This window comes from Megalobrama amblycephala, linkage group LG21 (assembly GCF_018812025.1).
Source record: "Megalobrama amblycephala isolate DHTTF-2021 linkage group LG21, ASM1881202v1, whole genome shotgun sequence".
NCBI lineage: Eukaryota > Metazoa > Chordata > Actinopteri > Cypriniformes > Xenocyprididae > Megalobrama > Megalobrama amblycephala.
This window is the reverse complement of record NC_063064.1, coordinates 20,534,303-20,606,391: the sequence shown is the minus strand read 5'-3', so window position 1 is coordinate 20,606,391 and position 72,089 is coordinate 20,534,303. Positions and strand designations below refer to the sequence as shown.

General features: G+C 38.7%; 1 protein-coding gene across 2 annotated transcripts; it reads left to right on the top strand.

The window, feature by feature from the left end:
- Nucleotides 1–37,283: 37,283 nt before the first annotated feature.
- On the top strand, nt 37,284–55,241 carry LOC125257024 (protein STRUBBELIG-RECEPTOR FAMILY 8-like). Of its 2 annotated transcripts, XM_048173432.1 has the most exons (13): nt 37,284–37,764; nt 37,889–37,972; nt 38,071–38,106; nt 48,125–48,222; nt 50,957–51,265; nt 51,361–51,396; nt 51,533–51,555; nt 51,664–51,778; nt 52,701–52,844; nt 53,013–53,205; nt 53,410–53,542; nt 54,192–54,308; nt 54,455–55,241. In XM_048173432.1, exons 5-12 carry the CDS (start codon nt 51,262–51,264, stop codon nt 54,243–54,245), a joined length of 702 nt encoding a protein of 233 aa, XP_048029389.1. In that variant the 5' UTR covers nt 37,284–37,764; nt 37,889–37,972; nt 38,071–38,106; nt 48,125–48,222; nt 50,957–51,261; the 3' UTR covers nt 54,246–54,308; nt 54,455–55,241. The 2 variants fall into 2 exon arrangements, with proteins under 2 accessions (XP_048029389.1, XP_048029390.1); XM_048173433.1 differs by lacking the exons at nt 51,533–51,555; nt 51,664–51,778 and having other exon boundaries at nt 37,288–37,972; nt 54,455–55,237.
- The last annotated feature ends 16,848 nt before the right edge of the window (nt 55,242–72,089 follow it).

The following is a 72,089-nucleotide window of genomic DNA, read 5'->3' as shown; positions in this document are numbered from 1 at the left end:
CTGCTTTAGCAGAGTGCCATTTTAACATAATTTCTATTAACTGGAATATGATACATTTTAAACAGATTTCATTCAAGCCATGATTTAAGAAAGATGAAAAGAAATAAATCAAGTCCAAATAAGGCATACTTTCAGACATTCAGTCAAGAGTTAACATATTTACATGAATTGTGAGTGTTCTAAAGCCTAACTGTTTACAGGTAGTACTTGTGGACACATAATGCAAAATGTATGTAGTTAAAAGATGTTTGATAAGTCCATTAAAATTGTTGGAACAATTTTGAAGCAGTTTTATTTGTAGAACAGTCTCTTTGGCTTTCCTGTGAAGTAAGGAAACAAAAGGGGTCTGCATTGTCTCTCTGTTTCTTTGCTCTGGTGATCAAAGGATCTATCTTCTTGGGTGACCCTTTGGTATGTCACTTCTCCTGCTATCAGGAAGCATAGGGTGTCATAAAAATAATCAGCCTTGGTTCTCTCTGTAGACGAGCCGGAGCCGAAACCTCGATTCTGAATTAGAAATATGTTTTGAAAGAATCATCTGAATGATTCATTTGTCTGGTTCGTCCACAGTTCCTACATTAACATAAACAACCCAACAGAAGAAACACAGGATTCATTAAGAAAATATAAACTCAAATTGAACGAATTAATCAATAAACATACACAATTCCTAATTCATAGGCTAAGACAAGAAAAATTCCATCATGGTAACAAATCTGGTAAATATTTGGCAAATCAAATCAAACAAAATAAGGAAAAAGCTACAATACCAGTGATCATGGACACAGCAGGGAAATCCACCAACTCACTAGAGGAAATAAATCAAATCTTTTACAGTAAATTATATTCCTCCAATAAAGATCCAGATCAGAAAGACATTGACTCATTTCTCAGCAATATCAACCTACCTCAACTCGGTAAACATCAAATAAATTCTCTTGAATCTTCTTTATCAGAACATGAACTTTTTAATGCCCTCAAACTTATGCCAAACAATAAAGCTCCAGGTCCCGACGGATTCCCTGCTGAGTTCTACAAACACTTTTGGTCCATCTTATCACCACTCTTCATCCGTATGATTACTGAATCAAAACAGAAATCAAAACTCCCAGATTAGTATGAACACAGCCACAATTTCACTCCTTCTTAAACCAAATAAAGACCCAACATTACCATCAAGTTACCGTCCGATTTCCGTAATTAATGTAGACATTAAAATTATCGCCAAAGCACTAGCACATAGAATAGAAAAAGTCACACCATCTATAATCCATCCAGATCAAAGGTATACTTTCATCCAACAACACACGCAGACTTTTTAACTTGATGCATTATTCATCAACTCAAAAAACCAAAACCATCATAGTTACTCTCGATGCAGAAAAAGCTTTTGATAGGGTCAATTGGAAATTCCTGTTTTCCACATTAGAGAGGTTTGGTTTTGGGGAGTCATTCATTAATTGGATCAAAATTCTGTATACATCACCTTCAGCCACTGTCATCACCAATGGACTAACATCACATATCTTCACACTGCAACGGGGGACTAGACAAGGATGCCTACTCTCCCCTTCATTATTCACCATTTTCATTGAGCCATTAGCAGCAGCCATCCGCCAAAACAGCTACATTAAAGGAATTCAAACACTAAACATGCACCACAAAATTAGTCTTTACGCTGATGATATATTACTATATTTACAAGACCCCACATCATCATTACAAGAAACAATTAAACTCATTGATTCCGAATACTCGATCAACTGGGGTAAATCAGCCATACTTTCATTACATTCCAACAGCTTGGATGTGACATCCCAGACACCACCTATTCCTTTGTGCACCAACTATATCACATACTTGGGCATTAATGTTTCCCCCAGGCTGTCAGAGCTGTTTGGACTCAACTTTACACCATTATTTAAAACAATAAATGATGACCTTCATCGCTGGATGAATTTACCACTATCCATTATGAGCAGAATATCAATAATTACAATGACTATACTCCCTAAGTTAAACTATTTATTTACAATGACTCCAGCAATACCCTCCCTCACTTGGTTTAAATCACTAGATTCAATCATCACTAAATTTTATTGGAAAAATAAGACCCCAAGAATTAAATTATCTACACTACAGAAACAAAAAACACAAGGAGGACTGGAAGCACCACATTTTTACCACTACTTTTTGGCCAATCAGCTCCAAAATATTTACAAATGGATTCATCCTAACCCATCAGAAAGCATATGGCTAGATGTTGAACAGTCAATTTGTAAGGACATTAACATTTCAGAATTACCTTTCTATAATCAGACAATCAAAAAACATCACTGTTTTAAAACACCAACAATAGCCGCAGCTCTAACAGCCTGGTGGAAATTTCATCAAATCACAAACACCCCTCTTGCACCATCTAAATACACCCCGATCTGGAATAACCCAGATTTTATAGTTAACAAGAAGCCACTCAACTTACGCACATGGGTAGATAAGGGCATCACACAACTCCAACACATCCTCCTTAATAACAACCTGGCACCATTTTCCCACTTGGTCCAGAAATACGGCATTGGGAGTAATTGTTTTCTGGAATATTTACATAACAAATCATCTATTCAATCAAAAATCGACACTCAGACAATTAATCTAGACCTTCCCCACCAATCTCAGAGCTAATTAATATAGCCTCACCAAAAAAACTACTCTCCAAAATATATAAAATAATATCCAAATCAGACAGAACATTAAGCCTACCCAATGCTAAATGGGAATCAGACTTATCCATTTCTCCCAATGCCGCTTTCTGGACACAAATCTGCAAAAATATCTACTTCATGACAAAAAACGCCAATTTACAACTTACACAGTATAAAGTACTTCATAGATTTCACCTAACTGGATGGAAATTATTTAAAATGGGTTTTACTTCAGAAACATGCTCACATTGCACACAAAATACCACAGACACCTATTTACACACTATTTGGGATTGCACCTCAGTTAAAAAATTCTGGGTAAACGTTACGGACTCACTATCCAACCTTATGGGATGTCACATCTCGCTTTCTCCCTCCCTCTGTATATTAGGTGACATATCCATAATCAATTTAAACAGTACAAACAGTCAATTACTCTTAGTGGCTCTAACTATTTCCAAGAAAACAATCCTCATGAACTGGAAATCAAGGAACACCATACACATTACAACTTAAAAAATTGAAAAATTTACTAATAGAGCACATCTCCATGGAAAACTACCTCCACTCAAATTAATACATCAGAATTACACCCTTCTTGGTCATCTCTCTTTAACTTCCTGCAGTCATGAATCCACTGACCTTCTTTGTCTGAAACCATCCTCAATGACACACCATCAATATTTACACATGATTAGGGGGAGGGGGTTCAGGAAGAGGTAGTAACACAGACTAATATTAAATATAAATAAAATACTTGTAAGATTACATTTAAATCTCTCTCTCTCTCTCTCTCTCTCTCTCTCTCTCTCTCTCTCTCTCTCTCTCTCTCTCTCTCTCGGTGCATGCTGGGAGTGTTGGGGGTGCGTGTGAGGGTGCTCACGAGTAGAGGACGAGTGATTTGGGTTTTTCCGTCTAAACATTTATTTATTTATTTTTTCTCTCTTTTTTTTTTTTTTTTTTTTGTTTGATTGTTTTTGTTTTTTAATTATTTGAATGTTTTTTCTTTCTAACATTTAATTTCTTTTGTGAGTGTTTGGGAATTTTTAAGGCGGCATCGGGATGGCGTCTATCCCCGTGGGGGAAGCGTCACCTGTGTCGCTCCGCCATGGAATCAGGTGTGTACCAGCACAGGGCGTCACTGTTGAAGATGTATTGCTAGCAATCGGGGAAAAAGTTGGATATGAAAACATTACTTCGGCATCTAGGATGAATGAAGCAGTGGTGGTCTTTGTCGAGAAGGAAGACATAGTCAATCAGTTGATAAGCGATGGAATTGTGGTAAGTGGCGATTTTCTTATTATTTCACCGCTTGTTACTCCGACGACGAGAGTTACGATATCGAATGTGCCTCCGTTTATTCGGAATGATGAAATTGAGAAAGCTTTGATAAGATATGGAAAAATGGCTAGTGAGATTAAGATGATCCCATTGGGGTGTAAAACCGCTGCTCTGAAACACGTTATGTCTTTTCGAAGACAGGTGTTTATGTTCTTAAACGAGCCAGAGTTAGATATTTCGTTCAGAGTTTTGCATGAAGGTAAAGCGTATGTTATCTATGCGAACACTGGCAGCATGAGGTGTTTTGAGTGTGGGGACATCGGGCATAAAAGGCATGCATGTCCACATAAGGCCCAAGTTAATGAAGTGGAAGTTAGGTCTAGTACATCTGCTGCTGGTGAGAGTAGTAAGTTAGTTTCTGAGGCTGTGCAGCCTGTGCAGCCTGTGCAGCCTGTGCAAGCTGCATTACAGAGGAACATCGATGGTGATGGATTGATTGAAAGTCAGATTGAAAGTGTTAATGAAATGGTTGATTCTGGTAGAAAACATGATGTTTCTGAACTGGACGATAATAGTGTAATGAATGAAGATGTAGCTAAGGTTAATGTTGAAAGAGACTTTCATGAAGATTCTGAAATATCTAACGTTAATTCTGGTAAAACGTGTACTGATGCTGATTTGGGGATGAGAGATGATGATGCATTCTCCGATATATCTGACATTGGATCACAATGTGGAAGTGTGGACGATGTATATACATTGCAAGATATAAATGATTTTCTGGATGTGACTTTCGGTAGGACTATTGAAGTTAAAGACTTTTTTCCTGACATGGATAAGTTCATTTATACAGTGAAATTGTTGCAGAGAAATGTTAGTTATGAGGCTTTAAGTAAACAAAAAAGATTCAGGTTGAAGAAGATGGTAACAAAGTTAAGGAAGGATAAAGTAAATGCCTCACAAAACAAATTAAATGTTTAAGTCACATGGGGTGAATAGCTTTTTTTGCCTTCTTTTTCTGTCCTCTTTATATTTTCTTTTTTCTATGGAGCTGTTGAGGGTGGGCTCTTTAAATATAAATGGGGGTAGAGATGGGAATAAATTGGCGATGATATCAGAGTTATTCAGTATAAAAAAAATAAATGTAGCTTTCTTACAAGAAACGCATACTAGTTTAGATAATGAATCTGATTGGAGTAGATGGTGGGAGGGAAAAAGTGTTTTAAGTCATGGGACAAATACAAGTGCTGGCATAGCCATTCTGTTTTCTAAAGAAATGAATGTCAATATTTTGGTTGTAGAAGAAATTGTAAAAGGAAGAATATTGCTGGTAAAGATGGAATATGAGGGATCTGTGTTCATATTGATAAATGTATATGCACCCAATAATGGACCAGAGCGTGTAAAGTACTTTTTAAAGTTAAGGAATGCTATTCAGAAAATTGATGATAATGTTTGTACTATTATCGGAGGTGACTGGAATTGCACTATTGACTTTATTGTTGATAGAAATGGAGAAGAACCCCATCATGAATCAAGTGTTGTATTGTCAAAAATTTTAAAAGAATTTGAATTAATAGATATTTGGAGAAGAAGAAATATAGGAATTAAACAGTATACCTGGCTTAAAGCATCTAATAATAGGGTTAGTGGAGCTAGATTAGATAGATTTTATTAAGGTAAAGAATGGAATAATAAAATTACGGATGTTTCTATCTGTCACAAATCCTGTCAGTTCCCCGGACTACATTTCCCATCATCCAATCACATGCACTCACTCCACCAATCACCTGTTGCCACATACAGCCATGCACACTCCACACTAATCACCACACCCAGCTGATGCGCATTACCTGGACTATTAAGGACTCATACACACACCACCTCACGGCGAAGTCTTGATTCCTAGTGACAATTCTGAGCGTACCTTGTATCCTGTCTGCCTGTGTTTGATCTTGCCTGTTCCTGTGTATTGACCCGTTGCTGCCTGTCCTGACCCTTGCTTGTTATACTGTTCTGTGAATGATATCCGCCTGCCTCGATCTACTGCCTGTGCCCTGACTACGATTCTGCCTAACCCTCTGCTGTACCTGTTTGCTCCTGATTTACCCTGCCTGTACGACCACGCTTACTTTAATAAAATGCTGCATTTGGATCTTACCATGAGTCCCGAATCGTTACACTATCTTACCTGCTGGGTTTTCAGACCATCATTTGATATTATTTGTTTTGAATATGAAGAAAATTTCAAAACCAAATTATTTTTGGCATTTTAATATTAAATTATTACAAGATGCTTTATTTTGTGAAAACTTTAAAATTTTCTGGAATGATTGGAAGTTAAAAAAGGTTTCTTTTGAAGATTTGCATATGTGGTGGGAGGTTGGTAAAGCAAATATAAGGATCTTTTGTCAAAATTATAGTTCACATTCTACTTCTATGTTGAAAGCAGCGATACAAAAACTTCAAAGGGATATACAAGCTTTGGAGAATATTCTTGTGAACAATAATAATAATGATGGAAAAGTACAGAATGAACATTTGAATAAAAAGAAAGAACTTGGTTCATTATTACAAGAACAAGTGAAAGGAGCATTAATAAGGGCAAGAATGTGCTCTATTAAAGATATGGATGCTCCTTCCTCATATTTTTTTAATCTTGAAAAGAAAAGTGTCCACCAAAAGCAAATGTATCATCTTCGTCGGCCTGATGGGGCCATAACTTCTGACCCAGTAGAAATAAGGAAACTGGCAGCTAATTTTTATACGGACTTGTATGATGCTGAGACTTGTGATCCTGAATGTGTTTCTGATTTGCTGAGTGATCTACCAAAACTGACAAATAAACAGAAAAAACCTTTGGATGGACTAATTACATTTCAGGAGATTATTGAAGCAATGAGACAGTTATCAAATGGCCGTTCTCCAGGAATTGATGGACTGCCAGCTGAGTTTTATCAAACGTTCTGGAATATACTAGGAAATGACTTATATGAAGTATTATTAGAGAGTATAGAGAATAAGTTACTTCCTATAAGCTGTCGAAGAGCAGTCCTTTCTTTGCTCCCTAAAAAGGGGGATTTATGCCTTCTAAAGAACTGGAGACCTGTCTCTTTACTGTGTATGGACTATAAAATATTATCAAAATGTTTAGCAAATAGGCTGAAACATGTTTTGGAATTATTAATTCACAGAGATCAAACGTATTGTATCCCTAATAGGTCAATTATGGATAATCTTTTTTTGTTAAGAGATGTAATTGATTTTAATCAATTCAATAATGTTGACCTGGGTGTGCTTTCATTAGACCAAGAGAAGGCTTTCGATAGAGTCAATCATAAATATCTTTTTGAAGTTTTGAAAAATTTTGGCTTTGGGAAGAATTTTATATCATATATCCAACTGTTATATTCTGAAGTCTTTGTGATTGTGAAAGCTGGTGGAGGATTGAGTGCACCAATACCTGTATTAAAAGGGATTAGGCAAGGCTGTCCACTTTCTGGACAATTATATAGCCTTGCTATTGAGCCACTGTTGTGTAGGCTAAGAAGGGATCTCAGTGGATTTTATTTTCCTGATGTAAACATTATGCATGGAATCTCTATATCAGCTTATGCTGATGATGTTACTGTTTTTATTTCAAATCAAAATGATATTAATATTTTAAATGAAACTATTGGAAAGTATGAGAAGGCATCATCAGCAAGGGTAAACTGGGGAAAAAGCGAGGGACTTATTATTGGTCAGTGGAAAAGTGGGCAAGGACCTCCAAAATTACCTGGTGGATTGCTGTGGGAAAGAGATGGGCTTAAAATGCTAGGGGTTTTTTTTGGAAATAAACAATTTCAGAATAAAAATTGGGAGGGAATGCTGGAAAAGGTGTCTGCCCGACTGCTTAAATGGAAATCGATATTACCTCTAATGTCGTACAGAGGAAGAGTTCTGGTTGTAAATAACCTGGCTGCCTCAACTTTATGGCATAGACTCATTGTAATGGAACCACCTGAAGAACTGATTTGTAAAATACAGAGAACATTTGTGGAGTTTTTTTGGAGTGGAGAACACTGGATTCGTGCAGCAGCACTCTACCTTCCTGTTTATGAGGGAGGTCAAGGTCTGGTGGATGTGCGGAGTAAGATCTGTGCTTTTAGAATACAAGCAGCGCAGAGATTCCTGTATCATGAGGACTTAGCTTGGACTCAGACTGCGAAAATGATTTTACAAAAAGCAGGTGGTCTTAAATTAGATAGACATCTGTTTTTACTTGAACTGGAAAAAATGAACCTGTCTGAGGTTACATCCTTTTATCGGTCAATGTTGCACTCTTGGAAAACTGTTTTTAAAGTGGAAAGAGATATTAATGAATCTGGAAGTTGGATACAAGAGGAACCGTTGTTTTTCAATCCTATGATTCAGACAAGACTTTTGTCATCTGTAAGCGTGCGTGCATGTTTACAAAGACATGGCATTGTGAAGTTGGGGCAACTTTTGAATAATGACCGATGGGAATCAGTGGAAACCTTGAAAGAAGTAACAGGTTTAAAGTCCTCACGCTTGATGGAAAAGCTGGTAGAAGAAATTCTTAATGCACTACCAAGTGGTTATAGGAAAAACATTGGACAAGGTTTTCCACCAGATATAAGAAATGAGCAGGATTTTCCAAAAATAAGAGTTACTGCTGTCGTTGCCGAAAGACAAGAGAATGAATCGGCAGGATCGATTTTATCTTTTGAAACTCCACAGCTTGACTTGTTTGAAAATACATCAAAGAAAGCTGTATATAACATTACAGTTAAAGTTTTACATCAAGTTTCGCTCAGAGGACAAAAGATCTCAAGGTGGCCAGGTTTGTTGAAGCCAGAATTTCTCGTGAGAGATAGATGGAGAACTTTCCATAAATCTCCAGTAGAGAAAAGAACAGCGGATCTACAATGGAGAATTATTCATGGAGCAATTGCAACGAATAAGCATGTGGCGCACCTGAACCCAGCAGTTGGGGTGGGATGTAGGTTTTGTGGAGAAGAAGAGAATTTGGAACATTTGTTTTTAAAATGTAAAAGGTTGGAAGGTCTTTTTGATGTTCTTAATAGATTGTTTCAAGCTTTTGGTGAAGAATTCTCAGAACAAGTTTTTATAGGGGGTGTGAAATATAATTTTTCAAAAAGAAGGAAGATGTGTCTTTTAAATTATTTAATGGGAACTGCAAAATTGGCAATATGGAAAACCAGGAAAAATCAAGGGTTACAGCTTCATGGTATTAATGCTGAAGTGATGTTCATGAAATTAGTAGCTGGTAGACTGAAAATAGAATTTGCGTATTATAGTTTGGTAAATAATGTGATGGGTTTTAATGATCTGTGGTCTGTTAATGATGTTCTGTATATTATTTATGATGGACATTTGAGGTTGAATTTTTAATTTTTATATTTATTATGTGAGTTGTTGAAGATTGTTATGAAGTGTTTTTAAATAAAGTTTTGTAAAACCTCTCTCTCTCTCTCTCGCTGCTTTTGGACCCTGGTTGGCTATGGCATACTAGTCCCTGCCATGTGAGGTTCTGATTAGTTGTGGGTGGGTGTGATGTGGGGCCTGGGGCCTTGGGCTTTCGCTCTCCAGCTTGTACTTTCACCTGGGATTTCTTGTCTCTGGCTGGCTCAGAACTTGTCTCGCTGTTTTAATGCTTCACATATTAGATGAGGTGCACACAAACATTCATTTGGAGCATAAAACAAGTCTAAAGAAAAAGGAAAAAAACAACAACACACACACTTTGTTACACACACACACACACACACACACACACACACACACATAAAGGTAAGTATGGCGTCAGCGTGGCGGCCTGGGCTTTGCACTGGGCTGGTTCCATGCTACACGCCATGCTTTTTTAATGCATTATACACTAGTTGACGTAAACATACTGTATTATGAGTATAACAATGAAAGCAGCCATATTTATTTAAAAAAAAAAAAAAACACAACACAAAGATAGGGTAAGCGTATGTGTGGGACGGCCGGAGATGGGTGTGGATTTTGGGACCCTGGGCCCCGCAGCACCTCACCTTGATAGCCCGTTGCACGTTGCAACATGACACTGGCAGGGGTCTATCCTGTGCTGTGGCCATGAGGGGTACCAGAGGCAGCTTTAAAATACCTTATTATTAATAGCTGTATCAATATTACCATTATTATTAGGGGCCAAGCACCGAAGGTGCTTAGGCACCTATTGTTATTGTTGGCGTTCCGTACGCTTATTAGGGGCCAAGCACCGAAGGTGCTTAGGCACCTATTGTTATTGTTGGCGTTCCGTACGCTTATTATTATTCTTCCGCTTCTTCTTCCGCTCTTGAAGTCTATGGCAGCCCATAGAACCGCTCGCGGGAAAGTTGTGAAATTTGGCACACAGTTAGAGGACAGTCTGACCTTTGACCATAGCAAATTTGGAGTCTCTAACTCAATCCCTCTAGCGCCACCAGCTGTCCAAAGTTGCACTTATGTTTATGTTAATAACTTTTGAACCGTAAGGGCTAGAAACAAAATTCTTTTTTCCCCTGAGTCCTTGGCTCAAGACGAATCGAATGTACCATATGACGTCATTTTCCGTCATGAAAATTTTTCCGCCATTTTGAATTTTCTGATAAACCTACTTTTTCGAACTCCTCCTAGATCGTTACTCCGATTTTCACGAAAATTGAACCAGATCATCTTCAGAGAATGCTGACAAAAAGTTATGGAATTCAAGTCGATTGCTCAAACCGTTTTCGAAAAACACACGATCGAATTGTACGTAGCGCTTGCGAAAATAGAAGTAAGGCTGTATCTCTGTAACACTTTATCATATTCAGACCAAACTTGGTACATGTCATGACAAGCATGACCTGAGGCACCATGCAGTGTTTCGGCGCAGCGCCACCTACTGGTGCGGAGATATGAAAAATGGATATTTTTGCTTAAAACTTTTGATGGGTTTGTCCTAAAATCATAAATTTGGTCTCGTTGGATTCGGGGAATCATGCCGAGTCGAATGATATCCAATTTTCCCACTTCGGCCATTTTGGCTGTCGGCCATTTTGAATTTTGTGCTAAAATGCTGTATTTTACGAACGCATTAGCGTATCGTGACGAAACTTGGTATGGGTCATCAGCACAATGCCCTGAAGGAGCCTGAGAAGTTTCGGACCAGCGCCACCTTGTGGTCAAAAGTTATAACAAAATGTATAAAAATGATAATAACTTTTGACTGTATTCACCAATTGTAATGAAACTGGTCTCAGTAGATTCCTTGGGTCATGCTGAGAACATAGATATCAAATTTGCCATAGTCAGCTAAACTTCCTGTCCGCCATGTTGTTTTTCTTTAAAAACCTACTTTTTCGAACTCCTCCTAGACCGTTGCTCCGATTTTCACCAAAATTGAAACGTGTCATCTTCAGACCTTGCAGACAAAAAGTTATGGATTTCAAGTCGATATGTCAAACCGTTTTTGTATACCAGAGCAAAGAATTTGAAGCATGATGCAAAAACGACTCTTGAAGCTGTATCTCTTCAGTGCTTTGACATATTGACACCAAACTTTGGAAGTGTCATTGTCACCTCACTCTGACCATACCACAACAATTTGGACACAGCGCCACCTATTGGTCGAAAGTTATGAACCAGTAAATCCTCATTTTTGATAATTTTTCAGCTCTTATGCCTAAAATGATCTTAATACGTCTTTAATTGTTCACTGTTGCAGTTGGTCTGATGCTCCCAGCCGTGTTGGCTGGTTCTTGTGCCGTTTTTGTGCTTGGCCCCATAATTGCTGCTTGCAGCTATATTTAGGGGCCAAGCACCGAAGGTGCTTAGGCACCTATTGTTATTGTTGGCGTTCCGTACGCTTATTATTCTTCTTCTTCGTTCTTCTTCCGCTCTTGAAGTCTATGGCAGCCCATAGAACCGCTTGCGGGAAAGTTGTGAAATTTGGCACACAGTTAGAGGACAGTCTGAACTATGTCCATAGCAAATTTGGAGTCTCTAACTCAATCCCTCTAGCGCCACCAGCTGTCCTAAAGTTGCACTTATGTTTATGCTAATAACTTTTGAACCATAAGGGCTAGAAACAAAATTCTTTTTTCCTATGATTCCTTGGGTCAAGACGAATCGATTGCATCATATTTCGTCATTTTCCGTCAGACCATGCCGACAAAAAGTTATGGATTTCAAGTCGATAAGTCAAACTGTTTTCGTATACCGGAGCAAAGAATTTGAGATATGCTGCAAAAATTACTCTTGAAGCTGTATCTCTACAATGCTTTAACATATTCAGACCAAACTTGGTACGTGTCATCACAAGCATGACCTGAGGCAAGATACAGTGTTTCGGCGCAGCGCCACCTACTGGAGTGGAGATATGAAAAATGGTTATTTTTGCTTATAACTTCTGATGGGTTTGACCAAAATTCACAAATTTGGTATGGGTCATCAGGACAATGCCCTGAAGGAGCCTGAGAAGTTTCGGACCAGTGCCACCTTGTGGTCAAAAGTTATAACAAAATTGACAAAAATGCTAATAACTTTTTTTTCTAATTGCTCACTGCTGCTGTTGGTCTGATGCTCCCAGCCATGTTGGCTGGCTTCTTGTGCTGTTTTTGTGCTTGGCCCCGTAATTGCTGCTTGCAGCTATTTTCTTCTTCTTCTTCTTCCACTCTTGAAGTCTATGGCAGCCATAGAACCACTTGCGGGAAAGTTGTGAAATTTGGCACACAGTTAGAGGACAGAATGACCTTTGTCCATAGCAAATTTGGAGTCTCTAACTCAATCCCTCTAGCGCCACCAGCTGTCCAAAGTTGCACTTATGTTTATGCTAATAACTTTTGAACCATAAGGGCTAGAGACAAAATTCTTTTTTTCCTCTGATTCCTTGGTTCAAGCTGATTCGACTGCACCACATGACGTCATTTTCCGTCATGAAAATTTTTCCGCCATTTTGAATTTTCTGAAAAACCTACTTTTTCGAACTCCTCCTAGGCCGTTACTCCGATTTTCATGAAAATTGAACCAGATCATCTTCAGACCATGCTGACAAAAAGTTATGGAATTCAAGTTGATTACTCAAACAGTTTTCGTAAAACAAGCGAACGAATTGTACGTAGTGCTTGTAAAAATAGACATAAGACTGTATCTCCGCAACACTTTATCGTATTCAGACCAAACTTGGTACCTGTCATCACAAGCATGACCTGAGGCAACATGCAGCGTTTCAGTGCAGCGCCACCTAGTGGTGCGGAGATATGAAAAATTTATGTTTTTGCTTATAACTTCTGATGGGTTTGGCCAAAAATCATGAATTTGGTCTTGTTCGATTTGGGGCATCATGCCGAATCGAATAATATCCAATTTTCCCATTTCGGACATTTTGGCTGTCGGCTATTTTGAATTTTGTGCTAAAATGCTGTATTTTATGAACGCAGTAGCGTATCATTATGAAATTTGGTATGGGTCATCAGCACAATGTCCTGAAGGAGCCTAAGAAGTTTCGGAACAGCGCCACCTTGTGGTCAAAAGTTATAACAAAATTTACAAAAATGCTAATAACTTTTGACTATTTTAACTCATTGTAATGAAACTGGTCTCAGTTGATTCGTTGGGTCATGCCAAGAACATAGATATCAAATTTGCCATAGTTGGCTGAACTTCCTGTCCGCCATATTGTTTTTCTTTAAAAACCTACTTATTCGAACTCCTCCTAGACCGTTGCTCCGATTTTGACCAAAATCTAACCGTATCATCTTCACACCATGCCGACAAAAAGTTAATGGATTTCAAGTCGATAAGTCAAACCGTTTTCGTATAACGGAGCAATGAATTTGAGGCATGATGCAAAAATGACTCTTGAAGCTGTATCTCTGCAATGCTTTATCATATTCAGATCAAACTTGGTACGTGTCATCACAGCATAACCTGAGGCATCATAGAGTGTTTCGGCGCAGTGCCACCTACTGGAGTGGAGATATGAAAAATAGCTATTTTTGCTTATAACTTCTGATGGGTTTGACCAATATTCATAAATTTGGTATGGGTCATCAGGACAATGCCCTGAAGGAGCCTGAGAAGTTTCGGACCAGCGCCACCTTGTGGTCAAAAGTTATTACAAAATTGACAAAAATGCGAATAACTTTTTTTTTTCTAATTGCTCACTGCTGCTGTTGATCTGATGCTCCCAGCCATGTTGGCTGGCTTCTTGTGCCGTTTTTGTGCTTGGCCCCGTAATTGCTGCTTGCAGCTATATTTAGGGGCCAAGCACCGGAGGGGCGGAGGCACCTATTGTTATTGTTGGCGTTCTTTTTTTTTTTTTTTTTTTTTATTCTTCTTCTTCTTCTTCTTCTTCTTCTTCTTCTTCCGCTCTTGAAGTCTATGGCAGACCATAGAACCGTTTGCGGGAAAGTTATGAAATTTGGCACACAGTTAGAGGACAGTCTGATCTATGTCCATAGCCAATTTGGAGTCTCTAACTCAATCCCTCTAGCGCCACCAGCTGTCCAAAGTTGCACTTATGTTTATGTTAATAACTTTTGAACCGTAAGGGCTAGAAACAAAATTCTTTTTTCCTCTGATTCCTTGGGTCAAGACGAATCGATCGCACCCTATGACGTCATTTTCCGTCATGAAAATTTTTCCGCCATTTTGAATTTTCTGAAAAACTTACTTTTTCGAACTCCTCCTAGGCCGTTACTCCGATTTTCATGAAAATTGAATCAGATCATCTTCAGACCATGCTGACAAAAAGTTATGGAATTCAAGTTGATTCCTCAAACCGTTTTCGAAAAACTCACGAACGAATTGTACGTAGTGCTTGCGAAAACAGAAGTAAGGCTGTATCTCCGCAACGCTTTATCGTATTCAGACCAAACTTGGTACATGTCATCACAAGCATGACCTGAGGTACCATGCAGTGTTTCGGCGCAGCGCCACCTACTGGTGCGGAGATATGAAAAATGGGTATTTTTGCTTATAACTTCTGATGGGTTTGTCCAAAAATCATAAATTTGGTCTCGTTGGATTCGGGAATCATGCCGAGTCGAATGATATCCAATTTTCCCAATTCGGCCATTTTGGCCGTCGGCCATTTTGAATTTTGTGCTAAAATGCTGTATTTTACGAACGCATTAACGTATCTTTACAAAACTTGGTATGGGTCATCAGCACAATGCCCTGAAGGAGCCTGAGAAGTTTCGGCACAGCGCCACCTTGTGGTCAAAAGTTATAATAAAATTTACAAAAATGCTAATAACTTTTGACTGTATTCACCAATTGTAATGAAACTGGTCTCAGTAGATTCCTTGGGTCATGCTGAGAACATAGATATCACATTTGCTATAGTCAGCTAAACTTCCTGTCCGCCATATTGTTTTTCTTCAAAAACCTACTTTTTCGAACTCCTCCTAGACCGTTGCTCCAATTTTCACCAAAATTGAACTGTGTCATCTTCAGACCATGCCGACAAAAAGTTATGGATTTCAAGTCGATAAGTCAAACCGTTTTCGTATACCGGAGCAAAGAATTTGAGATGTGATGCAAAAATTACCCTTGAAGCTGTATCTCTACAATGCTTTGACATATTTAGACCAAACTTGGTACATGTCATCACAAGCATGACCTGAGGCATTATACAGTGTTTCGGTGCAGCGCCACCTACTGGAGTGGAGATATGAAAAATTGTTATTTTGCTCATAACTTCTGATGAGTTTGACCAAAATTCATAAATTTGGTATGGGTCATCAGGACAATGCCCTGAAGGAGCCTGAGAAGTTTCGGACCAGCGCCACCTCGTGGTCAAAAGTTATAACAAAATTTACAAAAATGCTAATAACTTTTGTCTATATTAACCAATTGTAATGAAACTGGTCTCTGTAGATTCCTTGGGTTATGCTGAGAACATAGATATCAAATTTGCCATAGTCAGCTAAACGTCCTGTCCGCCATATTGTTTTTCTTTAAAAACCTACTTTTTCGAACTCCTCCTAGACCGTTGCTCCGATTTTCACCAAAATTGAACCGTGTCATCTTCAGACCATGCCGACAAAAAGTTATGGATTTCAAGTCCATATGTCAAACCGTTTTTGTATACCAGAGCAAAGAATTTGAGGCATGATTCAAAAATGACTCTTGAAGCTGTATCTCTTCAGTGCTTTGACATATTGACACCAAACTTTGGAAGTGTCATTGTCACCTCACTCTGACCATACCACAACAATTTGGACACAGCGCCACCTATTGGTCGAAAGTTATGAACCAGTAAATCCTCATTTTTGATAATTTTTCAGCTCTTATGCCTAAAATGATCTTAATACGTCTTTAATTGTTCACTGTTGCAGTTGGTCTGATGCTCCCAGCCGTGTTGGCTGGTTTCTTGTGCCGTTTTTGTGCTTGGCCCCATAATTGCTGCTTGCAGCTATATTTAGGGGCCAAGCACCGAAGGTGCTTAGGCACCTATTGTATCTGTTGGCGTTCCGTACGCTTATTATTCTTCTTCTTCCGTTTCTTCTTCCGCTCTTGAAGTCTATGGCAGCCCATAGAACCGCTTGCGGGAAAGTTGTGAAATTTGGCACACAGTTAGAGGACAGTCTGAACTATGCCCATAGCAAATTTGGAGTCTCTAACTCAATCCCTCTAGCGCCACCAGCTGTCTAAAGTTGCACTTATCTTTATGTTAATAACTTTCTAACCGTAAGGGCTAGAAACAAAAATCTTTTTTCCTCTGATTCCTTGGGTCAAGACGAATCGATTGTATATATTAACCGATTGTAATGAAACTGATCTCAGTAGATTCTGTGGGTCATGCTGAGAACATAGATATCAAGTTTGCCATAGTTAGCTGAACTTCCTGTCCGCCATATTGTTTTTCTTTAAAAACCTACTTTTTCGAACTCCTCCTAGACCGTTGCTCCGATTTTCACCAAAATTGAACCGTGTCATCTTCAGACCATGTCGACAAAAAGTTATGGATTTCAAGTCGATATGTCAAACCGTTTTCGTATACCAGAGCAAACAATTTGAGATATGATGCAAAAATGACTCTTGAAGCTGTATCTCTGCAATGCTTTATCATATTCAGATCAAACTTGGTACGTGTCATCACAAGCATGACCTGAGGCATCATAGAGTGTTTCGGCGTAGCGCCACCTACTGGAGTGGAGATATGAAAAATAGCTATTTTTGCTTATAACTTCTGATGGGTTTGACCAAAATTCATAAATTTGGTATGGGTCATCAGGACAATGCACTGAAGGAGCCTGAGAAGTTTCGGACCAGCGCCACCTTGTGGTCAAAAGTTATAACAAAATTGACAAATGTTAATAACTTTTTTTTCTAATTGCTCACTGCTGCTGTTGGTCTGATGCTCCCAGCCATGTTGGCTGGCTTCTTGTGCCGTTTTTGTGCTTGGCCCCGTAATTGCTGCTTGCAGCTATATTTATTATTACTTTTGTTATTAGGGGCCAAGCACCGAAGGTGCTTAGGCACCTATTGTTGTTGGCGTTCCGTACGCTTATTAGGGGCCAAGCACCGAAGGTGCTTAGGCACCTATTGTTATTGTTGGCGTTCCGTACGCTTATTCTTCTTCTTCTTCTTCTTCTTCCGCTCTTGAAGTCTATGGCAGCCCATAGAACCGCTTGCGGGAAAGTTGTGAAATTTGGCACACAGTTAGAGGACAGAATGACCTTTGACCATAGCAAATTTGGAGTCTCTAACTCAATCCCTCTAGCGCCACCAGCTGTTCAAAGTTGCACTTATGTTTATGCTAATAACTTTTGAACCATAAGGGCTAGAAACAAAATTCTTTTTTCCTCTGATTCCTTGGGTCATTTTCCATCATGAAAATTTTTCCGCCATTTTGAATTTTCAAAAAAACATACTTTTTCGAACTCCTCCTAGGCCGTTACTCCGATTTTCACGAAAATTGAACCAGATCATCTTCAGACTATGCCGACAAAAAGTTATGGAATTCAAGTTGATTCCTCAAACCGTTTTCGAAAAACACGCGAACGAATTGTACGTAGTGCTTGCGAAAATAGACATAAGGCTGTATCTCCGCTACGCTTTATCGTATTCAGACCAAACTTGGTACATGTCATCACAAGCATGACCTGAGGCAACATGCAGCGTTTCGGCGCAGTGCCACCTAGTGGTGCGGAGATATGAAAAATGTATGTTTTTGCTTATAACTTCTGATGGGTTTGTCCAAAAATCATAAATTTGGTCTCGTTGGATTCGGGGAATCATGCCGAGTCGAATGATATCCAATTTTCACATATCGGACATTTTGACTGTCGGCCATTTTGAATTTTGTGCTAAAATGCTGTATTTTACGAACGCATTAACGTATCGTTATGAAACTTGGTATGGGTCATCAGCACAATGCCCTGAAGGAGCATACCAAGTTTAGGACCAGCGCCACCTTGTGGTCAAAAGTTATAACAAAATTTACAAAAATGCTAATAACTTTTGAGTATATTAACCGATTGTAATGAAACCGTTTTCAGTAGATTCCTTGGGTCATGCTGAGAACATAGATATCAAACTTTCCATAGTCAGCTGAACTTCCTGTCCGCCATATTGTTTTTCTTTAAAAACCTACTTTTTCAAACTCCTCCTAGACCGTTGCTCCGATTTTCACCAAAATCGAACCGTATCATCTTCAGACCATGCTGACAAAAAGTTATGGATTTCAAGTCGATAAGTCAAACCGTTTTCGTATACCAGAGCAACGAATTTGAGGCATGATGCAAAAATGACTCTTGAAGCTGTATCTCTGCAATGCTTTATCATATTCAGACCAAACTTGGTATGTGTCATCACAAGCATGACCTGAGGCATCATACAATGTTTCAGCACAGCGCCACCTACTGGAGTGGAGATATGAAAAATGGCTGTTTTTGCTTATAACTTCTGATGGGTTTGACCAAAATTCATAAATTTGGTATGGTTCATCAGGACAATGCCCTGAAGGAGCCTGAGAAGTTTCGGACCAGCACCACCTTGTGGTCAAAAGTTATAACAAAATTGACAAAAATGCTAATAACTTTTGATTATATCTACCGATTGTAATGAAACTGGTCTCAATAGATTCCTTGGGTCATGCTGAGAATATAGATATCAAATTTGCCATATTCAGCTGAACTTCCTGTCCGCCATATTGTTTTTCTTTAAAAACCTACTTTTTCAAACTCCTCCTAGACCTTTGCTCCGATTTTCACCAAAATTGAACCGTATCATCTTCAGACCATGCCGACAAAAAGTTATGGATTTCAAGTTGATAAGTCAAACCGTTTTCGTATACCGGAGCAATGAATTTGAGGCATGATGCAAAACATACTCTTGAAGCAGTATCTCTGCAATGCTTTGACATATTCAGACCAAACTTGGTATGTGTCATCACAAGCATGACCTGAAGCATCATAGAGTGTTTCGGCGTAGCGCCACCTACTGGAGTGGAGATATAAAAAATATCTATTTTTGCTTATAACTTCTGATGGGTTTGACCAAAATTCATAAATTTGGTATGGGTCATCAGGACAATGCCCTGAAGGAGCCTGAGAAGTTTCGGACCAGCGCCACCTTGTGGTCAAAAGTTATAACAAAATTTACAAAAATGCTAATAACTTTTTTTTTCTAATTGCTCACTGCTGCTGTTGGTCTGATGCTCCCAGCCATGTTGGCTGGCTTCTTGTGCCGTTTTTGTGCTTGGCCCCGTAATTGCTGCTTGCAGCTATATTTATTATTATTATTATCATCTTTGCTATTACAACTACTACTATTATCATTACTATTAATGGCTGTAACTATATTGCCATTATTATTATTATTATTATTATTATTATTATTATTATTATTGCTATTACTACTACTATTATCTTTATTGGTCCTCTTCCTGATCCTTTAACCTCCCCCTCATTCCAGATGAAATGAGTATATTTGTTAATGTGTTTATCATTGCTACTACTGCTAATACTATCTTTACTATTTGTAATTTCTTATTAATTGAATTTATCGTTATTGTTATTGTTATTATTATTATTATTAATATTGCTATTACTATCACCTTCCTCATCCCCCATTTTCCAACTCTGGTTATGTCTGTTGTACTTCCCTACATGCTCCTTTATTCATATATTTCCACTCCCACACCCAGTTACACTTACAGTTACACACACAAATACACACACATACTCAAATCGTACTGGCTGTTATGTATGTATGTATGTATGTTTTGTTGGTCTTTGTTTTTGTATTTTGCATTTAATTTCGAATCTGTAAATTTTGTAATTGTCTTGCATAATAAAAAATAAAAAAAGCAAACACCACAAAAAAAAAAAAAAAAAAAAAAAAAAGAGGTCTTTTAAACAAATGAGATTTACACAAGGAGGAAACAATGGTGTTTGAGACTCACTGTATGTCATTTCCATGTACTGAACTCTTGTAATTCAACTATGCCAAGGTAAATTCAATTTTTGATTCTTTGATTTGATCTTTTAATATTCTGGTCTAAATTATGCGACAACTGGAACGGCATTTCCTTCTTCTACGAAGAAGATATAGAAACCTCAGTTAAAGTACAATTCTTCACTGATGCAGGTCCTTCCGTCGGGTTCGGGGGGATTTTTAACAAAAATGGTTTGCAAAAAGATGGCCAAAAGAACTTAAGGAACTGGTTCCCTCTATCCAATCGACAGCACTTGTGGAACTGTATCCTATAGTGATTGCTTGCTTATTATGGGCAGATCAATGGACTAGGAAAAATATCCTCATTTTCTGTGATAACGAAGCCACAGTGAACATTAATAACAAGGGCCGCTTTCTCTGTGCCTTTCCTTAACCGTTTTATTAGGCGTCTAACCTGGATTTCAGTTATGAACAATTTTACAATTAAAGCTACTCGCATACCTGGGCTGTATAATAAAATAGCTGACTCTCTGTCTCGGTTTAGTTTCCAGGAATTCAGACGCCTGTGTCCGGGAGCTGCTTCGTCATGACTGGGCTGCCCGGACTTCAGTCAAACAGTCCTAGACTGAATGCAACATTGCAAAAATACCTTAAATCAGCTGCACACTACATGAGATCAGGGCTAGCAAAAACAGCACTTAAAACTTACGACTCGGCGTGGTCGTCTTTTTGAGATTTCTGCAACGCTTTCTAAGTGCCTAAACTCCCAGGTAACATACCTATTATATGTGCTTTCATTAAGCACTGCTTCGAATCCAGAAAGCTTAAGCCTTCTACCATCAATTCCACATTAGATGTTTAGATCCTTCCTCTGAAAAGCCTGTTACAAAATCCCTCCATATGCCTTCTCCTCAACGGGTTAAAAAAGGAAAACCCTGCAGTTCCAGATAAACGACTACTGCTGTCTCTCTCGCAAGTGCACACGATAGTTGATAAATTAAGATCAGGCCTCTTCACTCTGCACACAAATTTGCTTCCAGAAGCAGCGTTTCCTCACCGTCTATTGTAGATTCCTCAGAAGAGGAGAATTCACCATTAACACCAACATATTCGACCCTTCACACAATCTCACAATAAAAGACATATCATTTCACACCGATTACTTTTCCATCTATCTGAATTCCAAAACAGACAGAGATAATAACAGAAGTACCATTTAACATTTTCAAAACCAACGACGGATATTGTCCCCTCACAGCCATGAACCGGATGGTAAGCTCACGCAGTAAATCAAACTCTACATATCCACTTTCATCACAGAGAAAGGAGAAGCTATGTCCAAGCATTGGTTTGCCTCACGTCTCCGAACTGCATGCCTCCATTGTGGCATAGACCCCGCGCTTTATACCAGCCATTCATTCCGCATAGGTGCAGCAACCACCGCAGCTTCAACAGTCTCCATACCCATGCTCAAAGCAATGGGTTGGTGGTCATCATCAGCATATCAATGATATGTTAGGCCTACAACTCAGGATTTAATATTAGCGCAAAAAGCCTTGAGCAGCTCTTCCATATAATAATAAATAAATAAATAAATAAATAAAAACGCACTCTGCATTCTCGTAGTATTCACATACCATAAAGGGCACGCTGCTCTCCTACCCCTCCTACCCCTCATGCCAATCTCAGGGACAATGCTGCTATGTTTTTGTGGTTCTCCAGCTGGAGAGAACACCACTGCAGCATATTTGCGGCCAGCTGTCAGTCCCTCACAAAAAAAAAAAAAAAAAAGGCTGCTGTTTTCTGTTTCTGCAACATCTATCTTTTGCCATTCTTCAAGAATAACCTCTTTTAGAGACTGGATGCTGGATGGAGAGTGATGCTCAACTTGTCTCTCCCATAGGTGTTCGCTTGGGTTCAGATCAGGAGCCACTGAATCACTTTCACCCTGTTCTTCTTCAGAAATCCAACAGTGGCCTTAGATGTGTGTTTAGGATCATTGTCATGTTGGAAAAGTGCACGACAACCAAGGGCACGGAGTGATGGTAGCATCTTCTCTTTCAGTATAGAGCAGTACATCTGTGAATTCATGATGCCATCAATGAAATGCAGCTCCCGACACCAGCGGCACTCATGCAGCCCCACATAAGGACACTGCCAGCACCATGTTTCATTGTAGGCACCATGCATTTTTGTTTGTATTCCTCAACTTTGCAACTCCATACAGTTTTGAAGCCATCAGTTCCAAAAACATTTATCGTGGTCTCATCACTCCAGAGTATAGAGTCCCTATAGTCTTCATCTTTTTCAGCATGGGCCCTGGCAAACTCTAGGCAGGCTTTTTTTGTGCCTGGGCTTTAGAAGAGGCTTCTTTCATGGACGGCACCCATGCATGCCATTCCTCTGCAGTGTACGCTGTATTGTGTCACGGGAAATAGTCACCCCAGTTTGGCTTTCTACTTCTTTAGATAACTGCAGTGAACTTGCATGCCGATTTTCTTCAACCCTTCTCATCAGAAGACACTCCTGTCGAGGTGTTAACTTCCGTGGATGACCTGGACATCTCTGCGAGATGGTTGCAGTTCCATCTTTTTAAAATTTTTGCTACAGTATTCTGCTACAGTATTCTGCTTTTGCTACAGTATTCTGACTGATAAGTAAAGCTTTGCTGATCTTCTTGTAGCCTTCACCTTTCTGGTGTACTGAACTGGTAGCACTTTATTTTACAGTACGTGTACTTTCTTGGTACATGTATAGTAATTATGTTGGTACTTACAACAAGGCACTTACCTGACATGTATGTACATGGAAACTAATAAGAAACACTGCTGTACATTCCAATGGTACATACATGGTAACTACTTTGTACCTATAGACAAGTGTTGGGTAATAACAGGCACTTACTTATAGTGTCCGTATATGGTAACTAACAGACACATTACTGTACTTACTAATGGTATGTACATGGTAACTATTTTGTACTTATGGACATGTGTGGGTAATAACAGGCACTTATTTATGGTAACTTGTAAGACACATTACTGTACTTACTAATTGTTTAAAATGCTTAAGCTTATTATTACAAAGGTTAAAGAGCTGGTAATTCCTATGTAATGTTTATGTACAAGGATGCACTTTATTTTACAGTCCTATTTCCATGTACTTAAGCTGCATTCACGTCACCTCATATTTACCGGAATCTTGAAATGACAACACGTGACGTTATATTCGGAGCTGTTCACGTCCTTTTGGTCCTTATACTGGGAATTATGCGTTTCCATGGCACCACTATCAATGCCTATCAATCTACAGCGGTCAGGTGGTACAGCAGCCACGTGGTACATCTGGGAGCTTTCAGAAAACTCCCAGCTTACAAGCTGTAATTACGAGCTCTACATGGACGTGAACGCTTTTTACAAGCTAGAATTTTGTAACTACAGGAATTACGAGGCCACGTGAACGCACCTTTACTATGAACATACTAGTGAATTACCAGTTAGTTAATGCGTAATTTACACCTGGTAAGAGCATATGTAACTTTCAAAGACACAAAATGTACATTTTTATACGTTTAGAAAGGTGCTAAAAAGTGCAATATTGACATATTTATAGCACTAAAACATAAAAATACTTACGTTTTTAGAGTGAAAAATATTTACGAATCTTTCATGTCATAAAGATATATGTATAATTTCCCTTTTATCGTTTTGTAGATAAATGTAAGATCCCTAATGAAAGAGCCAATGAGCGTTCGATATCAGTGCCATAAACTATGTCGTACCGCTTCTCGAGGGTGGTGCTACTTTCACATTTAAATTATAACGAGCGCAAGCTTTGACTGTGACGGTTGCTGCTGCTGAGAATGAAGATGAAGATTGATGGATAAAGGGCTGAATTTGGATCTGTCCCTTACAAATATATGGATTCTAAAGACATGTAGTACAGCAAACAAATAAAATGGGTGTGATTTGTGAATATATGTTGTGTTTTGATGTATCTTATGGTTGTATTGTCAGTCGCTGCATAGAAGAAAACGCCTTCTGTCTCACAGCAAACAAACTAAATATTACAAGTCACGAACAGAAATTTTATTTCATATTAAGTAGATGAGTAAACTGTATTCAAAAAATGTGACTAAAAACATGTATTGATATGACAATTGAATACATACAACAGATTTAAAACATTAATCCCATGATTCACCATGGAAACAGACGTTAAGAAAAAGCGTGCCATTCTACTTCATTCTTCTTCTTTTGTTTAATGCCGATTTACATAACCTACTTGGTGCACATCACCACCTATTGGGTGGTTATGCAATCATTTTTTTATTCTTAATATTGTTTGATGCTAATTATTTAATAAGATATCACATATACGATATGTATTTTATTATAGAAATTATAGCATAGAAAATGTCCTGTTATAAAGGATAAAAAGCAGATCCATGTGTTGTTACAACAGAGACACCGGAGGCAGAGATAAAAGCAGTCAAGGTGGTTTATTTAAACAATCAGCAGAGTAACAGGTAGGTGAATGGTGAGTATGATGATCTTGGAGATGAATAGAGGTAATACTGTCCTTTTGTTGTGTTGCAGGTGATGGTGGAAGGAGACGTTGGAGACAGATGACTGGAACACTCACACACAGACAGGTAGGAACACGAGGAGCACTGGAGACGATGGAGACGATGGAGGCAGGTAAGTATAGCGATTATAGTCCTTGACGTAAGCATACAAATGGCTGTAGTGCAAACGAGACCGGACAGTGAGTGTGTGTGAGTGTGGAGCTTAAGTGCTGGTGGTGATGCCGGTGCTGATGATCCTCAGGTGGCGGTGATTAGTATGTTGGTGATTGAGTGCGTGGGTAAGGAAGTGAGGTGGAACCTGACGTGTCTGTGACATGTGTGAGATGACAATAAAATAAATTCATATATTAGAATTGAATAAACATTTATATATTGTATAATATAACATTGTGTATATAACTGTAACTATATAACAAATTTAGATACATTAATATAACCATATTGATAATATAACATGCATCTGAATTCCTCTTAAACTAACTAACCCTTGAACATAACCTGCTCCGGAGCAGGTTATGTTCAGAGAGCAAGTTGCTATGGTTACTTACATACCCTAAAAGTTACCTCCGTTTTTGGAACCGAAAGTTGAGGTTATCCACTTACTTACTCTTAAACATACCCAGGTATGTCACATAACCTGCTTTCTGGAATACCCTCCTGGTAATTCCTGTAATGTTTATGTACAAGGATGCACTTTATTTTACAGTCCTTTTTCCATGTACTTATTATGAACGTACTAGTGAATATACCAGTTAGTTAATGCATAATTTACACATTACTTAGGGTGGGGTATGAGCATGGTACAAGATTCTTGAGTACTGGATGATGTACTTTTGCGGTTCAACTTGCCTAATCTTTACAGGGCAATAATTCACTTAATAGGGGTATTTTGATGACATACATACAGATCAGTAACACTACTGTACTTGGTATACTCAGTTGTCATGTGTCAAAAGCCTTGCTTAAAATGACTACTTGATAAGTATTAACACTATGAAGAGCTGTATAGTTAGTGCAGTGTATCATTTTGGTAAGCACATTTGTTTCACAGTAGTTAAGTAAGAGTCCGTTATTTGTGTAGTTACCATGTATATACCACTAGTAAGTACAGTAATGTGTCTTACTAGCAGTGTTGGGGAGCAGTTAACTACATGTAGCGGCGCTACTAGTTTAAATATTTTTTTCAGTAGCTTGTATGTAGTTCAGCTACTTTTAAAACAGTGTAGCTTTTTCAGTAGTTAACTACATTTTCCAGCAAGTAGCGGTGTAGCGCAACCAAAAGCTACAAGCTACATTCCGTTCTGCGATGCATTGAAGCAGCACAGCATCTTCAGATCACGAACTAAAGTCATGCATTACCGCCATCTATTGTTATATCACGCATCTTGCGGCTTTACAGTTCATCGAGAAGAGATCTTCTGATTATGTAAAGGAAAGGAGTGGGTTCACACTGCATGAATCGATTAGTAAAGGTTACGCTTAATTTATAAACAAATGATTAAAACGCTGTCTGTGTCGAAGACTTCAAGCACATACAGGTGAATAATAACCTTTTTAAATTGATTGTCCTACTTTATTGCAGTCTATATCAAATGTATGCGAACTATTTTATTACAGTGCTGACCCGCCTACACTGTAAAAACTGTTGCTTAGATTCAACTTAAAAAAATTAAGGCAACATTTTCCAACTACTTTTTGTAAGTTTAGTGAACTTCTTGGTATTTTGAGTTGGTAAAAATCAATATTATGTATTTTACTCTAAGCTAAAAAATGAAGTAGAGTCTACAAGATAAAGCAAAACATTTGAGTTTAACCATTGTGACAAAGAGTAGCATAATGACCAAATCATACTTAGTTAAAATAAGTAACATTTAAAATAAAAAATTAAACATTTTGATTTTAATTAATTAATTTACTCTCATTAATTTAGACAAATTATTTCTTCAATCCACTTGAAATAATTAGTTAGCATTGCCATAACTTTAATAAATAAGGAAAGAGAGGTATTTGTTTCCAACGTTTATTACTGTATAACAGCTGGCATATACAAACAATTGGGTGCACTAATTTTCTGTAATCAATTTTAATGTTAATGTAACACAATAATGGTAATGTAAACATTTTAACATTAAAAATTACAGAAACTTCTGACCATCTTTAAGTGCAGCATAGAACACCTTCAAAGTGCAATCTGTGTACTCTTAACACTGACATTAAAATACAGTGACTCTTGACCTGAGCGATTTACATCAAAGGACTGACTTTAGTGCACAGTACAGTAACTTTTCATATGTATTAAAACATAATAAACTAATAGAAGAACACGTTTTGAGTACAATCTGTGCCATATTCTACTAAAACATTTGACAATAAAATAAAATAAGGGGCCTCTGACCTCAGCATCTGAAATAACAGAACTGACTTCAGCTCAAGTGCCCAGCAGCTGGAAGCTTATCCAGGAACTGAAGAAGTCTGTGCTTGACCCACCGAGCAAGAGTGGTGAAGCAAAGAAAACATCAAACATCAAACAAAAAAAACAAAAAAAACAAAAGCATCTTACAAATATCCTTACAAGGATATTAAAATAAAACACAGGGAAGCCGGATCACGGCATTTGACACAAAACAACTGACTTCAGCTTCAATCCGTAAGTGCACAGTACAGTATATCTTAGTATGTATTAAAACATTTTACCATAAAATGGTTTTTATAACAGAACTTCTGAACTGCAGCCAATTAACAATTAAACATCCAGAACAATCTTCTGAAAAAAACAAGATTGCCATTTATGAGTATGAGGCTGGCATTTGACCAACTAACTCAGAAGTTTGTTTTTTAGTGTCATGAATCGGGAGGAAGGCTTTGGGCGCAGTGTGTCAAGTCCCACAAAAAGTCTTTGGAACACCTCAAATGTTTTGCAGAGTTGTGGTGGATACTGCAGGTTCAGAGCATATGTCATCCCCAGAAGCAGGCAACATGCCCTGGCCAGATTTCCAAGATCAGTAAGCACTGGGACTCCCTCAATGATGATGCCCACAGCATCTGGTTCACGGCAGACATATATCTGCATATTGTGCATTGTCAAGTCCTCATGGACACTGCTCTCCGTTTTTCCCTGTATGAGACATAAACAGAACAATAAGTGGCAACAGAGAACAATCTTCAAAAGCCTTCAATAAAATCACACATTAAAAGTTCACAAAAGGTTTTAAGTTTGGTTAAGCCAGCTCCAGCACAGAAAGCATGGCCTGTTGAACTGGCTTCATAGTACAACTTTCAGTAGAGACTCACTTGCCACAACAAACCTGCTAGACTACATCACATACACAAGTAACCTCCAAGGCCTAAATCCTTAAAGGGGAGAGGGGTTCAGCTGGTTAAGTAAAAGTATCTGAAATTGCCACTCTTACAGTTATATCATCAGATGATTATGACTCCTGCATTAATGTAAAACAAGGATTTTGCTTCTGTGAAGCTGTGGTTGAAAAATATGACAGTATTTTTTAAATCAAATCTACTAGCCACTGGAAGACCAAAAGGTTAATGTTGGACACTGGTTCCTGCACATACATCTGGGTGTTTGTAGGTGTGTTTTTGAACTTTTGACAGAGCCAGACTAGCCATTTCCACCCAATTATAGTATTTGTTCTGAGACAAGCTAACCAATCCCCAACTCCAGCTCCGTACTAAACTCAGACAGACATAAGATTGATATCTAAGGAAAAAAAAAAAGTTAACCTATGCCTTTTAAACAATATTTACATAGTAGTCAGAGATGAGTTCTTGCCCACTCTCTCCCATGTATTCAGTGAGGCATCTCAGAGTCACATCTCTCTTCTTCACCACAGAGGTACTTGGATCCTATAGTTGGTAAGTGAATAATGAAAAATTGAATCTTGCAGGGAATATAACTACAAACATACAATGCCATTAACAGTGTGGGTCTGTACTACCTATTCAACAGAGCATATATATACATTTTATTTTTTTATATTTAACCTTAAAATTAATTAGGAGCTGTAAACAAAAATGTTTTTTTTTTGCAATATTCACCCAATTAGGCAAGACAAGAGAATAAAGTACTTATTTTATTAATATGCCCCTGCAACATTGTTACCACTTTTGCCTCACCTGTATCAGTTCCATTAACAAGTTCTTGATGTGTTGACCAACCGCTCCACCCTTCGCACTAAACAGGTCGAGAAGTTTTGGAGTGTACTTGTCCAGCTGGGACATAAACACTGATTCCAGTGGAACTGCAGCACACCTGCAGGCTGGGCGATATATCGCATGCGATTCTCACGCGCATTTCGTCACTAAGCGCCATTTAATAGACAGAGCCGTAGTTCACGGACAAGCCATGCAAAATCGGGTTCATTATCGAAGTCGATTCATCTTCGATACTGAACGCGATTTTGCGTGGCTTGTCCGTGAACTACAGCTCTGTCTATTAAAAGGCGCTCCATTTGAAAGCAGGTGATGGCGATTTAGCGGTAATCAGGGAACCGGCTTTACTGACGAAATGCGCGTGAGAATCGCATGCGATATATCGCCCAGCCCTATCTGTAATACATCAATTGTTTGACTGTTATTTGGAACACTCAAGATGTGTAAAGAATTGGCAACCTTTCATTTTTATGCAATCCAATACTCAATAAAATATGTGGGGTAGGTCTTCAGTATGTGTTCAGCAAAAAGTGTGTCTAGCATCACATAAACAACCTTGTTCACTATTATTTGCCTTTTTAAAAAAAAAAATAGTGAGCAGCATGTCAGTAATAAATCATTTACCTGGAATGGTTCAACGAGGGCAGGCCATCTTTCTTTAAATTTTGCCACATCTGGGGACTGGACAACCACTTCCATTCTTCTCCAGCTATATGTCCTGGCCATCATGTCATTTATGCTTTTGACGTCCCTTTTCTTGCTGGCTTCTATTAGGTCAAGCCTCACATTCTCAAGGCTGCTGTCTGTTTCACCAGAAGGGTGCTGAGCCAGGTAATTCACTTCTGCCATCTTCCGTTTCTTGATGTTTTTAGCGTGTTTTCTGTCATCTCCCATCTTGTATTTCATTGAGTTTATCAGGAGTTCAGGGCTTCCCAATGCTTTACGTTTGGTACGATAGTTTCCACATTTGTATTTCAGGCTTTGTTGCCACCCAGAAATTCCATTAAAAGATCCAGGCTCCTTCAAACAGGGATGCTTTTCTATTAGTGCCTGTGCTACTGCAGACCTCTGGGCATCATTGGGGTACGCTGTGTAGCAAAACATGGCCTCTGCCAGGCGCTCCAAGATATTCGCTTTGACACTGGGTGATGTCAGTAGGGTGCCATCTCTTAAATAAATCTCATTACCTTGACTCAAAGCCAGCTCAGTATTGTGTGAGAAAGTTGGAATTGGAAATACAGCAGGCCATGGATTTTGCCTTTCAGAGGGTGGAGACAGAATCACAGTATCATCTGAGGCGTCAGAGTGTGTCACAGACTCGGACAAAGAGTACACACTGGAGGTATCAGGGGTGCTTTCCTGGGGAACAAGGGTCAGTGTTATGTTTAGCGGAACACACACTACTTTTAGTGTGTCTTTATCTTTAAGTTCCTTTGTGGTCGTTAGGGTGAAAAAGTCATCAAACTCTTCATTTTTGTACTGAAGACTGATTTCCGTGGTGATGGCAAATTGTTCTTTTATGGCTGCAACCAATTCATCCACAGTTGAGGGTATGCCACTGTTGAGTGTAAGTTTTTTGACCTCGTGATCAATGAGGACCCGGAATCTGACTGTTGGTTCCATGTCTAGAAAGACAGAAGAAACAAATATGTTATACAAAGTCATACTCAACACAGGAGACAGATGTGGCACTTTAATGTCACCATGAGCTTTCCTGCAACAATATAGGCTGACAGAGGACAAACATCACTAAGGTTTTGTTGTTCAACAAGAGTTATGTGATCGGTCTTCTCAAGATGAAATCCACGATAGTGTTCATCATACCAGGACATGAGTGTTTTCACAATAAAATGCACCTTTTCCCCAAAAAGGGAAGACCAGCAGTACAACCATAGGCCACGATCATGCCTTTTGAGTACCTTGTCAATACCGTCAACAGTCAATACCTATTTCGCCACTTCTGGATTTAATACCCGAGCATTTGCTAAGGAAAAGAATTCCACGGAAAAGAGGATCAAGAGGAGGTATTAGAAACCAGGTGAGAAGACGTTGACGTAAGCTACCTTTACCTGCTTTTATTTTATCAAATGTGCGTTCATTACGGAACAAGGTAGATGAACAGTCTGTCTTGATGAAGACTGATTCGGACTTTCGAAACACAAGTTTGCTTTGCTTCACTGAATCGTGGTTGTCTGAAGATGTTTCATTGAGTTTGGATGGATTTACTTTTATACGATATGACCGGGACACTGTGAAAACAGGGAAGGCTATCGGAGGCGGTCTTTGCATGGCCGTAAATGATAAATGGGCAACTAATTTCACGGTGCGAGAGACTGATTGCTCACAACACTATGAGATTATGACTGTGTCGTTTCGACCTCATTATTTACCTCGTGAGTTCACTCAAGTGACTGTGATTCTTGCTTATGTTCCTGGCCCTGATAATGCCCTTGCAGCTGAACGGATTGTGGTCAGTTATAACAACGCTGTGTCCAGAGCAGCTGATCAGCCTATCTTTTTGCTTGGAGATTTTAATAGCTGTGATGTTGGATCATTTCTTCCACAGCTAGAACAATATGTTACAGTTGCAACACGTTTGAACAGAATGCTGGATTTGTGTTTTGGTAATATTCCTGGTGCATACGTTTCTAAATCCCTTCCTGCTCTGGGCTTTTTAGATCATAATGTAATATTACTGTTGCCAAAATACAGACAGCGACTGAAATCACATAAGATTCAAACAAGGACCATTCAGGTTTGGAATAATGACTCTGTGGAAACTCTGAGGGGGTGTTTTGAAGCAACTGACTGGGAGATGTTTTTCCGGAGCAGCGAGGGGAATTTGGACTTACTTAATGATTCAGTTTGTTCATATATGTCTTTTTGTGCTGGTAATGTTATTCCAACTAAAGAGGTGAAACTTTATCCAAACAATAAGCCATGGGTTGATAAAGAAATGAAACACTGTATCAATCTTAAAAAAAAAGGCATTTATTGAAGGTGACAAAAGGCGTGTAAATGAATTGAGGAAGGAATTGAAGATTAAAACAAGGGTAGCCAAGCTCTGATATAAAGATAGAATGGAGGAGAAATTTACAAGAGGGAATACAAAAACTGCATGGCAGAATCTTAATATGATGATGGGAAAGCAGGTTTCAGCTCGTGTGCAGTGTTCAGATCCTACCTTTGTTGAACAGTTGAACAATTTTTATGCAAGGTTCAATGTGATTAGCTCTGTGAAGGTCTGGGACCTGATTAAAGATATCAATGTTCCCACTCCTTCAGTGTGGATGAGCAAAGGGTCATTTCCATTCTTTCTAGACTAAAGCCTGGGAAAGCTCCAGGCCCAGATGGTCTTGGTAGCCGTATATTGAAGGAGTGCTCAGCTCAATTAGGTGGAATGGTGACTCAGCTCTTCCAGTGGTCATTGAACACTGGACATGTTCCAAAAGCATGGAAAGAGACGATGATAATTCCTGTTCCTAAAAAATCTAATGCTAAAGAGATGGAGAATTTTAGACCTGTGGCACTCACCTCGGTTCTCGGTAAATGTATGGAGAGGGTGGTAGTAGGAGAGCTCTCTGCCAGTGTAGGTCAGTGTTTAGACCCGCTTCAGTTCGCTTACAAGTCAAAACGGGGTGTTGAAGATGCTTGTCTTACTCTTCTAGATACTGTTACTAGACATTTGGATGCTCCCAACTCGCTTGTTAGGATTTTATTTATGGATTTTACATCTGCCTTCAACACAGTTAATATTAATTTATTGTTGGACCGTCTTCAAAAATTGCAAGTTAACTTGACTCTTGTGCAATGGATTAAGGATTTTTTAACAAATAGACCCCAATATGTTAGAATGGATGACCACAAATCTAGTAGTATTATTATAAATACGGGAGTTCCACAAGGTTGTGTCTTATCACCTATTTTTTTTTCCATATACACAAATGAAATCATGTGTGGAATTAAGGGCATATCACTCTTGAAATACGCAGATGACATGGCGTTGGTGGCTTGTATGACAGACAAGCAGTCCCTGGTCATATAGGCAATTTGTTGAATCCATGGTTGGTTGGTTCCATGACAGTTCCTTAAAACTGAACATAAATAAGACTAAAGAGCTGTGCTGTGGGGGGGTTCATCCATCCAAAACTTATTCTTCACTTTGTGAACCACTTAGGTTAGGGGGGCAGGAAGTGGAGCAGGTTGAATCCTTTACATATTTGGGCACTATGATTGACAGCAAATTATCTTTTACACAACATGTGAATGGTGTCTGTAAGAAAGCTAATCAGCGTTTATTTCTTCTGAGACAGCTGAAAAGATTTAATGTTAGACAGGATATCATGACTACAGTGTATCGGTCACTTGTGGAATCTGTCATGACATTTAATATCGTTTCTTGGTATAGTCTACTCTCAGCTGGAAATAAGGAAAAATTATCAAGAATTATTAAGCAGGCATCAAAGATTATTGGGGTCTCACAGCTTCAGCTTTCAAATCTTTATTATGCGGCAGTTAAGAGGAAAGCAGTTTATATTATCTCAGATTGTACACATCCTCTTTACAATGCTTTTCAGTTACTTCCATCAGGATGCCGGTTTAGAATTCCTTTGGCTAGGAAGAAGGCTTACAGGAATTCTTTTGTGTCCAATGCAGTAACTATTTTAAATAAGGTTAAGTGATTTTGTGTTTTTAATTCTAGGGTGTTTTGTTTTACAATGAACTGTGTTGTGGATTGTATGTATGTATTGTTATGTTGTATTGTATGAGAGCCTCTTAACCTAAGAAAAATTTCTATCATTGTTGATAGACAATAAAGATTCTCTGAACTCTGAACTCTGAACTTGTTCCATGGAAGGTGACTGTATCAGCCAGCTGTACTTGAGACTGACAAGGAAACAGATGCTTGATTGATTCCTGAACATTTACATGCAGGACATCTAATGGCACTGATGTGACTCTTACAACACTCAGAGCAGGCACAACTGCTGTGGAATGCAGGTGGTGACTTATCATAACCTGATGCTTTGTGGCCAGAGAAAGGAGAATGTTCTTAAAGTTGCCGGTATGTCTCACAATCTGCTTAAATTGGCTGTGTTTCGCTTCAAACCTCATTGTCCAGAAAACAATCACAGGTCCAAAAGCATATATTAATGCAGGATAGTGTTCTAAGAAATGGTGCTTTGGGATTAACCCTTCATTAGGAAATACTTCTTGGAATCTGTGTCGGTGTTCGGAAATTTTTGAGTCAAGATATGCAACACTTTCTTCGTTGTGGACTAGGGCAACAACAAGTTCAATAATGTCTTTTAAAGACATGAGTAGAAGCCAGGCTGGATCATTTAAAGGTATTCTGTGTCCAATAATGAATGGCAGCAGTCGTATGAGGGCCCAATTTTCATGTGCGTTTCCTCCAATCTTCTTTTTTGAGGAAAAGGTTGTAGGCAATGGCTGAGGACAATCAGTTTTGTCAGCCCATTTATACGGAAATTGTGTGATGGCACTGTTAAGTTCACTGAAAGTGAAATATTTCTTTGAGAAAAAAACACTGAAGCACAGACCCAATTCCAAGGGAACGATGCCTTCAAAAATATTGTGCAATATATCGGGTGGATAGCCAGTCACACAGTGGAAATAGCTCAGATTTTCAGTAAGTGGGCAAGCATTTTTTACACCGTAACAGTGTGTCAAAGCAGGATTTTCTTTAACAGTCAATAAATGAGTGGCATGATTCTCTTTGGTCCGAGCAGGAAATGCACCTGACCTCACCTCCTTACTTTAAAATTCTGATCGCTCTCCAAGACAAATTCTACAAATGAATGGTCCACAAAAATTTTCCACAAGTCCACAAATTGAATGTGCCCCAAGGTTATCAGCGACTACAGAAATCACAGAGCCTTTAACATGTTGTCCAACACTGGAAATGTAGACACCGTCACGCTCCAAAATAGCAGTGTATTTTAACAAAGGAGCAAGCACTTCAGCGTAGCCAAATCTTTTGATGTCAACTGCTTTGCATAAAAGGGCCAAGTATACGGAGTTAAGAGTGGATCGCGATGAATGAGGGATGTTGCCAAAGACCCAGTATAAAGCTGTGATTTTATGCTTTTTTCTTGATGTTCCCAGTGGGTTACAAATTTCAAAGTCATCTACATACAGCACAAGTGCAATTCTTAGCTCTTCAGAATAAAAGGAATTCTCTTTATAGACGGTACCATCACGATATGATCCATATTGAATAGATGACAACTGGTCCTGTTCTTTACTCAGAACTTTTTCTCTGAGATTTTCTTTACCCAAAATCTGAACTAAGGACTGGAGAATTGGGATATACTGGAAACTTCTCTTTTCATTTGGTTCAAGGATGTATTCAACGGGCTCAACAACTTCAAATTTCTCTTTATAATACTGTCACCTTCTAAATGATGATGAAAGAGGACCACCAGCACCAAGTGCTGTACTTAGTGGACTTGATTTGCACAGTTCTTCCACTAGAGATGTTACAAACGTGTCAGTAATCGTACAATTATTTTTCTTTAAGTGTGAAACATCAATATCTTATTGCAGTTATGGATGCAGAACTTGCTATGAAGTGAAGATCATCTACCAGTTCATCAATGCACCGAATTGAAACATTATGAACACTTTCTAATTTCAAAAGGAGGGATGCTATGTACTCTACAACCACATTGCTTCCATCATCCTCTTCGTGAGCATCTGAGCAAGAGACTTGATAATTGGTATCATTGTGATCATCATCCTCTTCAGAGGCTTCAAAAACAAGTGACTCCTCCTATTCAGTTAACTGCCTTTCACAAATATTACCTGGTTTGAAATCTTGTGAAGTATGTGGCGTATGCTTCCTGTGTTTGTGTTTCGCGAAAGTCCCATACACATTTGTTTGGTGATCGCACCCTGCAAAAACACACTTTACATTCTCATTATTCTTCAGATGATGGCTAATGTGTTCAAAAAACTCCTTTTCGCTAGGGAATCCAGATTTTTGACATAATAGGCAGGTAAAGAAAATAGTTACTTGAGGTGAGTTAAGTGAGTCAACTGCTGGATGTGACAGCGGAAGCTACTCCAGTTTTTAAAAGAGCATGGACAGTCTATATGTATACAAGGCAAGGCATGGCTGTGTCCAAAAGTCCCATGATGCAGTCTATGATGTTTTAGAATATCAGTCTTCGCTGGTACAACAGCGCTGCATAATTTACAAGGCCATCCCATCTGTCATTAAAAAATAGAAAGGGATGATTTTTTTTTTTTTTCCTGACTCTCAATAACTGACTTTTGGTTACCTTAAATCCTCTAAATGACACATAACAACAAACCTCTGAAACATTTACCTCAATTCTACCTACTAAAGAGCTTACCTACTCCATGAACTCCTCCTCCCAGTAGATCTGATGGTCTTCTAAAGAAACAACACAAATGATAGAAGAGTTTATTTATGAAAATATCAGGATCATTGATGTTACTGCGATGCAAAAGAAATCTTTTTAATCTTTTTACTTGAGCAAATGGTTTCAAAATATTTCAGACAAATATATCAACAGTACGGTGTTCATATTAGGACATTCTTAGACCTCAGTCGTACAACGAAAACGTTTCAGCCATTGGATGAAACTCAGGTGGAGTGTGGGGCTTCGCATTGCCCCACCCCATGTGACGTCACATGCACGCGTTCAGATCAGAACAGAAGAACAAGAAGGACAAGATGGATGCAGAGGAGGTAAGCCCACATGATATATTTTATTTGTTTTAATTAAATGCTACACTAATTACGTTTTATACAGAACAGAATAGGGCTGCACGATTAATCGCATGCTTTTGTCATGCGTGTCTCGTCAGTAAAGCCGGTTCTGTGATTAGCGGTAAATGTCCATCACCTGCTTTCAAATGGAGTGGCACTTAATATACAGAGCCGTAGTTCGCGGACAAGCTACGCAATATCGCGTTCGTAATCGAAAGCGATTCATCTGCGATTATGAACACGATATTGCGTAGCTTGTCTGCGAACTACGGCTCTGTATATTAAGTGCCGCTCCATTTGAAAGCAGGTGATGGACATTTATCGCTAATCACAGAACCGGCTTTACTGATGAGACACGCATGACAATCTCATGCAATTAATCGTGCAGCCCTAGAACAGAACATACATTTCGTGAAGTTAGCTAGCTTTAGCTTGCACTCGGCAGACTATTGTGATGTTAAAGCGTGTTCGCGCTATTGGATTGCTTGATTAAAATGTGATTGTATTATGTAATGAAACAATTTCAAAACAAAACAAAAAAAAAAACAGATAATAAGCTAGCATTACACTAATCAAAAGCAAATAATAAGGCTGGAAATGATGGGGACGGACGGAAATGTTAATTGTTTTATATATTCTATATTATAGATAATGTAAGTTTTTATATTTAAATACATCTGAAATATAACTGAGAGTACCACGTCCCCTCCCCCCAAACTTCAGTCCACTCAGTTAATGCCATTTCCACCAGTGGTAATATGCTAATGTGATATTGTATAACTTTTTTCAGAATAGAAATATGAAGTTCAAAGCTTATGACAGGCTGAGGCAACAGCTGGATAATGGTATGTAATGGGCTTTTTATTGTATAATTGAATAATGTTGTAGTTATATATTACATATTGTATCACTGCATGTGCATGGAAACTTACGCAAGTTATATTCACTTGTACTTTGCCTTATTTGTAGATGAGCTTACTCAAAAAGGCTTTGATGCCAGAGTGAAGCATTTATTAAGTGGAGATGAACATACTGCGGGAGAAGGAACATCAGGTATCCTGTTTTTATCTTTACATATAGGAAAACTTATGTATTTAATTACTTTTCTTCTATCTAGCCTACATACTTTGCTTTTCTCTTTAACATTCTAGAAACAAAAGCAGTCAAAAATCAGAAGGCGTTTATGGGTAAGAAGACGAAAAATGTATAGCGTCTTACAGAAATATTGTCACCCTTGGTAAATATGAGCAAATTGGTTTGCCTTTTCATTATTCTGATCTAAACTGATCTAAAACCTGTGGGATGACCTGACAAAGAGAGTCCAATGGCATAGACCTCTGAATCTGAATAATGGAGTAATAGTCGCAGATATATTGTCATGCATTCTTCAGAAAATTCAGAGCTGTTATATATATATTGTGACGACTCACGGGGTATGGTACGTTAATTTGTTTAGTAGGGGTCTCTGGGTAAATGTTGTGTGTGTTTTCAGGTTGAGCGCTGTGACACAGGTGTGGAGAATTGACGGTGATTGACCATGCTGCTTATAAGAAGTCTGAGAGTTGACAAGGGTGGGGATATGCTGTGTTGGAACAAAAGGCTGGGAGCGTGATTGTTGCTCCTGGAAGTTGGTGATCCCGTTGGCTCTCGCCCTGTCCAGTACAAGGCTTGATGTTTTTGTAAACCTTGTTATTTTAATCCTTAAATGTAGTTATGTCTGTGTAACGAGGTCAGTAGATGTGGGAAGAAGGAGGCGGGAACCGGCGAACGTTCAACGTAACTTTAATTCAAAATAAACAAAGAACAAAACGAAAGTAATGCCGGCAGACCCTCACGGACGTCTGCCGGCCACACAAACATAATAAAACATAACATAAAGTCCAGGCCTGGTCCTCTCTCGTCCTTCACTGATGTCGCTCCTCCTTTTATGCCTCCGGAGCTCCTCCGTGAGAGACTCGAGGCCGGCACGCCTCGCAGGTGACGCTCATTATCACTCGCGTCACCGGCCTCGCGCCGTTCCCTCACGGCTCTCGCCCGCCCTGCTCGTCACATACCCCCAACGCCCCTCGCAGGCCGGGGGGTACTCCCGCGACTGCGCTTACTCCCCCCCGGGGCCTGTCTCGGCGGCCGCAGCACCTGGGGGTAAGGACAGACGAGACGAGAGAAAGGAAACGGAAGCAAGGGAGCGACAGGACGAGAGAGGGGAGAGAGGAAAAAGAAAGAAAAAAAAAAAATTCTTGGTCCGGTTCCCAGACACACTGCCGCCCGGTCCTCAGCCAGCCGGGAGGCTCTTCCTTGCGGTGCCATGCGGTGGCACTGGACGCTCGGTGGACGGCCCGATCCTCGACCGCCTCCTGGCGGCCGGCAATGGCTCCTCCGACTGAGGGCAGCCGGCAGCGAGTCCCCCGTCCCCTGCTCCTCCCCTTCATGGCAGACGGCAGCAGGCTCCGGCCCACGGCAGACGGCGGCGACTCCTCCGCTCCCTCCAGGTCCAGGACGGCAGCCACCCCACCTCGTCCCAGGAGCACAGCATCCGGGTCTCCGTCCCACCTTTCACAAGGCTCCAGCACCACCGCCTCGGGCAGCCTCTCGCGGTCTACACACACTCCCGCGCTGCCCGAACTCCGCAGCACCGCGATCCCCCTCAGCAGCGAGGGCTCTTCGACAGCATGTCCCTCCTTCCTCCCGGGTTTCGGCACCAATGTAACGAGGTCAGTAGATGTGGGAAGAAGGAGGCGGGATACGGCGAACGTTCAACGTAACTTTAATTCAAAATAAACAAAGAACAAAACGAAAGTAATGCCACACAAACATAATAAAACATAACATAAAGTCCAGGCCTGGTCCTCTCTCGTCCTTCACTGATGTCGCTCCTCCTTTTATGCCTCCGGAGCTCCTCCGTGAGAGACTCGAGGCCGGCACGCCTCGCAGGTGACGCTCATTATCACTCGCGCCCTGCTCGTCACAGTCTGTCTTTGTGATTAAACCTTTTTTTTATTTTGCAAATTTGATCACTTGTATGGCCTCTCCGTTCATGTTGCTTCTCCTCGAGTCAAGGGGTTGTAACATATGGTGGCTCAGCCGTGATTGACCTGAGATTGACTCAGGGGTTTGTAGATATTTGAATAATTCTTTAGTTGGAATTATGATTTGGATAATTCTTTAATTGGAATTATGATTTGGATAGTTCTTCAATTGGAATTATGGTTTGGATAATTCTTTAATTAGAATTATTATTTGGATAATTATTTAATTATAATTCTACATTTGGAAAATTCAAGTATTGGTTTCAAAATTGGATTATTATTAGGAAACTAAGTTTGGGGAGTGTCATACAAAAAAGGATTTTTGTTTGGTTTGGATTAGTGGTCTTGGACTGGAGAGCGAGAGAAACCCGGCCGACAGTTGCACTGAAATTGCGCAGATGGTGCGGTTTAGACTGCATAAGCCATGCGAAACCCCGTGTTAGGCTGAAGAAGCGCTTAACGCTTTTTTGTTATTTTTGTTTGTTATGTTAGTTTATTGTTTTTGGTGTGTCGTACGCGGGTAGACTGGTTAGCAGTTGAGCTGCATGTGGGCGTACTGAAGACTAGGGTTGAGAATAATTAGTTGTTTAATTATTAGTTAGGTGTGGGGTGGCTTTACAAGAGTTCTGGCAGTGAAAGTGTGACCAGTTGGTTCGGGTGAGTATAACTTTATTTGTTTAAACGTTCTGTGGGTTATAGCGAAACAGACCGAAATGGATTTGTAACAGAATTTTTTGACAGCTCCTACGAATGAGAAATTAGGAGGTCTGTCAAAGGAACAATTATTTAAAGTAGCTGAACATTTCGATTTTGAATTGGCTGTAACAAAGAGTTGTAAGAAAAAACTTATTCGGGACGCGGTAGAGGAAAAATTAAAAGAGAGATTGATTTTAACTGCAGAGACCCAGTCTGAAGAGGTGATACCTGAAGGTACTTCGACACCTCATGCGTTCTTAGCACCTGTTGGATTAACATTCGAGCAACAGTTAGAACTCCTTAGTATACAAAACAAATAATGTGAATTAGATAGACAACTCGAATTACATAAATTAAAAATCCAAGAGTGAGAACAAGAACGACAATTTGAAATGCTTCGAATGCAAACTAAAATGGAAGAAGCGAAATTGGCACAGCATGCGGAACGTTTAAAATTAATCGGACAAGGAAAGTTGAGTAGTGATAATACTGAACCTTTAGACGATCAGGAAATTTTGGGGGTGAGTGGAAATCGAATGTCAGGTTTACTACAGATGATTAAGTTATTACCAAGATTCAATGATCGAGATCCAGATGTGTTCTTTTCTCTGTTCGAAAGCTTGGATGAGGATAGAGGTTGGAACGATGCAGAGCGTACCCTCCTACTACAAAGCGTTTTAGAAGGTAAAGCTCAGGAAGCCTTCATCTCACTTTCTTCAGAAAATCGAAAGAACTATAAGATAGTAAAAGAGGCGGTGTTAAAGGCATACGAGCTTGTCCCTGAAGCGTATCGGCAACGATTTAGGGGATGGAGGAAAGATGATCGTAAAACGCACGTTGAAGTGGCTAGGGAATTAACAAGTCATTTTAACAGGTGGTGTACATCACTGTGTTAGTACCTTTGAAGGTCTTTCGAATCTGATAGTACTAGAACAGTTTAAAAACATTATCCCCGAGCGTGTTGCAATGTTTGTAAATGAACATAAAGAGATGACCGCTGCGGAGGCTGCTATTCTTGCGGACGAATATGTTTTAATTCATAAAACCGCTGGTGATTCGTTCTATTAAAAGCAAAATGGTAGCGGAAATGTAGTGAAAAATTCGAATAAAGCAGAGTACTATGTTAGAAAAGTCGATCTAGATTCGACCTGTAGATATTGTTTGGGAAAAGTTCATTGGAAAAAAGAATGCCCTGTATTACGAAATAAGTCCAAAGCCGGGGGTCCAAAAGCGGTTGGTCTAGTGTCGACTACTGCAGTGAGTTTCAAATCAGATGTAGGAGAAGGATTTGCGTATGGAAGTGATGATCGTGATTCTTTGCAAGCTGGTTACAAACCGTTCATAACTCTAGGGACTGTGTCTTTGGGCGAGTTGACGAAAGTACCTGTTAAGATATTAAGGGACATGGGGTCATCGGAATCGTTCTTATTGGATTTGAAACTGCCGTTTTCTTCAAAATCGAATACGGGTAAAAGTGTTCTAATTCAAGGAATTGGATTGGAGACATTTTCGCTTCCACTGCACCGCATTCAGTTAGATTCTGAAGTGGTGAAAGGAGAGGTCGAAATTGCATTGAGGTCAAGGTTACCTATCGACGGTGTGGATTTGATTTTTTGGGAAACAATTTGGCCGGGAGTAAAGTATGGGGTATGGAGGTGTTTCCCGTGGTTAATGTCACGCCGGTCTGCGAGATCGAATCAGATAAATGTGTTCAAGAACTGCCTGACGTTTTTAGTTCTTGCGCTGTAACCCGAGCGATGAGGAAGGGAAAGGTAGGGAGGAGGATGAAGACCAAGACGAAGTTCATGTTGATCTTTCCAAGAATTTGTCATTGCTTTCTCCGTCGATTTCTCTGCAGGATTTGATTATAGAGCAAAAAAATGATCTGCAATTAAAACCCTTGTTTGAATCTGTTAAAACGGAATCTGAGATTCAAAGTTTAGCTAGCGGATATTTCATACAGAAGAGATTATTACTTCGTAAATGGACGCCGTGTGAGAAAATTCTGGGCGATCCACTGTTCCAAATAGTGATACCGGAGAGATTGCGGGAGGTAGTTTTGAAAGCTGCACACGGTGACATAGCTGGTCACTTTGGAGTGAAGAAAACCTATCACAGTGTGATGCATTATTTCTTTTGGCCTCGATTAAAGCGAGATGTGGCTGCTTTTATAAAAACTTGCCATGTCTGTCAATTGGTGGGAAACCCAAACGAAGTGATAGCTCCTGCTCCGTTGTATCCTATTCCGGTGGTGAAATATCCTTTTGAGCATCTCACGATTGATTGTGTGGGGCCATTACCTCCTTCTAAGACTGGTTCAATCTACATATTGACTGTGATGTGCCAAACTACTCTATATCCTGCTGCGTATCCATTGCGAAATATTACTACGAAGTCTGTTGTGAAGGCTTTGAAACAATTCATTTCCATATTTGGAATTCCTCGTGTTATTCAGTCTGACAGGGGAACAAATTTTACGTCTCGCATGTTTGCACAGATTCTGAAACAGTTGCATGTAGATCATCAGAAAAGTAGTGCTTATCATCCGGAGAGTCAGGGGGCCCTTGAGCGCTTTCATCAAACGCTGAAGCAATTGCTGAGAACATATTGTACTGAATTGATGAAAGACTGGGAGGAGGGACTTCCGTGGCTGCTGCTCGCTGCTCGTGAGGTAATTCAGGAAAGTCTGGGGTTCAGTCCTAATGACTTAGTCTTTGGGCATAAGATCAGGGGACCGCTTGTGCTTTTGCGTGATTATTTGTTAGAAGCTGAACCACCTGTAAATCTTTTGGATTATGTAAATGGGTTCCGATATAGGGTGTATTGTGCCGGTGCTTTGGCTCGTGAGAATCTAGGGAGGGCACAATCGAAAATGAAAACCTGGTTCAATCACAAGGCCGAAAGAAGGGAATTCCATCCGGGAGATCAGTCTTGGTGTTACTTCCAATGACTGGTTCTTCTTTTTCAGCGAGATTTTCAGGACCTTATACTGTGCTAGAGAAACTGTCAGAGCAAAACTATATGATTTCCACTCCTGATAGAAAGAAGAAGGCTCAGCTGTGCCATGTAAATCTGTTGAAGCCTTATTTGGTTTGTGCAAACCGGACCAAATGTCGCTGACGGAGGTGCTGAAATTAAATCCGTTGCGACTGCTGTAGGGGGTGAAAGTGGTTCTTTGGTAGATGGGGTTGAGAAGGATATTTTTGATGAGAATTTAATTCAACCTAGACTCGGAAATTCTGAGCAGTTAAATAAATTGGAGAGTATGTTTGGGCATTTATCTCCAGTTAAGGGTGAGGAATTAAGACAGCTGATTACAAGTTTTCGAGTGCTTTTTTCGGATATTCCTTCCTGCACTGATATGATTCAACATGATATTGATGTCGGTGATTCAAAACCTATTCGACAACGATTTTATCAAGTGTCTCCCGAAAAACAACATCTTTTGGAATTAGAGGTCAAGTATCTCTTGGAAAATGGACTGGCAGAACGATCTAGTTCCAGTTGGGCTTCCCCTTGTCTTTTAGTTACGAAACCAGATGGTACATTTAGGTTTTGCACTGATTATAGACAATAAAATGCCGTGATGAAATCCAATTCTTTCCCGCTTCCCCGAATTGAAGATTGCATTGATTCGGTGGGGTCAGCGAAGTTCGTTACGAAGATTGACCTACTTAAGGGATATTATCAAGTGCCCCTAACTACTCGTGCTCAAGAAGTATGTGCTTTCACTACGTCATCGGGATTATATACTTATAAACGCATGAGTTTCGGCCTTCGAAACGCTCCCGCTACATTTCAGCGGTTGATGAATTCGGTAATCTCTGGGCTGGATGGATGTGCTGTTTATTTCGACGATGTTGTAGTGTATAGTCAGACATGGGAAGAACATCTTCGTCAGTTACGTGCATTATTTACTCGTCTGGAAACAGCCAAAATGATGGTAAATTTAGCCAAATGTGAATTTGCACGTGCCACTGTGGTATACTTGGGAAATGTGGTAGGACAGGGTAAAGTGTGTCCTGTTCGGGCAAAAGTCCAGGCTATCGATAATTTCCCAGTTCCATCTACCAAGAAAGAGTTAATGAGGTTTCTAGGAATGATAGGGTATTATCGTAAGTTCTGTGAAAATTTCTCAACAGTGGTTGCTCCTTTAACAGATTTGTTAAAGGGCAAGCAGAAATATGTGACCAGTCACGGAAAGTAGGGACACAAGTCGGTTTTGGGGCATTTTGAGTTATTCACAGATTCTGAAAGTGCAGTCTCCAAGCTTTCCAACGATGTGTGACACATGGAAATCTGATAATATTTGGAGAAGTTGTGGCCATTTGAAGGTAGGCAATCAAGAAAGCTCAAGAGGGAGAAAAACCCCTTTAAAGTTTGTGCAGTTCTCACCTGTTCTCACCTGCTGGGAGTGACAATAGGGCTCATTTACATCTCATTTAGATAAGCCATACCCCCTGTAAAGCTGCATGGACCGCATACTATTAATAATAAAGGTTAATGCATTGTAAATGTCAGTAATTTTTTTTTTTTACTTTTATAAAAATGATTTAGAGGCTGAAATATGTGACTTTTTTGTCAAAACTCAATTTGAACTTGTGCATTGTAGATAACATGTTGCAAGACACTCCTTTAAAATCTGCCCATCATTTTTAATGTTATTATTTTAATGTTTATGTAAAGAAAAAGTACATATTGATGCTAATTTTATTTTTTATTTGCTGGTTTTCCACATAAAACTTGGTGAATTGACTTTTTGAACAGGATTCTGTGATAACCGTGATCATTTTGGTCACTAATCATGAAATGAAATGTTCTCACCTGAGAAGCCTGTTAAAGAAGAATAGGCAATCCAGGAAATAACTGGACTAACAGAGGCCAGAGATCGCTAACTATGGCTATTCAAAACACTTTTCAAGACAATAAATACACGATTGAGGCGATGAATGCATGTATTGACTGAATTTGCGTCTGAATAGCGCTGGCTCCGTGGGCGTGGCCGCATTAGCGGATAATGAGCTGAATCACGGACTTCTGACATGGCTCTCTTTTCATACAGATTACATAAACACAGAAGGTTTGTTTTCGATTTGACTTACACATTTTAAAACTTGACATTTCAACGTTTTTTCAGACATAAGTATAATTTTTTTATGATTAGTATTCACTAAGTTACAGTTCATTTTCTGAGAACTATCAGATTGGACTTCGTTCAGAGGGAGATGAGAGATCACGCATCAAGTTAGTTTTCTTTATTTTTCAAAAAGCACAACATTTTGTTTTTACTCTGAGTGTACACAAATAAAAGAAGACATTCTATAGTTTTAATTGATATATATTACTTATGTCTCTATGACAAAATATGATGGAGTATTTTAAGTCTGTTTTGCTGCAATGTGAAAAAAAACCTGCAAAACGCGCTGGCGCGTTACCCGACTCCAGAGAGGTAATGTCTTATTATGCCGCTTTCATCGTCGCTCAGATCGTCTTCAGAATCAGTGAGCGCTTGTTCATAAGCATCCGGCTTGTCGAAGAAGTACTTCAAAACATTTTCGGTGTAACGGCCACGGTTCTTCATTGAATTTTGATATCAGCTAGAGCCGGCCAGAGCGCTGCATAATAAGTAGCCACGCTTCCCAGTATGGAAATACACACAGACAATGACATGCGTGCTAGAATCTCCGAAAAACAAGCCGATTTCGACCTCAAAATGTACGCTTTTAAATATACCAATACTGCTATCTCAAACACGGAAAGGCTTCTTCATGATCTCAACTAACAGATTCTGCAAAAAAACGAAAATCACCAATTTTGAAAAAAAATGCTTCTTTCTCATTTTGCTCGAGAGTTGTGCTGCCGACTTGTGTCCCTGGATTCCGTGACGGGTCACATATGACTGGTCCTTACGTTGTCAAAGTGCTTTTGAAAATGCCAAATTGGTGCTGAGTTCTGCTCCCGTCTTAACTGCACCTCGGTGGGAACGCCCTTTTCATTTAAAGGTGGATGCGAGTGGGTTGGGTGCAGGAGCTGCGTTATTCCAGAAGGATAACAATGGTATTGATCGACCCATTACCTTCTTTTCTAAGAAGTTTAATTTGTGTCAAAGGAATTATTCAACCATAGAAAAGGAGTTGTTGGCATTAATTTGGGCCTTACAACATTTCGACGTGTATGTGGGTGGAGGTTCCGGACCGGTAGTAGTATTTACAGACCACAATCCTCTTACCTTCTTACAGTCTTTGCATAGTCCAAATCAACGACTTATTCGTTGGGCTTTATTTTTGCAGTCCTATAGCTTGGACATTCGTCACATCATAGGGGTAGATAATGTGGTGGCGGATACCTTGTCACGAGCTCTATTGCACGAGTAATCTATTATTGGTCCTTGTCTCCCGTTCTTTCGCCCCGCCTCTGTGTGTTCTCAAGGCGCCTGAGGGCATAGAGAGGTGAAGATGAATGAAGGGTAGGTGGTGAAGGAGAGAGGGTAAGTGTAACCAATAATTTGATTTCTAAGTCTGATTACATCATGTGTTTGTTGGTGTACTATTTTAACAGAGTACCTCTTTCTAGGGCCTCTGTTTTTAGGAGGGAGGTGTGACGACTCACGGGGTGTAGTACATTAATTTGTTCAGTAGGGGTCTCTGGGTAAATGTTGTGTGTGTTTTCAGGTTGAGCGCTGTGACACAGGTGTGGAGAATTGACAGTGATTGACCATGCTGCTTATAAGAAGTCTGAGAGTTGACAAGGGTGGGGATATGCTGTGTTGGAACAAAAGGCCGGGAGCGTGATTGTTGCTCCTGGAAGTTGGTGATCCCGTTGGCTCTCGTCCTCTCCAGTACAAGGCTTGATGTTTTTGTAAACCTTGTTATTTTAATCCTTAAATGTAGTTATGTCTGTCTTTGTGATTAAACATTTATTATTTTGCAAATTTGATTACTTGTATGGACTCTCCATTCATGTTGCTTCTCCTCGAGTCAAGGGGTTGTAGTCCTCTCCAGTACAAGGCTTGATGTTTTTGTAAACCTTGTTATTTTAATCCTTAAATGTAGTTATGTCTGTCTTTGTGATTAAACATTTATTATTTTGCAAATTTGATTACTTGTATGGCCTCTCCATTCATGTTGCTTCTCCTCGAGTCAAGGGGTTGTAACAATATATATATATATATATATATATATATATATATATATATATATATATATATATATATATATATATATATATATATATATATACACACAATTATTTGTATATTATATGTATATATAATTAAGAGTAATGGTTACATATTTTGTGAAAATTTTGATTTAAAGACCAAGAGGATAAACAAATTTTTCCATACCCTAGTTTGCTAATATTTACCAAGGGTGCCAAGGAAAGTAAATTCAACTGTCATTATAACAAGTTGTTTGTTTGCTTGGTTGTCAATTCTTTCATTTCAAAATGATAGTTTAATAGAAATCTTATGTATGTATTACAGATGCAGCACATGTTTTTACCAAAGCAAAACAGTTAATGAAACCACAGGTGAAGAAATGCCAGTTTCCCCTTCGTCAAAAAGGAAAACCCCTTTTAAAGGTTAGTAGGTGCAATTGGGGTAAGCCATTTTTCAAAAACACTGTTTGGAAGTTAGTCGGGCCAGCACCAACAACAAATGGTAACCAAACAGCATTGGGGTGTATGATGGCAGACATGTACGCATTTTGCGTAGCGGGTACGCATTTTGACCTCAAAGTACGCTGGTACGATTTGTCACTCTATATTACGCAAAAACCCAGTGACTCCTCTGTGCACGCGTAGTACTCAAAAGAGTTCGACCAATCATAGCGCTGGGTTCATTTCCCCAAATAGCAAGCGGGGATGATTGACAAATGCGTATGGCCTATCAATAAAAAGACACTAATTATTATTATCAATAAAGTACCTAATTATGTTACATAGCCTAATTATTTTGTATGAAAACTAGCACATTAGTTACTTATGCATTTAAAAGTACCGTCTCAGTGCTGCGCAAGCTCTCTTTCATACACAAACGCGCGTGCACACAGAGAGGGAAGATCATTGTAAAATGAAAATTGGTTTAAAATTTGTTCTTGCTTGTTTTTTGTTTTTTTGTCAGAAAACATTTTGAATTATCCATCCGTTTTTTTTTTAAGATTCGGTAATGTTTAACACAACCCCGCCCTCGTTATATGACTAACTTCTTGATAGCCTATTCTTGAATACTGGATGTGTTTTGCTCTTATTGGTACTTTCTATTAATTGTCAACTGTTTTCTATAAATATGTTTGTATTGGCAAACCTTTATTCAGTGAATGTTTGTCTTGTTTATAATTCAAAGCACGTTACAAATAGAAACCCTTTTTTTTTCTTTGGGATTTAGTATCATATTTGGATATTATAATAATAAATTAAGTATTTGAAATGAATCACATGTAAACTCAATGTTTACTGTTTTCTAAGGGTTTCTTAATTTTAGACTAGTTTTCATTACAAAACCTGTATAAAAGACTTGACTGTCAGGTTAGTTGTATGTAAATACAGCCTACTTGAAATTGCAAACAAAATATTTAGTCCATATTAAATATATGAATGCGATTCACTTGTGGTTGTCAATTTGTAAAAGCACATATTATGCAATGCAATATTAATCATGAATTTAAGAAATGCTTTTGAGCAGGTGGAGTGAAATTTTTAATTGTCAAATAAAAAAAACCTTTAACAGTCAAAATTAGATTAACGAAGATGGGGGTGTGTGTGCTTTGTGTATTGTATTCTCAAAAATGTAAACCCCCCCCCCCCCCCCCCCCAAGGTTAGCAGGTCTGTGACGGTGAGGAGACAGAATGAGCAAGAGAGAGATTTAAAGAAAGACGGCAGAAACAGAGATGAGACACAATACAAACAAGCTCAAAAGAATATCATTGGAATGAAGGTTTCTGATGGGGCAAGCACTTTAGGAACCACGTTAGTATTAGAAAAGCTTTCCAGCACTGGAGAGAGCTAAGCGTGAAGGCCTGAGAACAGACACGGAAGCTGCTTTGATTTTGCTTCACACTGTCACAGACACGTCAGGTTCCAACATCAACCAATCCTAGCGCACACCATCCCCAGAGTACTGATCACCGCCACCTGCACCTCATCACCACACTCATCAGCAGCACCATAAAGAGCACACACATACAGCATTCTATGTCCGGTCTCGTTTGCGTATAGTACTGTTAATGCTTACCTCAAGGACTCCTCGCTCCATACCTACCTGTCTCCAGCGTGTCTCCTTCCCTCTGTGTGCCTCGTCCTTTGTCTGGGTGTGCTCCTGTCTGCTCCAGTCACCTCCAGCGATCTCCAAACTCCAGCGTGTTCATACATCTCCATATCTGAAAGGAAAAGGACAGTAACTATCTCCATTATTATCATCTAATCATCCATTGACTCTACTCTGCTTACCTGTTTCATGCCCCATGCTCTACTGGTGTCAATAAACGCACGTTACCTGTTTACATCTGTGTCTGCCACCTGTGTACCGTAACACACACGTGCATCATTTGTTTATCGTCTGTGCTTTATTTTCCATGAAGCATTATTTTTTTGCACATCAGCTGTGATGAACAGACATCCACTCTTGCATTGCATATGAAACAGTGGCCAGCTAGTGATAGTTGTGAAGGTAAACCACTGCAAACTGACGACCACTAGAGAATGAGGTGTTTAGTGTCTTTGTTAGTGCACTCAACCACATGCCAGCAGTGACTGAGGTCCAAGATCGACTTGGAGCAGGGTGGTTAGGATTGGAGGGTGTGATTTGGAGGCGGACCAATGAAGAGAGTGGTGGTTTTGGGTTGATTTCAAATATCCAACAGCGTTCATAAAATATGGCTTACCCCACTTTGAGTCAGCTTTAAAGAGCCAACTTACTGATCTACTAAAGTTTTTTTTTATTATTATTAAATTGGCTTGAAAAATGCCAAATTACTGAAATGCTATTTAAACAACTTCTTCTGAGACCAAAATGTCTGACTACTTTCCCTAGGGCTTTCAAGCTAGAAGCACCAAATTCAGGTCTATCCATCCATCCAAAATTCTAGCTTTTTAAAGTACTAAACTTAAAACTATTTCATACCTAAAACTATTTCAAACTTAAAATCATCCAACTTGACAATGCTGTCAAAACTACTTTTAACTTTCTCAAGCCAACATCAAAGTTTGTCTTGTTACATTTTACTATTTAGTTAGCCATTATGATTTGTATATAAAATGTTTCTGGGAAAATTAAAGGAATGTTAACACTTAAACCAACCTATTATTTCTCTTTAGCAAGATAAAAAATGACTCCCATGGAGTGGAAACCAAGAACTGCAAAAAAAACAGGCAGATATCAAAAAATAATCCTTGAAGAGGCACCACCGCAGATGATTGTCACAGGCACTGAGGGGTATGATGAACTCCTAAAACTTGGCCAGGAGGCTTTTTGGTCAGACAAAGAGAGAGAAGGGAGTGTGTTTACCCTCTGCCAGGCAGATGGGACAAGATGGACGAAGGAACAGTTCCACCAGGAATTTGGATCTGTGGCAGAGATCCCGACCCTCTGGAAGTGAACATTTTACATTGGACGTAGAGAAATGGGTATCACAATGTTGAAATTATATGTAAATGTGCTCTTGTCTTAATACAAGTACAAATTGTCTTAATACAGTACCAATTGCATGTTGTATCTACAGATGTCATTTGCATTGATGAAACCAGCTCAATATCAGGTATGTACTGTACCATAAGTTTTGATGACACATTTTAAATCCCATGTATGTTTTATAATTCATGATAGTTTTTCATTTAATTCTATTGTTTAGTATGCGTTTCATTTATTTGTGTATTGCTCCCTTCTTTTCCAAGGAATTGAAGTGGACTCATCTTTGGTAACTTAAGTTTACTAATTTATATTTGTAAATAAAGTCTTACTGAAAAATTACTGTTCAATATTTGGATGTTTAGATAAGACTGATAATCTTGATGGTTGTTTGTAGGATTTCCAACCAAAGAGATCCAGATATTTAGGAAGACCTACAGACCAAAGTGTAGTGAGGTGCTTAGGTTCAGGTCAACGTGCTGGGATATCAGAAAGTGCTGATCCAGTTCCAGGTTCAGAAAGATAACATACATACATACTTAAATACATTCATACATACATTCATGCATTCATTTAGAAGCAGAGAAACATCCTCAAGTCCTGATTCAAATTCAGAATTGGATACAGTGAGATTCATTAGCGCTGATATATTCTTAAAGGGGTAGTTCACCCCAAATTTAAATTTGATGTAAATTACAGCTTATGGTAATGATTACTGTCCAGCTCCAAAAAAACACCACAAAAGTTTTCCATGTGTTGTGCACTAGATTTCAAGTCTTCCAAAGCCATGTGATAGTGTGGAATGGAATCTCAATCAATTGCTTTTTTGCATTTAGAATATTCAAACAGGTCCTTATTTTGATACAACACAAAATGAATCAACAATGTCAATATGCCTTTTGAACAAAGCTCCCAAAAATGTCAAGATTATAAAGAACAAAGAAAATTGGTGTATTACTGATACAAAACTATAATATTACACTAAATGTCTTTCCTTAATGATGTATTTAATTTAGTTACACTTTGTTTTTAAGATTCAGAATTTTTAAATTTGTAAACAGTACAGTAATTTTGACACATCATGCATTTCATTTGGTTAGTGTTGCCACTATCGAATATTTAGTAGCGCAAAAAACCTAATGCCTGTTTACACCACAAATAGTTTTAAATTTCACACAACTGGTGCAACTGTCCCCAAAATACTTTAAATATATTGCATAATTTTAAATGTATATTAAATGGCTAGTTTTTGTGGTTTCTGGAGCTTGACATCTGTGGTCAGAATGAACTGTCGTTGTGTAGAAAATTATATAAATATTACTTTTATTAAATTATTACTTTTTTTCTGTTTTGTGCATCGTGGAAATAAGAAAAGAGTAAATGAGTAAATCATGGCATGATGTTCATTTTAATGGGATTTGATTGATTTTTCAGAGCAAAATGCAAGTGGTTACACACCTCCAGAAATTCTTGCAGAGAATCCCATGAACGAAGGCATAGAATCTGTAGATGAAGACGGTTGTCCCCAAAATCAAGTGTTTTATGTGTCATCCAATGTTGTCACCGTATTACCGTCACGTAAGTTATATTGCCAATCAAAACCTATAAGTTTGCAGTATTTTTTTTTGTTTGTTTATTTTGTTTGTTTATAGTGGATAGATTATTTAATGTTAAATGCATAAAATATTTATATTTTAAATGCATAAAATTTATATATATATTTTTTTTCAATCTTTTATTACATAGTATATGTTCCGCGGCTGCCATATGTGGACGAGTCCCTAATCCATTACAATGAAGAGAGCCTGTTGGGTGAAGGTGCATTTGGTAAAGTATATAGAGGTTATTTTCAGGGCACCCCATCTGCCATAAAAAAGATTCTGTATGGCACAGCAGGACTTCCAGACCAAGACATCCAGCATGAGATTCTTGTCTCACTGTAAGATTCTCATCATTAATTAAATATGCATTTTAATTTGAATCTTATATCAGTTTTAACAGTTGGGAAGAATGGAAAAGTTGGGAATACCAAATAATGCATTTTTACTGTCTTAGTTATATTGTTGTCATCTGTAACGGTTTGGCTGTGCATAGCGTTTTGATAATTTACTAAATGCCTGATACACTTCACTGTGCTTAATAGGCAACTGAGCCATCCCAATATTGTCCTACTGATGGCTGCAGCCCGTACGGACAATGCCTTCCTCCTGGCAAATGAGTATATACATGGTGCAACCCTGGATGATGCACTACACAATGAACATTCTTGTGTTAAGGTAAAAAAAAAATCACTTTCATGTAACATTTGTGAAAAATTGTTGGTTTCGCAGACCAGGCTTAAACTAGTCCTAGACTAAAATGCATGTTTGAGCTGTTTTAACTGAAAGCAACTTACACTGACATATCTTAGTATAATGTCAGTGCCATTGTTTTGTCTCAAGATGCACACCAGTAATGTTTTTTTTTTTTTTTTCTTAAAGCATGTTTAAAAAAGCTACTTAAATGTCCTTACTTAAATTTAGCCACAATTAGGCCTTAGTTCAATTAAGTTTAATCTAAGCCCTGTCTATTAAACCAGGCTGAAAAAAGTTATCTTTGAAACCTTTTATAATGCACACATCAGTAATCCACTATTATTTCTAAATAACTTTGTCATAGCCGATTACATTGTGTCCACCTGTTGGTTCTGATCAGGCAATGACAACCTTTTCTTAACTGAAAAACAATAACACATGTAAAGCAAATCAAATCAAAGGAGACAACATAACCTTAGCAAACTTGTCTCTTACTGTGTATGTGGTAGTTTGAATTTGTGGTCAATTTTTGTGAAGGTTCTGCTGTTTTGTTTGTGTATCCTCTCTTTGGTGAAATGTACAACCCTTTCATAAGTTTGTGATTCCAGTTTGTATTTTATTTTTTTGTTAGCTTGAAGGAGATGACAATTATTTTGTTGCCCTGGGACATCTCAATGGCCATTGAGTACATCCATTAAAAAAAAAAAAAAATGTAATCCATCAAGATTTAAAGCCAGCCAATGTTTTGGTAAGATATACATTTATATAATATTTTAGTTTTTCCTAATACTAACCAAAATTATTAGTAAGCTTAAAATGAGGATATTGGCTTTAAAAATATGAAGAAACTATATAATTGTAATGTTTTAAAAACTATTTTGTTACTCTTAACAGATCGACCAGTTCTCCAAAAAGGCTGTACTCACAGACTGGGGGCTTGCCAACATTAGAGACACAGTTGTACTGCGACAAGGAAGCAGACTCACTGGAGGAAGAATAGGGCCAATGGGTGGGACCTTTCGGTTTATGGCCCCAGAATGCCTTGTTGAGTTCGAACAGGCTTCTAGAAGCTCTGACATTTGGTGCTTAGGAGCAACTTACCTAGAGATTTTCACCAAAACAGCACCATGGACAGTCAAAAACCAAAGACAGCCGTGCGGTCTAATGGCCACAAAGGTGCCGCCACATGCTTTGCAACACCTAAATGACAAGTACAGGTTTATTGATCAAATGTTGCACTATGATGCAGCAGCCAGGCCTGAAGCTTCCTCTGTGGTGCCTTCCATTAAAACACTGGAGGGGCTAGATTTCAAGAGCCGTTACGGTTACGAAATGGTAAATGTAAAATGCAAATGCAAAACCTGACATCGGTTGGACTTTTCCTCAGTTACATGGACAATGTAACATTTCTTTTTCAGTTTGTACTACAAATACTACTGTTGGTAAAATGTTAACATTTCTAGTCACAACCCTTCTTTCTTTAACACTGTTGTTTTTGGTTTGAACCAAATATACCAATAACATTGACATACTTTACTTATTTTAGGCAGTGAGTGCAGGATAATGTACAAAAGTTAACAAAATTTCATGGTATGTCCATGATGTAAGTTTAATCGATACTGTTCTGATGTGAAACGGCAATACATTACTTGCTCATTACTATAGGTCAGTGGTCTCAAACTCAATTCCTGGAGGGCCACAGCTCTGCATAGTTTAGCTCCAACCAGCTCCAACTCACCTGCTTGGAAGTTTATAGTAATCCTGAAGACCTTGATTAGCTGGATCAGGTGTGTTTGATTAGGGTTGGAGCAAAACTGTGCAGAGCTGTGGCCCTCCAGGAATTGAGTTTGAGACCACTGCTATAGGTAGTGAGTGCAGGATAATGTACAAAACTTAGCACAAAATTCCATGTTATGTTCATGTCAGCTTAATGGATATTGTTCCAATGTGAAACACCAATATATTACTATAAAACAAATGTACAACTGTTATGCAATTCAAAAAACAGGTCACTTGACTTGACTGTCAGATAAACAAAAAAAAAAAAAAAAATTTTTTTCAAAAAAGCTGTAACTTAAAATGAATGTTTAACTATTTATTGGAATTCATGTTCACATCATTAAAGGTGTTGCATCTTTGCAGCATTTTTTATTCATTTGGCATCTATATTTAGATTTTGTTTGATAAGCAGTTACAAAGTCCATGACTCAGCCAGTAGCTGGTATAGTGCATTAGCCTCTGCAAATGTGGATGGAATGGAAATGCCTCTTGAATCAAGGACTGTGGTGAATTTCTCGACCAGCATGAGGTAAGCTGCAAATGACCCATCTGGTGATGATGGGAAGTTGGTATCCTGAAGAATTACCTCAGTAATTCTTCTGAATGCTTCGTTTGCCACCAACAAAGGCTCCTCAACATCACAAATGAGCTGTTCTGCATACTGTAGGAGGTCATCATCTATTTTGCAGAGCATATCAGCAAAGCCTGCAGGTAGATACAAATTCCTTTTTCAAGTTGGGTACTGCTTTTCTCAACCATTTTAATTTAGATAAAAAGCATACCTTCAGGTGGGGAGGTGAAAAGAAAGTCTGGTTTCCCAAATGGACCTGGAACATTCCATTGCTTGCGAATATCATGAGTGTTCCAGAGTCTTTGTTCCATGTTCAGCTCTCTCTCAAGAAGGGGAAGGTGTGTATATTGCAGGAAATTTCTATAAGTTAGCAGAATGTATTTATTTTTTCATTAAATGTAAGCAGATACATGAGGGCTGACAACAAATTTAACTTACATGTGAACAGGATTGTCCAAATCGAGCATGCCAGACTCCATCATGGCCTAAAAATGCACATTTTTATAAACGTAAAAAAATTACAAAAATGTTTTAATTAGCATCAATAAGCATTTGACAGTTCCAGTTAAAAGTTCACCTCAAATATCACCTGCCATTTTTGATCCATGTTTTCTTCAGCATACTGTTGAAGCATTCAGCTCGCTAATAAAACAAAATAATGTTATTTCTTGTTAAAAAAAAAATGTTCTATTTGCATTTATGCTCACATACCTGATTATGTACTGATGTGCCCACTCTGAAGGAGTCTCGTCCTTGATCACTAGCCTCTCGGAAGTGAAATGCCACTTGCATCTGTCCAACAAGGAGATGTTTCCTCTGTCTGCTCTTATAAATCGTGGGCAACCTATAATAAATAAAAGTTATATTTTTAATAATAATAATAATAATAATAATGTTTATAAATATGAGAAGCTCTCTCCAATCATAACTATTGTAAGACATCAAATATACATACCACCGTGTTCCTGAATGGCATCAAAGAAGTAGCTTGCAATGAAGGTTTGTTGTCGGTTAGAAGTGCCAGCCTTAAGCCAATTAATTTTCCTAGAAAATCTATTAAGAGCATTGCAAGTACATCAACAAAAAAACCTATGGGCTAGTTTTTACAAAAAAGTAACAAATTAGACTACATTTCAGAGGTTAAAATTACAAGGCAATAAAATTTGTGAAATGTACCCATCAATACCAAGATGTACCCAGATTCCAAAGAATTTCAATTTGTCATTTCCTATAATAGATGATAAAATATGTATCACAATAAATATCAATTATTTAATAAAAACATCAGTCAGAAAACTTGAAGAAATAGTTTATGCTTTACTCTTATTCTCGTGTTTTTGATACCTATATAACTTTCTTCAGCATATGGAACACAAATAAGTAATCAGCAGCATAACATCCAAGCTCTTTTCAAAATAATAGTGTAAACCTCTACAATCTGCAGTCTACCAGCCTGTCGGTTGGACTACAACCTCCACCTCTATGATCTTAGCTGGGTCCATCAAAGCCCATGCTGTCCAAGGAAATGCTATAAATTTCAACACCCTAAATCTGCAAAAAACAACTTATGCTGTAGTTTAGAATTATCTTTAACATTGTGCTCATACTGTAATACTCCATTTAACCCTAAACAATTTCTCCTTTTGTTTTCCACTGAAAGAAAATCATATGGATTTGAAATTACACAGGGAAGAGAGTTTGGCTTAACTATCCCTTTTATAATATATGTTTTTTTAATATTTATGTAATGTTTAATAATACTTACCATCAATATGCCAAGTGTAATTTGGTCCACGGCTGAAGTAGTTCCTACGTTCAATTCTTTTTTTCCCTGGACATCTTCTAATAAGACCACTGCCATCAAGTTCTCTCATTATTAGAGCCACATCATTCCTAGACAAAGAACAGAGGGAAAACACATTAAGTAATGAAAAAAAAAAACAATATTGACCATATTTAAAAAAAATAAAAAAAATAAAGTAGGGTTAATATAGGTACCTGTAACAAGGCTGGATTCCTCTGACATCACGAACCTGTTTGTGCATTGCATGTATTCCTTGCCAAGGTGACCAGTGCCTCAGCTCACTCTAAATAAATATTTTGGATTATTAACATTATATGTAGGTTGACAATTCTGCTCTGAGAGTGGCACTTTCCTGCAGAGGTTAGTTTCAACTCCACTTAATTACATGCACCTGAATCAACAAAACGTGGTATTTGAGTTTACAAAGTAATTAAAGCTAGTGTCCAGTTGAAACACACTTGGGTTAAGAAAACCCTCATTGATAATACCTTTAAAGTATTATCAGGGGTTTTTTAACCTAAGGCAGTTTGTTGCAGGTGCATTGGAAAATGATTGGAACTGAAATCTGAAGGTAAGTGGCTTTCCAGGAGCAGGCCCTGCTGAAAAAAACAATAGAAACCATTACAGAAATTGTAATGGTTTTAATGGTTTTAAAGGGAACTGTATTGGTTTTAATGGAAACTATAATGGTCCTAGTGGGTCTGTATAGGTAATTTGCTTTTTTCTATTGGTGGCATGTTTGCCTATTTGCCTGTATTGGTTTTAATGGAAAATGTAATGGTCCAAGTGGGTTTCTATTGGTAATTTGCTTTCTTCTATTGGTAGCATATTTTGCCTATTGGATACCATTAAGGACCAATAGAACATCTTTGGCAACCTATAGATTACACATTGGTATCTACTGGACACCAGTATGAACCATTAGAACTCCAATAAATTGAGTGGTTTCTTTAGTTTGATTTAATGATGTACAATTTATAGGTTAGATGCAGATTTATTTATTTATTTTTACAATTATTACAACACAACAAAATAGATTAAATATGACACACAATCTAAATCTTAGCTCATTTTTCAATTGTTTAATGGTATCCTTATGTAATATGTATAGAAATTATACTGTTAAATATATGTATTGTTTAATAGAATTCACACAAAATTGTTCATTCATATAGGTCATGGGTCAACATTACTTTCCATTTTGTCCCATTTTCCCTTTTGCAGTGTAACCGCATGGGAAACAGTGTCGTAACTTTGTTTTAAAAACTGGGTGGGACAGGAGTGTGTGTGTGTGTGGCCTGGTAAACCCTATATTATGGGGATAAAATGTCCCCACAAAGATGGCAATATCTGAAATCCTTGTCCGTGTGGGGAGATTTTTCATACTAAGTGATGTTTTTTAAAAATTTAAAATGCAGAATGTTTTCTGTGATGGGTAGGTTTAGGGGTAGGGTTAGTGTAGGGGGATAGAATATACAATTTTTACAGTATAAAAACCATTAAGTCTCCATAAAACATGAAAGCACAACGTGTTTGTTTGTGTGTGTACAAAAATAACATAATGATATCCAGAAATCAATTTTAATTTATCAACATAGAACTCAAGTTTAATGTGATTTCATCATTCACCCACTAAGTGTGGGTTTTCTGTGGGGTTGGTTAGCCCATGTGGGGCCCTTAGCTCCGGGCCCATAGCAGGTTTACTGTGGGCAACCCCCCATGTTCACAGCACAGTGCAAGTTAAATCATTGTTTTATGATTAAATGCTCAAGGCACAGGATTAATCAAACTATTTTTAACAATCTAGTAAAATGTCACCAATGTCATTACATTTTGTTTGCCCATCCCATAACTAAAACTGCACACAGTCAACAAGATAGTACTGTCTTTACCTGTTTGTTTGTAGACTGAGACTGAGACAACTGTGTGTGTGTGTGTGTGTGTGTGTGTGTGTGTGTATATATATATATATATATATATATATATATATATATATATATATATATATATATATATATATATATATATATATATATATATATATATATATATATATATATATATATACTACCATTCAAAAGTTTGGGGTCACTAAGATTTTTTTAATGTTTTAAAAGAAGTATCTTCTGTTCACCAAGCCTGCATTTATTTGATTAAAAATACAAACAAAATCAGTAATATTGTGAAATATTATTCCAATTTAAAACAGCTGTTTTCTATGTCAATATACAGTAAAGTGTAATTTATTCCTGTGATCAAAGCTGAATTTTCAGTTATATATATATATTTTATAATACACACACACACACACACACACAATATTAATATATTATTTTTCTGAAATGGCAATAAATAAATAAATATAAATTATTAGTAATATGACATCACGTGATTAATTCTAACCAATGAGACTGCTGGAACAGCATCAATGAACTGTCATTCCGGAATCGACTGGTGCCGCAAACAGGTAAGCTTTTTATATTTCTATAGTAATTTCTGAGTTTTCTATTAAAATTAGTGTAACAGGTCGAAATGGTAGTGAATTAATTAATTGGAATTAAATTACACCCGCTTTAGTGGTTTATCTGATTAGTATATTATTTAGCTTGCTGCGTTTAAATGTTATAACGGTTATAACGGTCGACTAGCCGCTCAGACAATTCATTTTCTGGTAATCTGAGGTAATATACTTTAAAAACCGCATTAATTCATTACCTTGAATTGTTTTACATCCATTTCGGTGTTAATTAGGGCCTGAGCACCGATGGTGTGAGGACCCTATTGGAATTGCTCCGTTTATTATTAGGGCCCAAGCACTGATGGTGTGAGGACCCTATTGGAATTGCTCCGTTTATTAGGGCCCGAGCACCGATGGTGTGAGGACCCTATTGGAATTGCTCCGTTTATTATTATTAGGGCCCGAGCACCGATGGTGTGAGGACCCTACTGGAATTGCTTTGTTTGTTATTATTATTAGGGCCAAAGCCCAAGGGGCTGAAGGCCCTATTGTTTTCTTTAGGATTATTAGGGCCAAAGCCCTGTAAGGGGCTGAAGGCCCTATTGTTTTCTTTAGGATTATTAGGGCCGAAGCCCAAGGGGCTGAAGGCCCTATTGTTTTCTTTAGGATTATTAGGGCCAAAGCCCAAGGGGCTGAAGGCCCTATTGTTTTCTTTAGGATTATTATTAGGGCCAAAGCCCTGTAAGGGGCTGAAGGCCCTATTGTTTTCTTTAGGATTATTATTATTAGGGCCAAAGCCCTGTAAGGGGCTGAAGGCCCTATTGTTTTCTTTAGGATTATTAGGGCCAAAGCCCTGTAAGGGGCTGAATTCTCCTGTATTCACTCACTTAAATGCATGACGTCCACTGTTCACTGTTTTCCTGAGCCCAGCGGGTGGCGGTAAGCCCGGGTGCGAGGGCCCTCTCAACGCTGCTTGCAGCTTTAATTAGGGCCCAAGCGAAAATTCGCGCAGGGCCCTCTTGTTTTTCTAAGGATTATTATTAGGCCTTAACATGCTCAAAAAACTCTTGAAAATTGGCACACACATTGGAATCCGCGGCCAACAGGGCCGGGCAGAAGCTGGTACCCGGGCGTGGCAGGGGGGCTCAACAGCGCCCCCTTGAAAAAGGTCTGAAAATTTGGTCCATATATTAAACACGCTTGCACGTATTAGTCTGAAACTCGGTACACATATAGACCTCATCGGGCCAAACAACTTTCGTGCTCTAAGTTAAACGTCACGCCAACAGGAAGTCAGCTATTAAGGGTTGTTTGAAAAACGCATGCTCTGGAATTTGATATACTCCTCCTAGACGATTAATCCGATCGCCACCAAACTCGGTCAGCATGAAGTCAAGACACTGATGATTAAAAATTGCCAGGGGATTTTTGATATCTCGAACGGTTTGTCCGTGGCGAGGCAACGAATTTATGGCGAGAAAAAGGAAACAGGAAATGTGTTATAACGTCTGCATACATATATTGATCTTTATGAAACTTCACAAGTGTGTTCGTTATAGGAGTCTGATCACATGTATGTGACTATTGTGAGTCAAAGTTATAGCGCCACCAACTGGCAGCAGGAAGTGTATCACTTTTTGAAATGTTTTGAGATCACCCTCTTATTTTTACCTGATTTGCTTCAAACTTCATCAGTGTAATGTCAATACACAGCAGATGTAGACCTATGACAGGATTTTGATATTTGAAATATTGTTGCCATGGCAACAGGTCAAACTGTAATAATATTCTTAGTGTTTTTGAGGCTCTTAACATGCTTCAAATTGCATGAAACTCGACACACACATCAATATTGTCAACCAGTAGACATGGACAAAGCCATAGAAATGGGCGTGGTGGAGGGGCTCAGTAGCGCCACCTTTTGACAAAAGTGGGGGGGTTTGTTTTTCCTACAGTCACCAAACTTGGTACACATATTGTTCTCATCAAGCCGGACAATTTTCTAATTTACATTCATTAGCTCCGACCAACAGGAAGTCAGCTATTTTGGTTTGAATGTTAATTTTTTGAAAAAAACAGGCTATGAATTTTATACTACTACTCCTACAGGGTTTATCCAATTTACACCAAGCTTTTTTTAACTTGTTGCTAACACATTGAAGTTGTTTAATTGCAAACGGATTTTGGATATCTCAAACGGTTTGGCCGTGGCGAGGCAACGAATTTATGGCAAGAAAAGGGAAACAAAGTGTTATAACTTCTGCATACATTAATTGATTTTGATGAAACTTCGGCTTAGTCTTCGTTGTACAAGGCTGATCACATGGATGTGACTATTGTGATTCAAAGTCATAGCGCCACCAACTGGAAGCAGAAAATGTGTCACTTTCAGCATACATTGAGATCACCCTCTTATTTTTACCTGATTTGCTTCAAAATTCATCAGAATAATGTTAAAACTTGGCACATGTAATCCTTTGAAAATGGGCAGGGAGGAGGGGCTCTATAGTGGCACCTTGTAGTGCAGTAAATGTGGAGTGAATTTGACATAGTCCTTTGATGTTTAACCGTTTTAAGTGCCTATTGCCCGCTGTGCACAGTTGCCCTGAAGCCACCGGGGTGGCGGTGCCACCGGGCTTGGGCCCGCCATCGCTGCTCGCAGCTATATTATTATTATTATTTTTTTTTTCCGACTATTCGGGCATTTTTGGGGCCATTACCATGCTCGAAAACTCATGAAACTTTGCACATACATTGTAACCCGCGGCCATCAGGGCCAGGCAGAAGCTGGTACCCGGGCGTGGCAGGAGGGCTCGACAGCGCCCCCTTGAACAGGGTCCGAAATGTTGGTCTATATATCAAACACGCTTGCACATATAAGTACAAAACTCAGTACACATATAGACATCATCGGGCCAAACAACTTTCGTACTCTAAGTTATACATCACCTCAACAGGAAGTAAGCTATTACGGGTTGTTTGAAAAACACATGCTCTGGAATTTGATATACTCCTCCTAGGCGATTAATCCGATCACCACCAAACTCGGTCAGCATGAAGTCAAGACATTGATGATGAAAAATTGCCAGCGGATTTTTGATATCTCGAACGGTTTGGCCGTGGCGAGGCAACGAATTTATGGCGAGAAAAGGGAAACAGGAAGTGTATTATAACATCTGCATACATTGATTGATGTTTATGAAACTTCAGCAGTGTGTTCGTTATAGGAGTCTGATCACATGGATGTGACTATTGTGAGTCAAAGTTATAGCGCCACCAACTGGCAGCAAGAAGTGTGTCACTTTCAAAATGCATTGAGTTCACTCTGTTATGTTTACCTGATTTGCTTCAAATTTCATCAGTGTAATGTCAATACACAGCAGATGTAGACCTGTGACAGGATTCTTGATATTTTAAATATTGTTGCCATGGCAACACATCAAACTTTAATAATATTCTTGAGTGTTTTTGAGGCTCTTAACATCCTTCAAATTGCATGAAACTCGATACACACATCAATATTGTCAACCAGTAGACATGGACAAAGCCATAGAAATGGGCGTGGTGGAGGGGCTCAGTAGTGCCACCTTTTGACAAAAGTGGGGGGGTTAGTTTTTCCTACAGTCACCAAACTCGGTACACATATTGTTCTCATCAAGCCGGACAATTTTCTAATTTACATTCATTAGCTCCAACCAACAGGAAGTCAGCTATTTTGGTTTGAATGTTAATTTTTTGCAAAAACAGGCTTTGAATTTAATACTACTACTCCAACAGGGTTTATACAATTTACACCAAACTTTTTTTACTTGGTGCTAATACATTGAAGTTGTTTAATTGCAAACGGATTTTGGATATCTCAAATGGTTTGGCCGTGGCGAGGCAACGAATTAATAGCAAGAAAAGGGAAACAAAGTGTTATAACTTCTGCATACATTAATTGATTTTGATGAATCTTCGGCTGTGTCTTCGTTGTACAAGGCTGATCACATAGATGTGACTACTGTGAGTCAAAGTTATAGCGCCACCAACTGGCAGCAGGAAATGTGTTACTTTCAGCATGCTTTGAGATCACCATCTTATGTTTACCCTATTTGCTTCAAACTTCATTTAAATAATGTCAAAACATGTCAGATGTAGACCTTTGAAAATAATTGTGATATCTCAAACACAGTTGCCTTGGCAACGCATCCAACTTTTATATTGGTTTTGAATGCTTTTGAGACTCTTAGCATGCTTCAAATTGTTTGAAACTCCACACACACATCAGGATTGTTAGCCAGTAGACATGGGCAAAGCCTTAGAAACGGACAGGGAGGAGGGGCTCTATAGCGCTACCTTGTAGTGCAGTAAATGTGGAGTGAATTTGACAGTCCTTTTATGCTTAACAGTTTTAAATGCCCATTGCCCGCCATGCACAGTTGCCCTGAAGCCACAGGGGTGGCGGTGCCACCGGGCTTTGGCCCGTCATCGCTGCTCGCAGCTATATTTATTATTATTTTTTTTTTTTTTTCCGACTATTCAGGCATTTTTGGGGCCCTTACCATGCTCGAAAACTCATCAAACTTTGCACATACATTGGAACCCGCGGCCATCAGGACCGGGCAGAAGCTGGTACCCGAGCGTGGCAGGAGGGCTCGACAGCGCCCCCTTGAACAGGGTCCGAAATTTTGGTCTATATATCAAACACGCTTGCACATATAAGTATAAAACTCAGTACACATATAGACATCATCGGGCCAAACAACTTTCGTACTCTAAGTTATACGTCACCTCAACAGGAAGTAAGCTATTACGGGTTGTTTGAAAAACACATGCTCTGGAATTTGATATACTCCTCCTAGGCGATTAATCCGATCACCACCAAACTCGGTCAGCATGAAGTCAAGACATTGATGATGAAAAATTGCCAGCGGATTTTTGATATCTCGAACGGTTTGGCCGTGGCGAGGCAACGAATTTATGGCGAGAAAAGGGAAACAGGAAGTGTGTTATAACTTCTGCATACATTGATTGATGTTTATGAAACTTCAGCGGTGTGTTCGTTATAGGAGTCTGATCACAAGGATCTGACTATTGTGAGTCAAAGTTATAGCGCCACCAACTGGCAGCAAGAAGTGTGTCACTTTCAAAATGAATTGAGTTCACTCTGTTTTGTTTACCTGATTTGCTTCAAACTTCATCAGTGTAATGTCAATACACAGCAGATGTAGACCTGTGACAGGATTCTTGATATTTGAAATATTGTTGCCATGGCAACACATCAAACTTTAATAATATTCTTGAGTGTTTTTGAGGCTCTTAATATCCTTCAAATTGCATGAAACTCGATACACACATCAATATTGTCAACCAGTAGACATGGACAAAGCCATAGAAATGGGCGTGGAGGAGGGGCTCAGTAGCGCCACCTTTTGACAAAAGTGTGGGGGTTAGTTTTTCCTACAGTCACCAAACTCGGTACACATATTGTTCTCATCAAGCCGGACAATTTTCTAATTTACATTCATTAGCTCCAACCAACAGGAAGTCAGCTATTTTGGTTTGAATGTTAATTTTTTGAAAAAACAGGCTTTGAATTTAATACTACTACTCCAACAGGGTTTATACAATTTACACCAAACTTTTTTTACTTGGTGCTAATACATTAAAGTTGTTTTAATTGCAAACAGATTTTGGATATCTCAAATGGTTTGGCCGTGGCGAGGCAACGAATTAATAGCAAGAAAAGGGAAACAAAGTGTTATAACTTCTGCGTACAGTAATTGATTTTGATGAATCTTCGGCTGTGTCTTCGTTCTACAAGGCTGATCACATAGATGTGACTATTGTGAGTCAAAGTTATAGCGCCACCAACTGGCAGCAGGAAATGTGTTACTTTGAGCATGCTTTGAGATCACCATCTTATGTTTACCCTATTTGCTTCAAACTTCATTTAAATAATGTCAAAACATGTCAGATGTAGACCTTTGAAAAGAATTGTGATATCTCAAACACAGTTGCCTTGGCAACGCATCAAACTTTTATATTGGTTTTGAATGCTTTTGAGACTCTTAGCATGCTTCAAATTGTTTGAAACTCCACACACACATCAGGATTGTTAGCCAGTAGACATGGGCAAAGCCTTAGAAATGGGCAGGGAGGAGGGGCTCTATAGCGCTACCTTGCAGTGCAGTAAATGTGGAGTGAATTTGACAGTGCTTTTATGCTTAACTGTTTTAAATGCCCATTGCCCGCCATGCACAGTTGCCCTGAAGTCACAGGGGTGGCGGTGCCACCGGGCTTTGGCCCATCATCGCTGCTCGCAGCTATAAATTTTTTTTTTTTCTACGTTTTTGGGGTTTTTGGGGCCCTTAACATACTCAAAAACTCTTGAAATTTTGCACACGGGTCAGAACCCGCGGCCGTTACAGCCGGAGAAAAGCTGGTACCCGGGCGTGGTAGAGGGGCTCGACAGCGCCCCCTTGAATTGGGTCAGAAAACGTGGTCTATATCTCAAACACGCTTGCACATACAAGTATAAAACTCGGTACACATATAGACTTTATCGGGCCGAACAACTTTCGTACTCTAAGTTATACGTCACCTCAACAGGAAGTCAGCTATTATGGGTTGTTTGAAAAATGCATGCTCTGAAATTTGATATACTCCTCCTAGACGATTAATCCGATCACCACCAAACTCGGTCAGCATGAAGTAAAGACATTGATGATGAAAAATTGCCAGCGGATTTTTGATATCTCGAACGGTTTGGCTGTGGCGAGGCAACAAATTTATGGCGAGAAAAGGGAAACAGGAAATGTGTTATAACTTCTGCATATATTGATTGATCTTTATGAAACTTCACGAGTGTGTTGGTTGTAATAGTCCGATCACATGGATGTGACTATTGTGAGTCAAAGTTATACTGCCACCAACTGGCAGCAGGAAGTGTCACTTTCAAAATGCTTTGAGATCACCATCTTGTTTTTATCTGATTTGCTTCAAACTTCACCACAATAATGTCAAAACATGGCAGATGTAGACCTTTGAAAAGAATTGTGATATCTCAAACATAGTTGCCTTGGCAACACGTCAAACTTTTATAATATTCTTGGGCGTTTTTGAAGCCGTTAACATGCTTCAAATTGGATGAAACTCGACACACATATCATTATTGTCATACAGTAGATATGGACAAAGCCTTAGAAATGGGCGGGGAGCAGGGGCTCTGCAGCGCCACCTTTTGACAAAAGTGGGGGGTTTAGTTTAACCTACAGTCACCAAACTCTGTACACTTATTGTTCTCATTAAACTGGACAACTTTCTCATTTACAGTCATTAGCTCTGACCAACAGGAAGTCAGATATTTTGGTTTAAATGTGGATTTTTCAAACATTCTTTCGCACACACTTAAGCTCTCTTAGACATAGGGTCTCAGTCCCCCTACCCCCTCCCTCTCTCTGTGTGTGTGTGTGTGTGTGTGTGTGTGTGTGTGTGTGTGTGTGTGTGTGTGTGTGTGTGAGTGAAAGTGAGAGACAGAGAGACAGAGAGAGTTTTACAGCCTTGATCAGTTATTTAACCCTTTTTTTGCAGACTCACTGTGCCTAAGAGTTTATTCCCAACCCTTACTCAAACACATCTGAAGCAGCTAATCAGGCCAGTTCATTTGTAGGCCACTGACAACATATTATTACATTATTAGTTTGATAATTAGGGTTAATTCAAATATAAAAACACACTGCAAAAGCATGCTTTTGGTGCATAAGATTGGGGCACAAACAACAGCTCAGGGAGGTCAAAAACATGAAGTGTGAGGATTATTGACTAGCCTTATTCCTGACTAGCCTACTGTGTTTCAAATTACGGGTTCCACTTCCGGTTTGGTGAACTTCCATTCAAAAAAACTGAAACTTATCGTTTCAAATCATATGGTTGCCCTACAATTAAAGCTTATCTGTCAGCTTGACTGAATCAGCTGTCAATTTCTTTCATGTTTTATTTTCAGACATCATGAGAATGACATAACGCTTGGTATTGTAATATGTTATAACAAAAATATCGATGGCGAGAGCTCTTTTCAGCAGCTGCTTTTTATGTTTCAAAATATTTTATTTTGTCTCTTTGCATACTGCTGTAATTGTATGAAAAAGGACAGCATATACTGTACATTTGGGGTCTGTTCTCTCTATATAATTTACAATACATCCCATTAATAATTCACTGGAAAGCACAAAGAATCTCCTCAAAGCCTCACGTCTCTTTCCAGGTTTGTTTCACAGGTAAATACAATTTATTAAAATGGAAATCACTTTGAAATAGTATCACACAATGCTGAAGTTCATGACCTTTTTTATTAAGGCAATGTATTACATAATGCATATATATATCACTATAGCATATGTTCAACCCATCCGTTATTGCTGTGGAAAAAATCACACCTTTACATGGCTTGTTGAAATTACGTTGTTGATGCTTTCACACTTTTAAATATCCATTTATTGTTCATTGGTTGAAGGGTGAGTAGAATACTGTCATCTTATTGTACCCAGTTTAAAAAGATCATAGTGTCTATCACTGACTGTTTACAGTTTAACGGAAATTACTCCCATAATTCGTGCAAAGCGTCGTGGGGCGTTGGAATAAGGTGGATACAACATCAGCAATCACAGACATTCGCATTAAGGCTAAATTAGATTTCTCAGAGCATGGTGGAGTTTGCACAAATAACAGTATGTAATTTGCTCTAGAATTTTTTTAGGGTTTGTCTGAGAAAAAACACAGACATGGCAGATTAGGATGATATTTTGCACTCATTGTTTGATTTAAATTAAATTACGATTGTATGTTTAGTAATTGAACCTGGATGAATTCAAAATGAAGGTACTATACTTCAGATCAGTAAAAAGATAAGAAAACTGTTAGTCTTTGTTTTTTTTTAAGTTCAAATGACAAAATAGCTGTGTTAGGCACTGATTAAAGTGGATTGATTCTATGTTTTCATTGTATGAGTTTTAATGAACTTTAAAACTGGGAAAATAAAACTGCATTGTTTAGGGTACAATGCAATATTTTGTGTGTAGTTATTTACTTGTAAATATTATGATATAATCAATGTTAAAATAATAGTTTGGTATAACACAACATTTACTTATAGTGCACAGCCTTAAAGGTGCCCTAGATTCAAAAATTGAATTTACCTCGGCATAGTTAAATAACAAGAGTTCAGTACATGGAAATGACATACAGTGAGTCTCAAACTCCATTGTTTCCTCCTTCTTATATAAATCTCATTTGTTTAAAAGACCTCCGAAAAACAGGCGAATCTCAACATAACACCGACTGTTACGTAACAGTCGGGGTGTACGCCCCAATATTTGCATAGTGCCAGCCCATGTTTAAGGGATTACACAAGCCAGTAACGTCTGGATCTGTGCACAGATGAAGCATCAGACTAGGTAAGCAAGCAAGAACAATAGAGAAAAATGGCAGATGGAGCAATAATAACTGACATGATCCATGATAACATGATATTTTTAGTGATATTTGTAAATTGTCTTTCTAAATGTTTCGTTAGCATGTTGCTAATGCACTGTTAAATGTGGTTAAAGTCACCATCGTTTATTACTGTATTCACGGAGACAAGAGCGTCGCTATTTTCATTTTTAAACACTTGCAGTCTGTATAATGCATAAACACAACTTCATTCTTTATAAATCTCTCCAACAATGTAGCATTAGCTGTTAGCCACAGAGCATATAGCCTCAAATTCACTCAGAATAAAACGTTAACATCCAAATAAATACTTTACTCACATAATTCGAAGCATGCATACAGCATGCATGACGAACATCTTGTAAAGATCCATTTGAGGGTTATATTAGCTGTGTGAACTTTGTAAATGCACTGTAATATAGTCGAGAGCTCGTTTGGCAGGGAGCGTGAGCATTTAAAGGGGCGGCGTCGAGTGTAAATCAGTGCATAGTTAATGATGCCCCAAAATAGGCAGTTAAAAAAATTAATTTAAAAAAATCTATGGGGTATTTTGAGTTGAAACTTCACAGACACATTCATGAGACACCTTAGATTTATATTACATCTTGTGAAAAAGCATTCTTGGGCACCTTTAGTACTTTTATGTTTAACCGTTTTAAATGCCCATTGCCCGCTGTGCACAGTTGACCTGAAGCCACCGGGGTGGCGGTGCCACCGGGCTTTGGCCCGTCATCGCTGCTCGCAGCTATATTTAGGGCCCAAGCGAAAATTCGCGCAGGGCCCTCTTGTTCTTCTAAGGATTATTAGGGCCCAAGCGAAAATTCGCGCAGGGCCCTCTTGTTCTTCTAAGGATTATTAGGGCCCAAGCCAATGAAATGGCGAAGGGCCCTCTTGTTCTTCTAAGGATTATTATTATTATTTTTTTTTATTTTTATTTTTTTTTTTTTTCGTCTTCTGGGGCTTTTTGGGGGCCTTAACATGCTCAAAAACTCCTGAAAATTGGCACACACATTGGAATCTGCGGCCATTAGGACGCCGCAGAGGCTGGTACCCGGGCGTGGCAGGGGGGCTCGACAGCGCCCCCTTGAAAAAAGTCTGAAAATTTGGTCCATATATTAAACACGCTTGCACGTATTAGTATGAAACTCGGTACACATATAGACCTCATCGGGCCCAACAACTTTCGTACTCTAAGTTAAACGCCACACCAACAGGAAGTCAGCTATTAAGGGTTGTTTGAAAAACGCATGCTCTGGAATTTGATATACTCCTCCTAGGCGATTAATCCGATCACCACCAAACTCGGTCAGCATGAAGACAAGACATTGATGATTAAAAATTGCCAGCGGATTTTTGATATCTCGAACGGTTTGGCCGTGGCGAGGCAACGAATTTATGGCGAGAAAAAGAAACAGGAAATGTGTTATAACGTCTGCATACATATATTGATCTTTATGAAACTTCACGAGTGTGTTAGTTGTAGTAGTCTGATCACATGGATGTGACTATTGTGAGTCAAAGTTATAGCGCCACCAACTGGCAGCAGGAAGTGTATCACTTTTAGAAATGCTTTGAGATCACCCTCTTATTTTTACCTAATTTGCTTCAAACTTCATCAGTGTATAGTCAATACACAGCAGATGTAGACCTATGACAGGATTTTTGATATTTGAAATATTGTTGCCATGGCAACAGGTCAAACTGTAATAATATTCTTGAGTGTTTTTGAGGCTCTTAACATGCTTCAAATTGCATGAAACTCGACACACACATCAATATTGTCAACCAGTAGACATGGACAAAGCCATAGAAATGGGCGTGGTGGAGGGGTTCAGTAGCGCCACCTTTTGATAAAAGTGGGGGGGTTAGTTTTTTCTACAGTCACCAAACTCGGTACACATATTGTTCTCATCAAGCCGGACAATTTTCTAATTTACATTCATTAGCTCCGACCAACAGGAAGTCGGCTATTTTGGTTTGAATGTTAATTTTTTTTAAAAACAGGCTATGAATTTTATACTACTACTCCTACAGGGTTTATCCAATTTACACCAAGCTTTTTTTAACTTGTTGCTAACACATTGAAGTTGTCTAATTGCAAACGGATTTTGGATATCTCAAACGGTTTGGCCGTGGCAAGGCAACGAATTTATGGCAAGAAAAGGGAAACAAAGTGTTATAACTTCTGCATACATTAATTGATTTTGATGAAACTTCGGCTTAGTCTTCGTTGTACAAGGCTGATCACATGGATGTGACTATTGTGATTCAAAGTCATAGCACCACCAACTGGAAGCAGAAAATGTGTCACTTTCAGCATACATTGAGATCACCCTCTTATTTTTACCTGATTTGCTTCAAAATTCCTCAGAATAATGTTAAAACTTGGCACATGTAATCCTTTGAAAATGGGCAGGGAGGAGGGGCTCTATAGTGGCACCTT

Coding starts and splice junctions, on each gene's coding strand:
- LOC125257024 (XM_048173432.1), top strand. Junction 51,556..51,663: donor TTGAAGTGGACTCATCTTTG/GTAACTTAAGTT, acceptor GGTTGTTTGTAG/GATTTCCAACCAAAGAGATC. Junction 53,543..54,191: donor ATGAACATTCTTGTGTTAAG/GTAAAAAAAAAA, acceptor TTTTTTTGTTAG/CTTGAAGGAGATGACAATTA.